At 35.9% G+C, this 72,089-nt stretch overlaps 1 protein-coding gene across 1 annotated transcript; it reads left to right on the forward strand.

Moving 5' to 3' along the window:
* Positions 1-11,073: 11,073 nt before the first annotated feature.
* On the forward strand, positions 11,074-56,450 carry LOC149071761 (neurotrimin-like). The gene is made up of 10 exons (XM_089247814.1): positions 11,074-11,611; positions 21,993-22,096; positions 29,394-29,601; positions 32,071-32,235; positions 32,488-32,619; positions 40,380-40,667; positions 43,572-43,628; positions 45,245-45,301; positions 47,163-47,249; positions 55,220-56,450. The coding sequence occupies exons 1-10, from the start codon at positions 11,524-11,526 to the stop codon at positions 55,333-55,335; spliced, it is 1,302 nt and encodes a 433-aa protein (XP_089103940.1). The 5' UTR covers positions 11,074-11,523; the 3' UTR covers positions 55,336-56,450.
* The last annotated feature ends 15,639 nt before the right edge of the window (positions 56,451-72,089 follow it).

Genomic DNA, 72,089 nt, shown 5'->3' on the forward strand with positions numbered 1-72,089 from the left:
GCTTCCCAAAACGAATTCAGGAAATGATTTTGCGTTTGCCACCTCTGATTTCGTTCGATGAGGTATTGCTGAAGATGTCTCTGAAACGCATTCAAAGACATTTTACGTACTGAAGGATTTTGAACGCGGTCGCATAAACATATTGACGTATTGCGCGGACTTGTCCCTTCTGACCAAGCTGTTAGAAGATGCTGGTCACCGTAGATGCATGAAATCACGGACACGCCTCAAACTGGCTCCGAACAGCCTAGGTGAACCAACAGCACCGCAGACCGCTTCATTTGTAGACAAGCCATAGCAGCACCAATGGCGTATGCACGAACCATCAAATTGCAGGCGACGTATTAGTGAAGGAAACGTATATCGCACCAGATCAATTCCACAGCTTGGGCAAAGAGGTTTGTTCTCATAGCATCCGTTTGATTTGGGCCATTGACAGCCCAACACCGTCTCGATTTAATTTGCAGTGGCCTCTGAAGGAATGAATTTGGTTAGCTCTGGATTGGTGCCGTATCGTCTTCAGCAATGAATCACGATTATTTTTGGCGTCCAATGACGATCGTGTTAAGTAATGGCGCCTCATGAGTCACTGCACGAATTGTGCTTATTCTTTCGCCATACCGCCACAACCACACCGCTGGTGTGGTAGTCTGGGAAGCCACTTACGCTTAGAAATTCTGATGATCCTCGTTACAGCCAATCAGAGTCAAGCATTTGTGACGTTGGAAGTGTACCTCCTGCTGCTATGTTTGGCAACTTATCACCAAACCCAGCGTGTATTAACGATTTCACTATTATTTTGTCATTACGTCTCATTTGCAATGATATAATTTAACAATACTATAATATTACAATCATAATAATAATGATATATATTATATAAGAATAATTATATTGACATGCAATAAATACAGTGGCTTGCCAAAACACAAGCTCTATGTTTGGTTTTCTAATGAACCTATTATCATTATGAATCAATAAATGATAGCAGGGCCCAGCTTGGCTGGGCGCTCGCTTCGGAGCCGTTATTATTGTCAACTTGATGCAATTAAACCACATTTGGATTAAATAAAAAAAAATTAAAAAAATTTTTAGTGATTCAATAAACGATAACTTATTGGACGAGGGTGCCCCCCCCCCATTCCCCTGTATCGCCAAGTTCGCTGTTTGGGAACCACGCCCCACCCATTCCCGCGCATCTGACAATTTGTGGTGAATTATAATATAATAAATCATATTTATATGCAACGGTTAAAAGAAATTAAATGTAATAAGAAATTAAATTTTTCAAAAGAAGATGTTAGGAAAAAAAAAATTGATGGGTTCGAAGGGACTCGAACTCATAACCTTCGTTTTAAGAGTCCCGTGAACTTCCAACGGTACCAATCGTGGCTGTCGAGCTGCAGTTGAATTTAGTATGTCCATTATGAAATGTCGCCAGGAAAGATTTTGGCGCCAAATGGATCAAAAGTTGCGGTAGCCTCGCGGTCTACTGTGACGTTTCTATGACGTCGCAGTTGACTAGACTCTGATTGGCTGGTAATGTTAAGATTGTCAGAATTTCTAAGCGCTATACTGGGAAGCCATCATTTGTGACAGCCAGCCATCTCTATTCGTGATTAGGGAAAACAAAACAACAAATTATCTGTCCAGGAAATGTGGCGGACACATATTTTACCCCTACCCCTACAAACATCAACTCTGGCTATATCGCTATATTGCAATTTACTGCCATTAATGCGATGGATTGGATGAAGGTGCTGTCTACTCGAGGTCGCCTCAAGTTCGTTAGGGAAAATATCTATATCCTTCCTCGGGTTCGAACCCAGGACCGTGACAGCAATCTTCAAGGTGGTAGACAAGCATCATACCACCACGCCACTAGGGCGCTTGTTTTATCCCTCATTGCAGCGCTTTTAGAAGCCATTTTTCAGTATCGTAATGGTCATCCACGTGAGGAAAAAGTTTCTCAAGAATGTCTGCTTCAAGTTGAAACTCACTCATTAGGCTCATCGTTGTTATGTTGAATTGTCAAAATTCATCATAACATTACATTAACTTAATCTTAAAATAGTTTTAATGGTAGAGAAAAGAAAAGATTATTATATTGAATAGATTTTTGTCTTATGTTTTATTTGTACAGTGGCATAATTAATCATTTGATTATACCGATATTTAATTGTATATATTATGGTGCATATAATAATAATAATAGTGGAAAGCAAAATCTATTCTATAGAAAGTTTAGGCCTTAAGATACAGTTGTACACGGTACTGCTGCCTTGGGGCCCCAGATGAGAAACACGGGTCGAATTACAAAGGGTTGTAAGAGAGTGAAAGAGATGGTCATCGAGCCATATATGGTAATGTTTGTTTTTCAGGGGGTGTGATTAAGGGTCCTTGGCGAGAAGAATTTCTCCGAAGGTCTTAACGGTCCCCTTAAGATTTTCCCCTTTCTCTGCTGTACCTCAATTCCCCCTCTCTCTCCCTTCTTCGCCAACGGTAAATTAAAACGCCGAATAGTTCCCTTCAGGACCTGTACTCAGTACATTTTCATATAGTTTTGGATCGCCAAGGGGCCTTTTTAACATACCCTCTGGGAAAATTCGCTGGCAGTCTCGGGAGATGATTTCTATCAAGTTTTTCGAGAATTCTACGCTACTGTCGGAGGAGAGTTTTTTTTGCTCTCGCTTGTAATTGAAGCTTGCGCGAGTTATATATGTTCGTTCACTGGTGATTTGAATTTACTATGTGCCTCGAGTATTCACGACTCCTGTGTTCTCGAGTAAATCGCGTGCGTCTACCGCTATGTGCTAATCAATGTGTGTACAATCGTTAAGATTGTACGAAAGAGCAGAAATCATATGGATGGAGGGTCTGGATCAATGGTCATTCCAGCAATTACTATGATAGAGGACGGCTTCGCCTTCCAAAAGGCCGATAGTAGCCAGCTAGCGATAGTAGCCAGTCGGTGAGTGCCCCTACCAACCTGTTCCTGAGAGGTGCTCTTAACAACAGGAGTGCTCCTACGAACCTGCTCCTGAAAGGTGTTTCTAACAACAGGAAGGATTCCTAGCCGCCAGTGACCTGCAGAATATGCGGGAAAATAAATTCCGTCTTCATTATGGACAAACCTGAATGTTCACCTTTTCGAGCTTCAACTGTAGTTTGCATAAATAGACAGAACGATAATATGTAAGTTTTTTTTATTTAAATCATTGTAAAGCGATGTTGTTTTTTTTTGTCTCGGAAAATCTAACCTTCATTTGGTAGATGTTTGCATTTATCTGTATAACCTTTTTAATTGTTAAAAGGTAGCTACCTACACCATTATTTTCTATTGTTAAAAATTAAATATCTTCTTTTCCTTAAAATTTGACTCTGATTCACTTGCTCATGGGAGTGTTGTGTTGTTTTCTCTCATCTTATGGATTGCTAAACCCCTTGTCTTGATCCTGCAATATTTATTCGAACCTGGGTGAACGGATTCCAATTTTGAATCAAAGAAAAATATAAAAGAAAGAAGAAAGGATCAAGACATCGTCAATCCAGCACATAAAAGTCAAGCTGGGACGAAGATTTATTAACCTGAGAGCGTGCAGAAACTAGAGATCAAACAGAAACATGGAAAAACTGAACGAACTGAAGCATGGAATATCTACTTCAGACCGTCATACGGAGCTTGTCTTCATCAATGTCATGCCGTATATTTATCTTATATCCACGCCGAAGGTTGCCCAAAGGCACTAGTGTTCAGTTGTCATAGTATACTGTATAAATGATCGAAATCTCAGAACGAAATTGATCATTCATTGCTGATAACAATACAACGAACACAAGGAACCATGCCCAATTTCTTTCACATTCAGTTTTCTTGGTGGTATGTTATTTTTTTATTTATGTTTTTGACCGGGAGTATAATTTTCTTGTTTGTAATGAAATTATACTGATTATTTCTTTAACGATACGGTTTAAAATTCATAGAATTAATATCAATTTAATTAGGTCCATTTAAAAAATTGCATTACTCGAAGAACCATCCTGAAATTCATTTAACAAAGTGCATGCTTTTCATTCGATGTATACCCAACGGGAGTAAACATCAAAACAAATAAATTGTACTTTTTTTTCTGTGTCCTTCTCTAAACACTTGTCGTAATTGTTTCTCTGGATCCTAAGGGCCGTTTCATGAACAGCGATTTCGTTCGTATAAAAAAAAATAACCGAATTATTCTAATCCGTAAGTCGTTTGCAGTGAGATGATACCGAAAGATGGCAATTGTACAAGAAATACGGAGAACGGAAACTACTAATACGTTTTCACGACTGCACAGGAAAGCAATATTTACCAAATGTGTCGAGATTTGGTAGTGCGCGTTGTGTTATTGTATTATGTAAGACGAGAATGTGTTAAAATCATTATGTCGGTAATAACGACTGCACCAGTGTTATCCGAAAAGTTCCATAACAGTTTAAAATACATAAAAGAGAGCAATAAGGAAGGCCTAGGAAAAAAATCATCTTTAGTTCAGTTTCGGTTTTCATGAATAGAAAGAACATCGTAAAATATAGTCCGAAATCGCTGCACGTAATCGAAAACCTTTCTAACACTAGAACGGTCGGCCCAGTCATTTTTTGACTTCTTTTTGATTTTAAAAACTCTATAATCTTGACATTATTGATTATAGTATTATTATTATAGTATCTGTACATATAAAAACTTTTTTGGTGACTTCTCATTATATTTCTGTACATGTCTCTGTGTACGAAAATTTCAAGATATCGGAGGTTTTGTCCGGGAGATATTGACGTCTATACCTAGAATGGCCAAGATCATTGACTGCTCTTGTAAATTGTATGTTTTCTCCTTGTGGTGGGCATTGATATACTTTTGTTTTTAGATTTATTCCCCATCATTCCCTGATGGCGCACACACAACACAGCATATAATCACGAGTAACATACAAATAAGAAAAATAAACAAAACAATGCTATTTGTTGCATCGTATTACTGGGCAAATCTAAAAAGTATATTCGCAGCGACAGTATATATCCCCAATCAAAACATTATATCTTATTTAGCAATAGCCTCTGTTATCCAAGTTGAAAATACTTTTTTTTTACTGATCGTCTACCTGCCAAGTTCAGTCTTTGTTTTAGTTTGACATTTCATAACCCTTCATGCCACCATCTCCTTTGAGATCTTCCTAGGAAACAAATGTTTCTTCACAATGTGTAGAAATGGCTCTTAGAAATCGGATGTATGAGAACAAAACAATGATATATCATCAGTACTAAACCATGTTTCGGACAATAAATATGAGGTGGTGGAAACACACAATGCAAACTCTGACAACGAAGATCATGATTTTCTGCTTTTCTTATAGCTACCGGAAAGACAAAGTAGTAATTCTGGAAGTGACTGGTCTGAATCAGATGATACTGATAAAAGGAAAGAGAAAGATGTATTCTTTTTTAATTGTGTGTTTTTTGTCAATGAATTGATGTAGTATGAAATTTCCATGATAAATCTTTAATTTTTTTTTTTTTGCACTCTCTGAAACTAAGATTTAACCAAACGTATTTTTTCCCTGTAAGTTATCATTATCATTCTGCAAGACTATGTAGGACGCTGAAAGAGAGAGGTGTCCTTAACTCCCTCCCTTGTTAAAAAACATTAACGTACTCCTTAATGGGTCCGCAGTATTCGCTGTGATCTATGTAAATGTGGAGCAGTGCTTTCGCGATAGCCTTAGTATAATAAAGGCAAAAGTATGGCAAAAAGCCTTCAATTCAGTTCTTGATCAGTTTCTTCACAGTTGCCCATACTTCAATTTGCTTTCCCGAAACCTATCGAACACTATAAAAAAGTACCAGAATTCGTGATATAGATTGCATTTCCAGTTCTAACGCCTCATAATGGCCGAATAAAAATAATGCAGTATTTTAGCATAGAGGCAACAAAAAAAAGAAGTCTCGTTACGGGAAAAAAGGGAATGACTGAACATTTTGCAACCAATTTTGTGCGAAAGAAAAACATAATTATGTCGTTTCACCAATGCCTCTTGACCACACTTCCCGTCTGACAAAACGATATGTATGGTCACAGTAGTTCCGAACCGGGTTTTTTCGTATATGGTTATCATTCGGTTATTGTTATAAGAAACTCCGAGTCCCGACGTGATCATATTAACAGGTGCGCACTATATAAATAAAACTTTAAAAAAATACATAAAATTCACCATTAAAAAGTTCCACATTTTGCCTCTTTTTTTGTCCATACTGTTTCTACATTACATGGACATCAACAACATCATGTGAAAATGTGATTGTTTGCATGTACGAAGGATTTAGTTAACGCAAGACCAGTTTTATCCAGAAAGTTAACCAAGTTTTTCGCTGCAATCATCTTTCACGAGGGGGCGAGTAAACAACGAATGAAACTTCGGCATAAACTGTCGAGATTATTTATCGTTATCCAGATGATTACGTACATTTTCCCCACTCCACGAAGAAGAATTAACTAAGAATAAGTGAAAAAAAATGACATGAAATCGTATCGGAGATATCCGAATTTCATACCGATAAAATGCAGTAAAACTTTCCTGAAGCGTGTGATTTTCTGAACTAATTTATTTTCGCTAAATATAATTATTTACATTTATTTTTTTTCTCTCTTTCTCTCTCGATGCAATCATTATCAAGCGATGCATAAAATTTCAGTAATCTTTCATTAATTACATTTTTCGAAAGAAATAGCTATTAGACTCTCTATTCTACGGTTCAAGGATGGAAACAAAATAGTAGAAAGGAGAAGATTAGGAGGGGAAATAAATAAATATAATAAAGTTCTGTAGGTTTCGGTGGCACCGGAATATATTCCAAAGAAAAGACATTCGGAAATCTATAAAATACTGATTTCGCGTAATAAAGTCGACCACCCCAGTAATTGGATAGGAAATGAAACTTTGTACCGCCTTCCGAATGAGCGTAGGATATAAGTTCAGGAAGGTGAGGTGGATTTTACGACGAGTCTATATAGTTCACTAAAAATGCTATTTGGCGAAGATTAAATTTCGTATTCGCAAAAGTAATGAAGACAATAGGCATCCCCACTAAAAGTTACTTCAGTTACTTGGGTGATAGGTTACATGGTTTCTCTGCGGGTCTTCTAAAATTAGAAGGCACATACAGTAGCGCTCAAAATATTTTTGACAAGCATAAATATGTCTGCAAAATTTGTGTACTTGGTTTTTCCTATAATAAATTCTATTCTATGGAACATCAACACTGAGTCTCATTACAAACTATTATGAACAAAAAAAAAAAAAATAGCTAATTCACTTTACGAAAGTCTCTTGACACAAACAAACAAATAAGCAAATACTTACTAAATAAATGAAATCTGTGAAGCATTGGACGCCATAATAAAGTAGAGTGCGTCCACTCTTTGATGGAAGCAGTTTAGATTGTAAAACAACTTGCCATGTTTTGGTATGGACTCAATGAGTCTGTCTCATCGTCAGTGTAATTTTTCCCACAATTGAAGGATGTGCCCCGACTCCTCTATTGAACTCAATCCATACCGGATGCTTGATGGTATTCAAGTTGTGGCTCTAACTTTACCACCCATAATACTCTCACTCTTTTGTCTTTCGAACATTATTTAACATTTTTGAACTATATTTATGATCATTGATGTGCTAGAATATCGGTAAGAGTGGCTGGTGTCACGTTGCAAAGGACGGTATACGCTTATGAAATGTATTTTGAAAGCTAAATCTGCTCCTTGTGTTTTTTTTCAGAAGGTAAAGAGCTCCAACACCGTTGGCAGAGAATCATCCCCCTTTTCGCCTTTGTGTTTAAAAGTAAGAACATAACAAAATTCGAAGAAATATATATTTTTTTGGATTTTGCGCCGAGGTGAAATCGGAAGGAAAAGAGACATCTAATCTCCACCGGGACTCGAACCCAGGCCCTCTTTCATACCGGGCAAGCTATCATCTACACCACATGAGATACGACCTTGCTTTCCTTATTTCATGCACTGTGGCGTGGGGTGCTGAACTGCAGGCATTAGTGGCAACTCTTAACTTCAGCAAATAGCCCCCAAGTGGGATGATAGAGATAGAGATATCGCCTGAGGCCCCAGATGACTTTTCTTTATGATTTTACCTCAGCCTGAAATCCAGAAAATATTTGTTTCCATTATTTACTCTGAGGAGAAGCCGTCTATATCTATCTCTACCGTCCCAACTGGGGACCTTTTGCTGAATTTCAGAGAGGCTATTATTGCCTCTACTTCAATGCCTCACGCCACAGTGCGGGAAATAAAGAAGGCAGGGTCGTGTCTCCTGTGGTATAGATGATAGCACGCTGCATGCTTGCTCGGTATGCAATAAAACCTAGGTTTAAGTCCCCGTGGAGACCAGATGACTATTATTTGCTTTCTTTTTTTTCACCTCGGCATAAAATCCAGAAAATGCGTGTTTTCTTGTACCTTGGATCGTTTCTGTTGTCAATAGGAACACAAGTGTAACTCTGTCCTTCTGTAATTAAGAATAATATATTTTTTCTCACTTGGAAGACAACCAAACAAGCCCACAATGTCCAACCAACGTTTTGCAAGTGATACACTCACATTTAGTCAGGTTTTTTGCCTAGTTGACATTTCGAAGGTCACTCCTTGATAGCATTTTTCTATCTATCCTATCGGTTGTCTTCTTCGGTCGTATTGAAAGAAAATTACTTTTCATAGCTTCTCGAGATTACTTAACACGTTCACTGCTAATGACGTCATGGTGGTGTCATGAAGGACTTGTACTAGGAGGCTCATGACGCCATGGTGTCGTCATGTACAAAACTAGTTTTTATTTTTGAAAAAATGCGCCCAAGCAATCTAGGCTCCGCAGTGAACGTGTTAACATGGTTCTAAAAATTATGATCAGCCTTAAAATACTAAGATCGCTTGCCTTCACCCATTATTTTAAGCTTTATTTACGCTTTCACGAAGAAACTCATCCTAATATTTTTTTTGTGTTTTAGAGTTTTCATTGTGTCGTCTGCATAATTCTACTATATATATTCATATTAAATAAGAATTATTACCAATTCTTATAATTACTCGTATTCCCACTTCGAAGTTAGGAAACAGAGAAAATCAACTTCAGCCGACCATCGACTGTGTCGCCAGTGGGTTCGAGCCCCCTTCCGCGTGATAAGAGTCCGTCAATATGACCGCGCGACCGCATAGCTGCGTAGCACACTTGTCGGCGTAGTACGTCTTAGTTCTAGGAGATGTGATAAAACGTCATGTTTTTTATTAAACTCAAGATTTAAACTTGATCCTCTATGTCAGTACTTATTATCAACGAGATTAGAAGCTGGAGTAATGGCTTTTTCCATTATTCGTGTGTGGAAAAGAGCAAAGATTGAACTGATCACTGATATTATTTGGTGGTGAGACGCAAAAGTTTCTGATTTAACTTTCGGGAAACAAATTTCAATATCTTTTATCACGAGTCAAAATTTCAGCTCATAAGCCACGGAATTATTCTAATAAACCTAATTTAAATTGACTGACCAATCACGATCCAACGGGAATTGCTCAGCCATGCGCATTATCTCTTTTCTCACTCCTCTGTCCCGTGTGTTATATAAATAGAGGAATGCAATTTAATTAATGACTGGATTTCTACGATATTGATATCCCTACCTCAATAGAGACATCAATAAGCAGCACCTCACCCATATACCCTTCCTCATAGCCATTCATGACCATACTCGCCGCTATGATCCAATAAAAGTCCTTAATTTCCGCAATGGAGCGTAACGACGTATCGTCACATTGGAATTCTTATCGCGGGTGATCCTCGGCTACCTTTTTTGGCTCTTCTTTGTTCCAACGTAACTTAACACCCACCCACCCCCGAAATGGTCGAATTTTCCAATAAGGTAACACAGAACAGCGAATATGAAGGTTATGCAGTGTTCTCGATGAAGAGTGAGGCGAGGGGTGTGTTCGTATATGTATCCATCTATCCATATGCGTATGAATAATCTATGGCGGACACAATGCATCCAATTCAGGCCAGCGCTCTTATAAAAGATATGAATCAAATTTCTCTAGCCCTGCCTTTCCTCTAACCAAGCATGGCCGCCTTATAATTAATGACTAGAGTCAAATCTAGCGGTTGCTGGAATTTGTTAGAAACCCCCAGCACGGAGCAGCAGTGGCGAAGCTGGAAGAGCACAGCTATGAGGGGAGAGGGGGGGGCGGACTTTTCTCTTATGCTAACGACATAACCAATAAAGGAAACGATGGGAAAAGTTTTCCAAATAAGATCGGAAAATAAAATGAAAACAAAGCCAAAAAAAGAAATAAAGTAACAAAATAAATAAATAAAAATGAGAAAAACTTTTACAAATCGTAGCTCGAGCTTTTGATGCCTGATTACATCGAGAGGATTGCAATATTACGTTCTTGATTAAATATCCCCCTCTTCACCATACCTCGCCCCTCGTTTATTTTCTGATGCATAGTATTCCTTTTTACAAAGATGAGAGTTTTGGGTCGGCAATGAGAAAGCTATGAGGAAGAGATTGGGTTGATGGGAGGGTCAGGTTGCTTTTCGGGGATATGAGGAGTGAAAAGGCAAAAGAGTTGTAGGAGGATAGAGGTGGGCCTTCCGGCATATGTATTAATCGAGCATGGGGCAATAATGAGCAGAGGTGCTTTATTGACGTTTCCAGAAGATCTATTGGTGCGCCATTACTGGCAGGTTGAGATAAGAGCGAGGGAGGTCTTTTCTTTGGGAAATGTAAAACGCTTCTCTGGTAGTTCTCCCCTTGCTTTTCTCTTCTCAATACTTTACTACCGTCGAACCTAATTATCCTGAAGAGATGTAATTAATCTTTCGAACATGTGGGTGACAAAACAGCTTCTTATCTCCAGGAACGGTTTAATCAAGCGTGGATAGGGTTCGGGCGCATGCCCCGGCAAAAAGGAGTGCATGTGAGTGTGTGCGTGTGCTAGAGAAAAGTTTATTGCGAGAGCAGAGCGGCAGTATCCATTCCAGGATCCCGGCAATGGAACCGGGAATATAAAAGTGCAAGCGAGCCAATTCCGAGTCATATGCATATACGCTCACCTTCTCTCGTGTATGGTGTGTCTATGTTTGTGTGTGAGTGTGTGTGTGTGAATGCACGTGAGGCGCGCCAGCTTAGCGATTGTTTCTTCGCTAATGTAAATTTGTAGTTGAGTCGTTGTGAAAGTTTTCGTTCCTTCGGGGCATATTCTCTAATATCTTGAGAAAGTTCTTATTTGCTGAAAGCACGGCTACGATTTTATTCCCCCCCCTACATCCTCCTAATGTCTCTGATACCTGATACGTTACCCCTACACCCCACCGACCCTTACATATCAGAAAGACTCATCCGGGCTCTGACACTATATATATAAATATATTTTTCACGAGATCATTTTGTGAGATTCATTTTAGAAGGAACGGATTGTGATCAGACATGGCTTATGGAAAGCTTAGTATTCTCTTCGTCGAATGTGCTATGTGTGCTTTAGTATATTGGCGTACGGTATACTGTCACCCAAGGGGTAAATATATCTCTGTTTTTTTTTATATTCCTTCTTGGATTTGTTTGTATAAATATAAATATCAAAAATTTACTGAAATATGCATAACCTCACGAGATTAATCTAAAACAGCGTTTTTCGACCAATGGTCCGCGACGATGACATAAGTGGTTCCGCAGGCGGACTTTATTATTTAATTCTAAATGTGGAAAAAATAATTATTCAATTGTTGATGTTATCACCCCATAAGTGTTCAAATAAAAATTGCACATTCATACTCGTACTTACGTTCATAATGCCGCATCGAGGAAATTACCTTCCTAAATAATGTACATCAATGATTGTAGAAAAATAATGTAATTTACGACAAATTTTCTAATTGCTGCTGAAATTGAAGGACGGGATTACTACAAATCACGTTAAACTAAAATGTATTTCACAGGCGGAGGAAAACAATTATACACAAAATATGCTTACATTTAAATGACTAGGTGACCATATCTCAGTGAGAAAAATAAGGGACATTGCGGATTGTCACCAAAAACGATGCAATAATTCGGAAAAATCACCAATTGTTAAAATTATTGGTATGGGAAGGGGGTACTTAGGAAATCGTGGGGAATCGTGGGGGAAAAAGTAGTGCGCAAAAACTTCCATTCTCTGACAAATATGTGAGACTGATATTTATAGTTTTCATAATATGGGGATTATGTTTGTTAATAATTTTAGTAAATATTACGAATTAAAATAAGCGTCGTGGTAAAAACGGGACAAATGAATAAAAAAATCGGAACAACCAGAAATACGGGACATAATTAGTCCTTCGAATTGTTTCAGACGTTTCATTGGTGCTAGGTTCAGAAAGGTTGAGAAACGCTAATATAAAACATACAAAAACAAAATTCGTATTCAGAAATACGACCATAAATTCCGAAAGTATTGCTTTGAGAATCTAGTTGCACTTCGGAAGTTCCTATAAATACATAATTTTGCGATTTCAGCAATTTGCATAATTCTGATCCTGAAAAAAAAGAATACCATATACTTTATTGGAGCTGCCAAAACCCTTCGATCAGGTGAAAATCTATTTAATCCAATTTGCTCAGAGATTTTTCCCTTGTGAATATTATTATTATCAAATTTATTCTGGCTTTGGGTACATGATACGGTAATCTTAAAATTCAAATAATTTTCTCATGCTCGGAAATTTAATGTTATTTTGTAATATTCGAGTGATTCTCGCTTGGTTGTTGAAACTTATCGATTACAGATTAACAGCTGACGGGGCGCCAGCTGACGTGAAGAAGTACTATAGATTCGATTCGAGTCACGCTACCGCCATGTGCTAAGCATGCGGACAACAAACCAATATTTGTGTTGATATAAAGTCCTATAGATATGAGTTACGTATTGTATACAAAGAAGCACAAACGTTTAGGCACACAGTATATGCTTAAAATTAAAATTAGTTGATATAGATTTTGTTAATAATCTTATCCAACATCAGAAATCATGTATATAATCTTCAATATATGAGGTGAGGGTTTCATAAACACTCAGACTTCGAAGTCACATAACAAATTCTAGTTTTCATGCTGACTAAAAGGAGAGTTTCCAATTGTTTTCACATGGACTTCGAATGTTTTCTTGAATCCACCAAAATGCCAAAATTGACTCAGTTTCGGAAAAGGAAGTAGTTTGCGTACTGAGATCAAATGTAAATGTTTCTCTACTGAAATCTCTATTGAATATAATTGATCTAAACAAGGCATCTATAGAGTGTCAGCGCGTAGTGCGTGGTGAACATTGCAAACCAATATCTACATCTTAACAATAGAACGACGGGAATTTCTAACTTCCTAGAACAACGGAATCGGTCATTTTAACCACAATAGAAAAATTCAACACAAATTATTTTTTTCACCGATTTTTAATGAAACTGTATATACAGTCGATAATGCTTATAACGTTCCCACTTAAAACATTTTCCCGCTTAGTACGACTTATTTCCGTGGTCTCAATTCTAACTAAGCCTTATGTTGATCACATAATGTACTGAATGGATTTATTTTTTGGAAGAAATCAACGGCACTAATTAGTTATAGTAAAAAGAAAAATTCATAATTTCTAGTACGCAAGAGAGGTGTTCGAACCCGAGGGAGGATATAGATAAGATATTTTCCCAAACGAACTCGAGGCGACCACCGATAGACAGCACCTTCACTTCCAACCCATCTCACTAATGGCAGTAAATTGCAATATAGCGATATAGCCAGAGTTGGTGTTGGCTGAACAGTACGCAAGAGAACTAGATTGTCTCTGCTAACTTACTGTACAATGAGAGTGATTTAGCCATCCACCACCAAACATCAACGCGATCAGCTCATTTCTGTTGTAATTCGGGGAGGAGCTCTGTTATTTATTAACGGCGATAAATATTCTACCATTACTGAGGAGTTCCGTATCAATCCAAATTTTTAATTGGGATGTTTTTCAAATAAGAGATCTGATATGGTTTCAAAATTAGCCGCAAACACACAATAATTTCAACACACATTTTTCAAGATTTTTCAACAAATACAAATGAATAAGAATCTTACTTACCCGGGGGGAACAAAACTTACCCGGGAGGATTAGAAAACGAGGTTTTCGGTATAACGGTATTCGTTAAGACGGGATTCGACTATATATATATGTATATACATATATATATTTATTTATTATAATTTTTTATTTAAAATTTGTGCCTTAGCTTTTGTGGTATACATTGTTTTTGCTGCAATGTAGCATATATTTAATATTTCGGTTTTGTTTTTGTTATCCATTATTCATTTGCTGCAGGATATCTGCACAATACCCGCAAAGCCTCACAAATTATCATGAATAACTATAAAATTCAAAACCAGTATTGTGCCCAATCTTTTGATCTACACTGTATAATTCTACTAATTAAAATACAAATTCTTGTATCTTATATAAGGTTGTTTAAAACAGTGCTAATGACAGAAATTTCGTTGGCTTATTGAAAAGGGGCTGGCCATTTTAAATTTTGCCCTCTGATTGGAAAATGATCTAGCTCTTTTTAATCAACCTGATATTCTTTAAACTAATTGTAATGAATCCATTCCCCCTGTGGAAAAAAAATCATTTGTTTTAACAGATTTTTCTGATAACATTTTAAAAAGAAAGCGGTAGGAGCAGACTGTCAGCTAGTCAGAACACTTTTTTACAAGTCAAAAAACATTGAATATGTCACCGATAATATGATAAATCGCTTATTATACATTATTATGCATACTTATAAATCGTCTTGCCAAGCTCCATAAAATTATCGCAATCACCGGTGCCTATGCATAATAACAGAGTGTCGTTGGAAAAATTGACGGATACTTGAAATTTATCGCCTTCATCTGCGATTATGGAAAATACCCTAGTGCAATTGGTGAACTTGATGAATATGAAAAAAAAAAATCTAAATGAGCCTACTGTGTGTGGTATTTCATATGCTCGTACCCCAATATAACGATTGCACATTTTACGATCGCACCTCGGTATGATGCAATACATGTGTGAATTACCATTGCATTGTATATCATATAGTACGATTTATCATGTTTACCAACGACACGGTACTTAGGTATAATGCATAATCACCGGTAAAAGTGATTAATTTCGGGAAAATTTTCAAATTTACCAACGACGCCAGGTTACTATGCATAATCACTGGTTAAAGTGATAAATGCAGAGAAATTTATCAAAATTGAAAAAGAAAATGTTCGGTGATTATGCATAATTACCGGCTATTTCACACAATAATTTGATTTATCATATTTACTGAAACATATGTACTGCATTTTTATAATTATTAGATAGAATATAGAATGCGCCCACAAGGTAATCGCTATATCTGTCGCAACCCTGAGGGCGTAGAGTTTTTTCCTGAAGATCGAAGTTGCGAGAGCCAGCGTGCTGAGCACGAGTGGTTCTGCGAAAACGTAACTTGCATCTTTATAAAATTAGATTCAAAATTGCCTGTCTAGGACATTTGTTCCCTGTTGACCAGCTTTTAGGTAAAACTTTTTGCGTCAAGAGGGGACAAAATTCCCATGCTCTTCTGAGTCAAAATAAAATTCCCTCCTGCGAGACTCGCCGTCTTACTAAAAGAAGCTTTATCAGTACACTTCACCGGGTTTTTACAAAATTCACACCCGGTAACTCTTGTTACAAAATTAGGATTTCAGAAGTCTTATTTAAAATACAAAATATGGCAAACATATTTACACAATATACAGTCCCGACTAGCGTCACGCAACAAAATGTCTCCGCTCGCGACAATGATCTATGAGTCAAGCTCGTAGTTGATGCTAAACCTCAGCTTTTTGACCTCCCCTTGGAGAACCTTGTAGCTCCCAGCCGTGCAGCCTGGTCCGTTGGCTAAGCTGCACTTCTTTCTCGATTTTCTCAATCACAATTCACGCACCTGACCTAACGCTGGCAGCCTGCAGCTTTATGTCCCTCCTCACCACAGTTTTTTTGACAGCTCTCGCCGCTTGCAGTTTCGCGCAAGGTGATCAAACTTTCAGCACTTCAAACACTGAAGGGGCTTGAGAAACTCTTTCAGCGCACAACGACGCAAGCCTACGTAAACTGTGCCTCTCTGTACGAGCACTTCAAATAAGCGTGGGTCTACCCGAATGACCCAGTTGATGCTACTACTTTACTGCACACCAATTCCGGTCATATAACGCCATACGACAATTTCCAACCAGAGTTGTTGTGCGGGAAATGAAGGCTCCATTCATTGGTGTTCGTCCCAGGCTTGGTAGGTAAAACTAGCTTCTAACGTTCTAACGTGCCGTCTACGTCGTAGACAATGACCTTCGGGTCCAGCTTCTTTTATCTCCTCCACCGTGAACTTTGCATTGAGTTCATCGTTTTCACGGAAATTGGAAATTAACTTTCCTACCCGCTCTCGCTCTGTTGTCTCGATAATCACAGCACCCCGGTTTGTCTGCCAGTGATACTTCACTTTTATCTTATCTTTCGTCAGGTCGTTGCTCTTGAAAAGGTTAGGCAATGTGCTCTCCCCACCTTAAGTTGTCTTTATCGCAACAAGGTTTCTCGCCTTAGCCTTTTTGCTCTTTGAGCGTACTACCTCTGCGAAGGATCTCTGGCCAGCCACCTGCCCTGGTGCCTCGATGACAACCACTTCATTATCTTGCCCTTCGCCAGTGGCTTTACCACGAGTGATCGTTGAGCCAAAAATCCTGTCTTCAGCCCTTCCGATTTCCTTTGCGTAGGCTTCGTCATCGGTCCGATCTTCCGAGTCAATCAATTTTTTCGTCGTTTGTCCTAATATTCAGTTGTTGCTCATAGAGCCCCACCAGATCCGCGTGGCACCAATCAGCCTGGTTTTGCACCAGCTCATCGATTTCCTCTCGGTAGGGCCGGTGGAAAGACTCTCCAAATCGTCAGTGAGACGCCTTCGCATCTCAACCACGTCCGACTGAAAGTCGAGGTAGTCACGGAGGTTGTTGATGATTCGCTCGCTCCCTCTCACCTGAACTTCTCATAGGTTTTTATTACCCTCTAGGAGCTTCGCATTTCGATCGATCTCTTCCTGCATCAGTTTGTGGACATTACTGTCCCCAAGCGACACAGAAAATCCGTCTTTGATTTCTTCAATATCTAATGTTGGAGCATCGCGAATTTGCTCGCGTTCCTAATACATAGATCCACTCGAGCTCTTCCACGCGCTCTCTTGACACATAGTCTTTGCCTACTGCGAGGAGATCGATCTTCACCTTTTCAAGCTCGGTTTTCAGCTTAGCAACCTCCGTGAGCTGAGACTTTTCAGCCCTCAAATTCTTGTTCTCTCGGCAAACACACCTGCGACGGTGCTCCTTTTCTCTTGAACTCTAGCGAGACTCCGCTCGAAGGCACTCATCTCATTCTGAAACTCCTGATTTTCTTTATTTAGGAGTAGAACTCCTTGTTCAAAGTCCTGCAATTTGGTTTTTCCTTCTCCTCTTTTCCAACTTCCTTACCTTTTTGGTCAGGGGTCATTCAAGTATTACATCAGCATCGAGGGGGAAGGAGGGGTTTCGGATTTGCTGACTTTTGATGACAAGGGGGGGGATTTAAAGGTTGCTTACGTCATCAACCACCCCTTTTTGAAGATATGAAATATTCTAAGCTGCTGACGAAATTTTGGTTGAGGGGGGGGGAGGGGGAGGGGTCAGTGTTTTTCTGACCTTTGCTGACAGGGGGGAGGAATGGCTGAAAATCTGCTTACGTAATACTGAATGACCCCTCAGGGTCTGGTTTTCACGTTCGAGCTCATTTTCCAGTCGGTTGTGTCGTGTCACCTGTTCCATTGGCTGGTTTTTACAAAACACCTGACCCGACCCACGAGGAGGTGGGAGCAGACTCCCTATTTGTGTTGAGTTTCAATGAGTTTTAACTTTAAAAGTTTTACCCCATAAATTTTGCTTTAAGCAATAGTAGTCTTAGTATTTAGCTTACTACGCACAAATTAATTTATAAACTCCAACTAAACACGCGAAACTCAGCCAGCATGACTCTGGGTAAGGAAATATATACTCAGACTATGCTTCTGGTATGAATGCTCTAAATATAGAGAATTTCTAGCATGCATTCACGTTATTATGTGTTCACCATTTCATATTTAGATAATCAGCCTATTTGATGAAAAATGTATTGCGGAAATTTAGGAGAAAGAACCAAATATAAATAAGGAAATGATAATTCGGTTTCTTTCTTTCTGAAAAAATAAATGATTTCAAAATTCTGAACTCGTGAAATATCTTTGTGTTCAAAAGAGAAATTATAATCGTACGGTTTCTTAGGGTTCGATTTGTCTGGTCGTCCTTTCACCTCCAATAGATTTCTGACAAGCTTAACCAGAATTCCGTAGACAGTTTCATAATCACCCCCCACGAAATCTGTCAATGCAGATTTAGGAAATTGCCCGAGTGCTTATAATGTGAGACAAGCTTCATTATAAGAGGAATTAATTATTTTCCAAGTCGCGAGCCTGAAAAGCTCGAGAGGATTAGTAAGAACGTGGCTTCTCGAATCAATACGACTTCGAATTTCAAATTTCGCCGTTCCCACCGCGAAGTGAAATGTAACCTTAATGGAATTTCAAGTGGCCTACGTACCTATTTTCTTTACCTAAAACTCTAGAAGTGCTTTATTCCGCGAGAGCACTCAATAGCTACAAATATTGACACTAAAATCGCATATGGGAAAGTGATTTCAAAGGTGATCTTCCCGAATTCATCGGAAATTAATTTGCACGTGTGGATGAAAATTAAAGCAGGTTATACTCGACATCGTAGGTCTCACATGATACGCTCTCACTGTCTTCAAAATCACATGAAAGATTCATTAGATGAGATTATGTTGGTTATTCATTCGAAAGTATTCCACTTTAGTGTTGAGACTTATGTATAAATTTTACATAAGTATGTAATCCGGTATCAAATTTGAAATCTAGATTAAAATATTAGAATTCTTATACTTTAACAAACTAGTGTGAAATTACTTATTCAATATGTTCAGAAATTTTACATGAACTTGTTATACTGGAATTACGAACAGGAAATTCTGCGTTAGGTGAGTGTTTGTCTTTCCAGTGGAAACGTCTCACCAAATCTATATATATAAAATTGATTTTCTGTCTGTCTGTGTGTATGTATGTTCTCTATACAAATCTACAATTTTAGATCGATCGTCGCCAAATTTTGCATATATACCAAATGGGACCTGACTTAAACGATAGGCTACTTTAAAATTTCGTCAGAGCAGGACAAGTGTCCCAAATGGGCAAAAAACTGTCGGGCAACAATGGTTTTTGGACCTCAACAATCACTTCCCGAACGTTTACTTTGGTTACCGTGGTTCCCTAGCAATGCGTTTAAGACGTTTATATGCCTTTACAATGGTTTGTCATTTCTTCAACGCTGTCAGTATATGTATAATATTTATGCCTTTATAGTGTTTTGCCACTTTATTCAATCCTCCCAGTAATGAGAGCTTTTTGAATAGACACCATCATCTGCATCACTTTGAGGGTCAGGCAAAGGATGATGCCCCATAGAAATCAGTGTTAAAATTGCCGATTTTACTGTAGAAATGCTGAAATTTTGTGCAGTTTTCTGTCACATCAATAATTTTAAAAATTGCATTGAATTCTAGATTTCTGAAATATTGAGTTCGATTAGAGATATACGAAGTCCATCTGATCAAATATGAAGTAATTAGCCGGACCTACTTTTGAGTTGGATATTCATGCAATAACATTGATTTCAACTATTTATTTATATCTTCTTGACCATGAAAATTAATGTCTGCGTATTGTCTTTTGATACTCAACTGCATAAATTCATAGTTTAGGATGTTTTAAAATTAATTATGGGCCCGTAAAGTACATCGAAGAAATTCCACAGCTTCAATTAAGCATTTTTGGAAGCTGAAACTGGCAGATTTAATAACTTGAAATTCAGGGGGAGGGAATCGAAATACCTAGCACCCCTTAAAAAAGAAAAATATGTATATTCGTTTCTATGTTTCTTTAAATCTAGATTTGTTTATTTCATGAAGTCGCGCAGGAAGTCGCCATATTGGTTAACTTAGACACGGTTTGCATGTCCCTCAAAGAAAGAGGGAGATATCACGTGATCCAAACAGCCTCATTGAAGAAAACCCGGGCAACGCCGGGTATTATAGCTAGTTACACATAATACTGATCATTCAAAAGTGAAACCCAAACCTGAGATATTCCTTACACAGATGTGAAACCTTTAATTTCATCATTTCTTTTATTGGGAGTTTGATATAAGAGTTTTTATATTGGGTTGAATTTCCGTATGCAAATTCCCAAAACTTCCTGACTTCTGAAAATCACCGATGCGCTGATATGTGCTCGTTTATAATTCGAGCAATTTTATCCAAAAATTGTTTCCTATTTTCGAACCTCGTATATCAGGGTGCCGTAGATATGAGATTTTAACAGTTCGTACTTTCTTCATCATCGCTCTACCAATTAAATGCAGTAGTGCATTGAAGTCCATGGTTTGCATAAGAAAATAGAGGTGATGACAATTTAATGTCATCTCACACCATCTCTAAAGTAATATAAAATTTTGAAAATAAATGTGGCTGGAAGTGCATCTTTACAACGGGAGTTACCAGCTCCCTATACTTGGAAGGCTCGAGTTATTCACTTATCAATTTTTGAATGGGTAAAAAAATCACCTGCAGTTCCATTGCTACATCTGTATTGTAGGAGAACGCAAATTGCCTTCAGTAAGCCAAATGAAGTAATCAAAATGAATTTCATCTTCCCTTCAGAATCAGGGCTATTTCCGCAGCATAATGAGCCCCCGGGCTACGCGATGCACTGATGAACTACAAACAAGTTGGACGCTTTCAACAATAGAAGTTATGAATGAACATGTAAGGAGCTTTATCAACAAAGGTTGACCGATGTGAGCCCGAACGTTAGGACAGAAGTGCATGAATGGTGTTCGTAGAAGAAAGTATCAATCCACAACATCTGATAAGTATAACACTTTGTGGCTCCCGAACGGTAGCGCATTTGATAATTTTTGCCTCATCACAGTCATTTTCTGCACACGTTGGCTAATTAGACCGGGGCCGAAATGTAAAACGGCAGGTTTGACATTTTTGCCTTTTTTATACTCACCGGCATGTTGGTGGACTAACTCCTCTGTGTGAGACTCCCTGCAAAAAAAATATTTTTCTGTAGTCATGTTTCGCTGATTCTGCAGCGAACGGTAGCATTCTAGCATATTGGAGTCATTGCATATTACTAGTGCTGTGAAGACAAAAAATATTATAAAATACAATATCACGATTATAACGCGAAGTGCAGAAATGATAAAAGGGAAAAAAATCCTGATGGCGATAAACCGGGGATGTAAAAGTGTTCGCAACGTCAGTTTATCCTCCCATTTCCCGTTTTAATTTTCGCACATTTTGCTTCCTGTACTTACCTTTATTTTTGTTATTATTATTACTAAAAATAGTACTTGCGTTTTATTGATATTTGCTTTCAAATTTATCCCTCCCTGATAACTCATTGTTGTCATGTTACGTACTTTTACGTTTTTTTGCAATCCTGCACTTGAACTCGTGTCACGTATTTAGTAGACTTTCGGGGCAGAGCGGGTGTCGTTATGCCTGCTTCACGGATGCACCCACAACGCAATACACCCGCAGATATTGTGTTAAAAAGCGTGTCACGCGTTTGTGCAAAGTTTTCTTTCTTCTTTTTCAACTTGTTAAACGTTGAGTTTGTCTTCTTAACAAAATAAAAACTGTATTGTACTAAAATACATCCCATTATTTTTAGCTGACCTCGAGCCTGAATTCGTTGGGACATCCGGTAATGTAACGGTCACTGAAGGTTCTGACGCTCTATTATCTTGTGTAGTCGATAATCTAGGCTATTATAGGGTAAGTTGTGTTTCAAATTCCTCTGAGTCTGCATACGTACATATGTACATTAATAGAACACCTTGCGTAAAGAATGTTTTTAGATATTTCTCCAGCGCATGTGTTAAAAAAAGCACATTATTTCTCGAATTTCGCATCAGTCGGCTTTTCGCAGCTGCTACCGGTAGCACGGCCCTGTAAACCATTGTAAAAACTCTCTGACTCAACTGTACTGTGTATACAGGCTGGTCATAGAGTAATTCTGCCGACATACAGGCACCTGGGGCAGGTAAAGCAACTATAGCGACTGAAATTCGAGATACAAATGTTACTCTAAGTATGCGCTCGAGATTGAAGAGAAAAACAAAACCCTAGCTCTCGCGGTTTTGGCTGTAGCAACAGAAATTCGAAAATTCAGATAACAATAAAAACCAAACAGAGAAATCAAATAGAAATTAAAAGTCAGTGCTTTATATCTTATGCTGAAGCCACGTACATACATAAAATCGTTTTACTATGACTCAGCGGATTTGCAACTACTGAAATGTTATAATTCAGCTCACAAAAAATAAAATGGCGGCATTCTTCAGCAGACATAAAAACATGTTAATCTGTGTTACAGAGCATATAATTCACACCGACGTGTAGCATGAATTATTAATTTATATAGTATAATATCACTTTTCCGCCATTGTTATGCTGCACACCGGTTTAAAACTACGAACCAATTTTACTTGAAGAAGTGTAACAATGCTTTTATTTGATAAGTGGCAGTAGATATAGCATGAGTGGTCCGAAGCTTACAGGAATTCCTCTCTTGAAACTGAAATAGATAAGTAGATATAGCAGCAGTTCAACGCGTTTTTTTTTTTTTAATTTCTGGTGTATAATTCGAGAGCATATTATTGTGACTAGTGTCATTAAAACGATGAAATTAAATTGCATACCGTATATTTTGTTTTCTGCCGCAATCAAAATAAAAATATTTGCCATTAGCTCCGCGTCCAACTACGGAACAAGTAATAGCTAAAATCCTACGGCAAGCATTAAAGCATAAATTATATGCACCGATATTATGCCGCATAAAATTTTTTAACGGTATTACACCATTCATTTTCATGTTGTGCACCCATTTTAATCCAACAACTGATTTTACTCCAAGAATTTTATATAACAGATCTTTTTTTTGTATTATTTCATGATTGGCAGCAGTGGTTCTAGTCAATGCATGGTCTCGATTGTATAATAGTAAAGTGTAATTGTGAAATATAATGAGTCAGAAGGTCGGAAATTGTTTCTCCCATTGTTTTTCGTTCGCCTGTTCACAAATCATTTCTCAGATTTATACCGGTTCGAAGTTGATCACGAAATTTCACCGATCCAATAAGAAAAATTACTAAGAACTCTGGGCTACAAAAAATGATATAAGACTACAAATGCAGTCATTCAAGTAATCAAAAAAATCAGACATTTACATTTTTTGTTATCATGTTTGCTTTGAAGGAGGTTAATTTGTTTGGGAACACAGCGATAGAGGATCGGTTGTTTTAATGATAGCTGTGTTACGGTAAATGTGATAAATCGGATGTTTTACATAATAACCGGTTATTATGCATACTTACCAATCGTCTGGGAAATCTTGACAAATTTATCATATTTGCCAGCGATTATGCACGATTATCAAGTGTCATTTGATAAATACTTGGAATTTATCCCCCCTTTATCTGTAATTATACATAACGCCTTAGTGTAATTGGTGAATTTAATAAATATAAAAGGATTCCAATAGAGTGTAGTATGTGTGATGAATATGGTGTGTGTCGGATCTCTCGACATAATATCCCCTTTTACGTACTTTTTACGTACTCTGATATAATTATACAATGTATGTATGAATTATGGTGTTTTATAGTGTATCATATATTGTGATTTATCATGTTTACGAACGATTTGACGCTTCGGTATTACGCATATACGCCGGTAAAAATGCTAATTTTTTAGTACTTATTAAATGACAAACGGCACGTTGGTGCTATGCATAATCGCCGTTGAAAGTGATTAACATAGGGAAAATTATCAAACCTACCAAAATGTTTGGCGATTATGCTTACTAACCTGTTATTTTGTGTAATAACCAGATTTATAACATTTACCGTATAACAGATATAACACAAAAATATAGAAAGATGTATGACACAGATCACAAGAAGAAAAAAAGTCACTTGAATAGGAAATCACCTAACATTATATGATATTCAAAGGATAAAACTTTTGAAATATATATCGACTGCTCACACTGCATAACGACAGAAAAATATTCCAAATTACGTCACAGAAGACGTTCCAGAAATGTAGCGATAATATCCGAAAGTCGGCTGGAATTGGATGACAAAAACATCAGAGAGATAAATTGGAAAATTCTAAAGGGACGCTTTCTTACAGTATTCTTAAGATGTTTGAGAGCGCTATTCATACGTGGCCCAGACTGTGAATGCTAATCAGACATGAACACATATTGAACAAAAAAAAATCACAATTTTTTCACTCGACAACCATGAATTTTTCCTTCAGATTCGATTAGCCCGCGTTTGAGTTTTTATATATATGCGAGCAACTGATATTTTATTAAATTCATATTGATTCAAGTTTGCTGAACAAATTAGATTATATCAAGCGTGTTTCGCTTTTCTTATGTTTCTTATTCAGTATCACGGTTAGGTCGTTTGAAGATACTTAGAAAATGATAGCGAAGAAAGAAAGTGGTCCTGTCATCAGAGTTAGAGTCATTTAGATCGTTTTCAACCTCTAGGGAGAGTTTAATCGTTTTCTGATGGTCTGTACCATCGACGAAAGAGTATCTTAAAGAAGATGACATTCTGACCTAGACATTTGAGATGTCCTTCTCATCAAAACCATTAATATTTTTATCTCTTTTTTTCCATAAAAGTAATTGTTCTTTTCATGCTATGTGGGTTTTTTTTTTTGTTTTTGATACAATATAAAAAATCATTTTAATTACATTTTGGCTCTCTTGCTCCCGGTACAAATAGCTGTAATACAATTGAACGTCATAAAAGATCTAAATCTAGATTCGGAAAGTGATGTCCTGTAAAATACTGGTCTTGTAACAATTCCGACGTAAGTAAAAGAGGATTGACGGGCACATAAAAGACGATTATTAACACTTCAATGCACATTTCAGTATTCGGCAGACAAGGTACGTGCACAAAAGCGTTATTGAAACATTCCTTCTCCGTATCATACTTGCTTAGGTCCAGAACTCCACGTCATCCCTTTTTATTGATTTTTTTCTTTTAATATATATATATATATATATATCATTCATATCAGTATTGATATCATTCATATATACATTATAGAGTAGTCAAAAAACCAATACCCCCATTGAAAAGTAATATACAATCAAAAAATTTGAATGCGGAAGTGTGAGCTGGGATATGTTTGTTATGATAATTAATTGTAGTTTAAATAGAATAGAAAAAGTTTAGAATGCGCATTTATAGCGTCGTATCAATATTATTGGTTTAATATTGCGTACGTGAAATACACCAATATCGCAAGTAGTCGAGATATCAACATTGATATTGAAGGACCAGTTTCACCCCTCTCCACACCGCTTTGATCAGATGTGAAATCATTACAAGATGAGTGTGTCTGGAAAATCTCAAGGAGCTGCCAAGAAAATGAAATAAATGAAAAGGAAGAACATAAAGAGGGCTCCCCCCCCCCAAGCCCTAAGGATAACCTAGCCATTCAGAAACAAAATTCTCGCATTCTTGTTTTATATTCCAAACTATTTGCAACTGAAAGAAATGCATCGGATCTATTTTTGCTGGGGATGATAGCAAAAATGATTTGCTTTAGTGATTAAAAACTAATTATGTAAATCATCGTTTCTTAGAACGTCGTTATGTGTAATCAGCAATCGCGCAAAAGTTTCATCTTTGAAACTGTCCATATAAGACAGGAATCTGTATTCATTCGGATTCTGAATTCAGGCTGCAGCTAGAACAACTGGTAACAAGATTAACCTTAAAAAAAGAGTAGGATATTTTTATTTACCACATGGTCTTTACTATACGGTCTATTTAGTTCCTCACGCACGCTAAGCAAGCTACATATTTCACTACGGATTTTTATGCATTTTCCAACAAAAAAAATTTGGCATCCACTGCATATCTGTAATGTATCGTTTTCGCATCGTGAAATTTGGCAATCCCGTCGTTTATTTGATGTAATTGTAGCTGACGCTACTGCCGGTAGTGCTTCAAACATGCTGGAAATTCTTGATATAATAATGTCACTTTCATAATTCCTCTTTTAATGTCGGGATGAACTCGTGTCTTTTGATTATTTTTCCAGTTTCTTTGAATATCACCTAAGTGTCGACTGCTGTCATATCCTAAGGAAAAAAAAGTTATGTTGGTCATCTTCGAGATCCCACGTTAACATATTTTTTCGGGCCATCTGGTCAACGATATGCACCCCGAACTTATTTTGTCATAGCATTTTACCCCGTTTCTCGAAATTTCATCAGTTTGATTCCAATGCTGGGATGAAACTAATATGTTTCTTCTGAGCTACGAAGTAAATTTCTCATTGGAAGAAATTATTAACTGAGAACTAGAATTATTATCTTCTGTGTTAAGAACTAATGTGTTTTTTTTTTACTTGGTATAGGGTTGGGGTGATATCATTCAGTGTTTGTATGGTGTGTATCACCATTGCAAAAACACGTCCCGTGCTCTATAAGAGCCATTTCTAACACCCGTTTCCTAGGAAGCTTTCACAGCAGATGGTAAAAAGAAGAGTTATAACAAGTATAACTAGAACAAAAACTGAACTTCCCAGATTAAGATCAGAATAAAAAAGTTTCCTCAATTTCAGTTACCGTGACACCATAGATAAGTATATAAAATGTGTTTGTTTTTTCAATCGTACTCTGCGCTGGATCTTGAATGCGTCCTTAGTCCCACCTTTGACCCATCGAGTTTACCAGAAAAATATCAGCGCAGTTTTTTTTTACAGACATACTACTAATACTTCACCATACAAGTAGAATCTTTGATGAACTGGTATATGACGGAATATAATTTCGGAGAGTATGGGTAGGTTTTAATATATTATAAGAGGTACGATTGTTTCGTGTTCTGCTCGTGCTGTCATCCATATTTTGAAATAAAGGTGGTAAATGCTGGAATTTTCATGTAATGTAAGCGTCGTGATAAAAGACGACCTGCTCTCTGCGAAGAGATATTTTCAAATATAAGACAGACTTGCATCCGCACTTGGAGGTTGGAAAACCGCAGAGAACCAACTTCAGCCGTCTACCACTGTGATGTCTCAATATATTTTAATGTTCATTGTAAGAGTCCAGCACGATCAACACGCAACCTTTGACCTTTGAAGACAAGACACACCCCTATTCCTATCTCAGAGAGATATCTAAGAAATCCCGAAGTTTGGGTGCATCCGGAAAATTTTATTAAAAACGAAGAAGCATAATCACTTCAGACGAATGCAATAAAATGTAAAATGAATATATAAATTGACACAATCATCTTGGAACATCCGCAATCTAGAATCATATAACAGATACACACGCAACCGCATAGCGGCTATAGATGCACTGACGCCTGTGTGAGTGTCTGTTCAATTATTCATTTCCAGAATTCCCTGCATATGGCTTCACCTAGATCAAACATGTGCGCTGATAGTACCCATATATTATAGCATATCAACTGAAGATAAATCAACAGCAATCCAGGAATATGCATAGCCCCAATTTTTTCGCCATTTGGCGAAAAACCTTAACAGCAGTGTAGTTAAAAGAGGAGGAGAAAAACACCTCGACCCAACGGGTTCCAATAAAGCTTCTCGATAGTAAGAAAACAGGGAAGAAAACAAATAACTAGATACAATGGAACTTCGGTTAACCGGCTTAATTAATTCCGCCAACGTGCTGGTTATCCGAAAAGTTCGTTATTCGAATCAAACTTCCCCATAGGAAATAATAGAAACTCGGATAATTCGTTCCACAATCATGCATTCATATAGAAATGGCTAATAAAACACCATTCAATCAATAATTAAACTCAGTAACAATAACAATAAAATATGCATAATATATATATAATGCCATAAATAAACATACAATACGCTAATGATTACAAATATGATTGACTATTAACTTGCTCTAAACGACGTGGGAGAGGAGGACTACCGTTTTGGACGACTTACAGACTTCTTGGTGTTTGCAATTTTTTTTGCAAGACTTTGCAAGACACTTGTTTTTACCTCCTTTTTCAGGATATCTAGGAAATGGGAAATTACAGTGTTCGTTGGACAGATTCATTGCTCACACACTGCTACAGCTTTATTTGGGTGATGTTTTCTACAGAACTTTACACAGATCCCCACATGCGTGCGAAAGAGAACCATCACTTCATCTGCTGTCAACTTCTAGACATTTTTTGACACTAGTTCTTGCGAATCATCGCTCGTTAACCGAGTCAATTTTTTTTCAAAAATTTTGCTCGTTAACCGAAGTTCCACTGTATTTCATCTGTTTTTTTTCACTGGCGATTCGGCGGCATATTTCGTCCGTGATCGCGAAGGGCTTGATATATTGCAAAATGTAATGTCTACTGTAATTATCTGTGTCAAATGTTTGTCACCGTTGTTTTACATCATTTGATCATTTTTATCGCACCACGGTAATTTTCTGCACACGAGGGCTAATTAGACTGGGACCTACAATTTATTGACGATTCCGAACGGCAGGCTTGTTTTCTACACCCATCGAGAGGTTGGTGCGCTAACCCCTGGATGGGGGACTCCCTGCGGTCGCTATTTTTTGCTGCGGTCAAGTCGCCGTTGCCGTTGTTTTACATGTTTTGCAGAGCAACATCATCCATACGTACAATTTTGAGTTACCTTTCATTACAACCAAAACAGTTCTTGACCACGACGAGCATGCTAATGCAAACAATAATAATTTTTCAATGAATTTCTCAATTGTGCCAATGATTTTTATTTCCTATCACAATCTTTTTTTCTTGGATGGTTTCAGAAAATGATGAATACCGATCCTCCCCCAAACACCGTTTAACATAATTATCGGCGATAGGCTGCAAGATGAGTGAATTCTTTCCAGATATTCTATAATCCATCAGATTCAACTTTCTCGAAATAGTTAATGTATGAAAAGGATATAGTTTCATTAATTTTTTTTTTGTCTCAAACATATACCTATAAATTTATTTTATTCAATTTTTCTCGACCGTATTCTATGAAGGTAGCATGGATCAGAGTCGAAAGCCAGACAATCCTCTCCATTCACACACATGTCATTACCAGGAACTACAGGATTACGCTGCATCACAAGACTCGACAGCACTGGGATCTGCAAATCGCCAACGTCGAAGAAAGTGACAGGGGGCAGTACATGTGCCAGATAAACACTACTCCAATGAAGAAGAAAGTAATCTTCCTGGAAGTCCTAGGTTATTATAATCAATTACTATTAATCATATTTTGAGAAAAAATACATTTGAGGTCAAAAGTTCTATATACAGTCGAAACTCGGTTTACGAACTTAATTTGTGCCTGAAATCCGTTCGTACACCGAATTATTCGCAAACGGAAATATTTTTCGTTATAGGAACCAATGTAAACCTGATTAATTTCTTCCTAAGTATCCTCCCCCCGAAGATTTCTAGTGTCCATTTTCACAACACTGCTTTATGCTCAAATGCATACCATAAAGCCACCATACTTACAATGGAAACTTTTATCCTAGAGAGAAACTATCCTAACCTTACAAGGTAACGGCTTATATCCCCATACCAGGCAGAGCCGGGATTGGACTTATTTAATTTCAATTATATTAACCATGCCTCTACGACAAACGGTTGATGAGATAAAAGCCGCAATAATACTTGCAAGACATCCCTTATACCTACATTGTAAAGCAAGATAAAGCAAGTTAATAGATCCAAATACTTGAGCCACGTAAAGCAGAACGGAAATGCTATCTTCACTGCAATGTTTATTCAAAAGAAAATGGCTCCTGTTATTTATTATGAGCGAAAGCAACCTCCTGGCTCTTCCAACTAGAATTAAGTAAGGAATAAAGCAGACCAATATAAATTCCCAAATAACTACGACATGCATTTGAAGTACATTTATTTATTTTATGTTACCTAGAGTTGGTTTTTCTCTCTTTTTTTTCTTTTCCTTCTGGGCTGTTACCACACCACAAAGAAATGTCCGGAAGTAATGACATCAGACATTCCAAGAAGGAATAGGAAAAACGAAATTCTCCTCATCCATACGAATTCCTTCTCTCCCAATCCTGATTTTTTTTGTTCATCACCATCATCACCAGCGTCATCTTATGTGTATACCTTTTTTTTTTTTATCCCCAATCATTCTATTCCCTACGTACTTCAATCTCGACTATGCAAACAGGGTCAATTTCCCCTCACACTAAACATAGGAAAAAGAACATGCATATAAGTATAAGGGGGAGGAAAAAAAACCACAGAGAATTTCTGCTTGTCTTAACGACCACCACATACCAGTATATTGATTCCAAGACGGAGGGAGAGAGAGAAAGAGAGACGGAAGAAAATGGCCATCGGATCCATTCACCGAATGCAACCATACCGCTTCCGTACCAAACCACAAAACTCTGGCTTATAACCCAATCATCTGCCCTCTTTTTCGCCACCATTTCTATTTCTTTCCTTCCCGCAAACAGAACTGAATACTAGCAAAACAAACAGCCCTTAAGAGGGAAAACTACTTAAACGAGGGAAATCTGACAGTAAAATAAATAGCATCCCTTCCCCCCTCCAATTTTTTTTTGTTCTCTTCTCTGGTTAAACTAAGTGCTATTTTTCCCTATTTGGTTGCATGGATTTTGAGATGGAGGTTTCATTTCTTTTCTTCTACTTGGTTATTAGAATGGATTGAAAATAAATGAAAAGGAGTGAGCTCGTGGTTTTCTTTTTGATGGTGGATTGGGAAGGTTAAGTAAATTGGGAAGTTGAGATTTTTTTTATTCACAATTTTATGCACTGATTTGATGAATCGAATTACCATTTACCCTCGGTTTATAAAGAACACAATAAGATTCGGTTACGAACTACTCTTGGGTTACGAACACGCAAGGAATGTTTCTGTCTTACAAAATCCTCAAAATATGTTTAGAAATCACCCTGTACCAGTTTTATGAGTGGAAATACATTGTCGCAAAATGAAAAAAAAAAAAAAAATATATATATATATATATATAGACAACACGTTCTTTAGAACGTGTTGTTTATATAAATTTTTATAAACCCCAATTATCAAGCTGTTGACTGTCTCTCCTGAGGGCAATAAAACTTCCCATGTTTATAAGTGCAATATTCGTTGAAATATTTGAATTTCAAAATCGAAGAAAAGTTGGGAAAGAACAGAATAAACTAACAGACACCGCTTTTTCCCACATTTCTGCTTTTAACTTCCAACTTATCTCTGCAAATTTTGCGCTTAGAGGCCAAGGTATCCAAATAAAAAATAGGATTTTTATTTTTATATTGTGGCATAATGTGCCTTTCACTCTCAAAACTGGTACGAGATGATGTTTGAACAGATTTAAAATTTTTTTTTACATCGGTACCGATCTTCGTCGACTAATGGTTGATGCGATAAACGCCGAGTTATATAGGACTGACAAGACACCCTGTATTTATCATAATTAAATCATGGGGAATTAAGCTACGGGATATTTATAATACACCGTATATGTATACGGTGTATACATATTTTTAATCAGCAATACAATACAATATTTTTAATCAGCTGTTAATATTAAAGAAAAAAACCCGCATAACTTTTGAGTTTCTTCATCTTCATTATTGTTATTTGATTATGATTATTCGATGCTCAAAACAGTTGTTATGTAATATTTTTCGCCTTTGTAGTTCCTCCGAAGTTCGTAGATAGAGGGGAGAATGTTGAAGTTCTCGCTAGAGAAGGTACAAATGTTACTCTCAGCTGCAGAGTCAGAGGATATCCGCCTCCACGAGTCTCTTGGGAAAGAGAGGATGGAAGGTTATTACTTGACCACAAGTCCAGTATGATCAAAGGTAAACTGTTAAAAAAATTACAAGAAATACCTGTATTGCTTTATATGCATGTGGTAAAACATGGAAATGGATATACCAACCGCGGGCTTTAACCCTTGCGCCACCCTGGAGGCTGATAAAGCTTCTCTAAAGCTTTATTCTGAGCTTCACTTGTAACATATTCACTGAATTTCGAAGAAGAAAATGTCTTAGATATCTATAGTGAAGTACAGTAACAGAAGTTATCACAACTAACTTTTTGTCTATATGTAGGTGAAGAGCTAACCATACTGAAAGTTAGCCGACTCCATATGGGTATGTACCTCTGTTCCGCTACGTCCTCATACATCTCACCGTACAGGCCACCACAAACTGTTACCAGAGGAATTATGCTGCAAGTGTTATGTAAGATGATCCGCTATTAATACTTTTATTGCGATATTTTTACTGCAATCGATTTTGTTATTTATTCAACATATGCAAAAAAAATCTTATTATACCATGCATTTGATATCAGTCCACTCACGTAATTTCATTCATGACATTTTGTTCCGTGCATGAATCTACCAAAAAGATTAACGATAAAAAAAAATGTTTGAAAAAGTTTTCACAGAAAATAGAGGGGGGATTGCATCAAATTCCCTAACTCTTAGTTAACCTAACTTATTTTTTAATTTCAGTAAAGAACAATTCATATAAATCTCACTATATAACTATAATACCATTCTCTTCATTCTCGTTCATCATTCGACGTGTTAAAATGGTATTCTACATTGTGTAATATTGTGTGATACCTATCTCCATAACAAATGCAGGTTGTCAAGTCCAAACATCCTTATTTTTAAACAGTTCCTGCAATTTATAAAATGATAGAAAGGTTGAGCAAAGCATTCAAAATAAACATCAACATTCACAATTTGTTTTTGTAAAATAATCAATGTACTTTAATATGTTTCTTATTTTGCTGCCTGGATAATATCCAATTGGTAGTCGGCCTCCAGACATAACTTTTGTAGCGGAGTGCTATTAGCAAATAACATCTGTAATTCTCGCAAAGATTTTGCAGCCCACAGATCTTTCTGTTGCAACTAAGTCTTTTTTGTATTGTTAAAATATCTAGTGGATCTAGTGATCTGAATGGCCAGGTCAATGGTCCATTGCTTATTCTTATTATCGTTAAGTGAAGCTTATTCGTTAGTGAAATTTGTGCATAAAAATGATTGAACAAATGTGCCCCATTGACGGCGCCCCCTCCCCTTCCGGTCTTGCTGGAATACATTGGATTGCAAATGTTGCATTTGTAGAAATGCATGAAGTTCCAGCATGTTCAGGTGAATGTCTGCTGTCGCAAATGTCTCATACAAAAAAAGAAACAATCCTAGAGAGAAAATCAAATTCATCATCAATGGGAGCCAATATCTCCACAGCAAAACAATTGTTCCTTCTACAGTGATGACACAGTTTTACTCTTTGTTTGCTTGTAACAATGACAGCGTGTGTAATGACGCTCGTAGAAAACTTCTAGTCCTAATCTCAGTGTTTGTGAGTCAATATTTTCTGATATCGCCCCTCTTTGTTACAATATTGAATTTAAATTGCTGTTTGAAGTTAGGGGCATGTTACTTGGACACACAATACCATATACATCTATCTCTTAAAATAATTATGTTTTAGTAAAAATGATATTGAAATATTTAGAGAATTTCGACAACACACGAGAGTACGGAAATAATTTTTTCGTAAGAATACGTAGCAATGTATGAACACTTTATAGCTTGAAGATTGGATTTCAAAAGTGCATTCATGTGCATGTACGCCCACATTTTCCTTTATCGTTGCTCTTTTCCACCGTGTGTGAAACGAACGAGTGTTATTTCTCCATTTTTGGTGAACAAAGACAAACAAGTCATGTTTAGAATGCTTTCTATTTTTTTCCTCGGAATGAAAAAAAAGAGTAAAAAATTATCTTGTATATCTTCCGCTACGACTCTTGAATTTCATTTTGTATGTATGTAGCAATAGGAACTAACAGCACATACGAAATAAAGAAGTGGCAAACAAGGAATTAAAAACTAAGAGAAGGAGATGGTGTTTCTCATTCTGGACATTAGCCAAAATTCTAAGAGCTTTAATACTTTGCCATAAAAGCTGCTAGAATAAAATAAAGCAAATAAAAAGCAAACGATAAAGTGGATTAAAGAGAAAATTCTTTTTTCCTCCGAATTCGAATTTCCGGAAAAGAAAAGAAATGAAATAAGAAATACTACACGAACATTCCACTGATCAAAGAACAAGAGACTGGAGAGAAGAATGCAACACCATCATCCTTTTCCTTATTCCTATTCCCCCCTTTTTTTTCGACTAAGCCCGAAGAGACATAAGAAATAGAATGAAAATAAGAAAAAAAAAGGATAAAGGAATGATAAAATAAAGAAAATAAATACACATAACGTACAGAACTTTGGTAGTGGATGTTTACACTTTGCCCCATAATTTTCAATTTTCTGCCTCGACACCACGAGTTTGTTCAAGTGTCTATTCGAACTTGTACAAGCGAAGAGGGGAAAAAAAGAAGAAAAGAAAATTCCAGAAAAAGTTCGAGGACTTATATTTTTTCCTGAAAATTCGTGATATTTGGGGAGCGGGGATTTTGCACCATGCTATCATGTTTCGGATTAATGTGATGATATGTTATCAATAAGCTGTGCGAGAAGGAAATGGAAAAGAATTGCGAAAAATTGTACGCAATTACGTATAAGCGAAGTTATTCAATTCGATGTCTCTCATTTTTTATGTCAGCTCGGTTTCGAAAACGGAACAAAATCCTCTAAAATAATTAAAACTATATTGAAATATGTGAATTAAGTTACGGTTTTGTGTCGATGTTTTGAATTTACATCATCCTAAACGAACGGTAATACACTCCATATTCCAAGGAATTTCTAACTAAAAGGTCACCGCCGGATTGTGAGATAATCTTTATCCACGGAATCCCAAGATTTGCTACACGGGCAAACAAAGGACTCGACCCCTGCCCGCCAAACACAAACTCCCAGTGCGACGACGAGCTGTTTTGAATTGGCAGTGGAAACTTGGTGAAATACCAACACATAGAGATTCAAAAAAGATTCATAATCAATGAATACTCCAAGATATGATTTTATTGGTGTTATTTATCGATGTTTTTGGTGATTTCTTACTACGTTAACTCAATGAAAAGCAATTAGTTATTGTTATGAATACGTTTGGAGACTTTTTATTACTCGCCGTTTAAAAAAAATAAAATAGTAATTGTTTTCCCGTGAAAATGTTCATGACGTACTCAAGGAAAGGAAAAAAAAATATATATTGAATTCATTTCCTTCTCTCTTGTCCGTAAAAACTAATGCTATCCCTTGAGAATGGAAGATAGAATGGATTTTTTTAAGAATAAGATATATAAAAATATTATGAACTATCATTGAGATGAAACTATTTAAATTTTTTTAAAAAAAGTAGCGGTCTTCTCTCTCTCTCTCTACGTGTAATTTTCGTGTATTTGCCTTATTTGTTGGAGACTTTTCAATATTGATATATATAATTATTGGGAAGTTGATCTACTCTTCCACTTATTTAATTTTTTTTTTATGGATTTTTTTTCTTCTAAATACAAGTTTTGACCCAAGAAAGTAAGGATATACCAGGGTCAACAAACAAAATATATCCAACTGGTAAATATATTCGAAATATTTTTGTAGACCTGTAAAGAGGAAAAGCCCCTTTAAAGTTCACGTTTTAGTAAAAATGTCACGGAATACAGAAAAACAATTTTACAGTCCTTTGAAGTTTACACCACTTTATAAATCACAGTTGTTTCCACATGGTGAGAGGGGTTGTCAAAGGTTTACACGTTGTATAAGGAAGCTTTGAGGTGCCACGCGTATACACACACACACGTGGAGGGTCCGTGACGTGTGCAGTTCGGTCGATATTGGTGTAAGTGACTAAATATATCCAGTACAGGTTAGTCTGCCGCTGCGGTGGTTGAGTGGTCATAGTGACGGGCTCACACCGCAATGACCCGGTTCGAATCCCACCGGTGCCACAGTCGTGGTCGGCTGAAGTTTGTTTTCTGCGGTTTCCAACTTCGAGGAGCAAATGCGGGAAAAATCTCTCCGTTAAACATTCTTTCCACAGAAAGAAACGAACTTTTTTTTTTTAATTTAGTAAACAAATCACAAAAACACAGACATATATACAAATGCAAACATACACATGGGTACAAACATAAAAACACATAAATACATACACTTTGTGACCCCAAGGGACTTAAAAGTCCTTCCAGCAGCTCTAAAGGGGGTTATACTCCCATGTTTCAGACAACAGCTTTCATAAAGATTAGACATGGTTTTATATTGTATTGCCGTAGTATATATGCTATTGTACATCTGTACTTGCAATAGTGCAGATATTGAGTCACTACACTTCATACACTGTATATTATAGATGACAGCACTAAAAATTCACACACAACGCTTCATTCTCAGACTATTAGGTACACGTACTCACGCATCCGTCACAATTCAATCAGTAGTAAACTGTCCATGGTGATAGACCGGTGGAGTAATCAGTTTGAAAGAAATTACAGATGAGTCTGGAAAAAAGATACAAGTTAAGATAACAGGGTGGGATTTCTGGTATACACGTTGTGATTACGGCATGCAGCATGCCTGTTTTGTCACATTCCTTGATGACATTTCTGTAACCGCTGTAGTTGATATTCTTGGTCTTTTGTCTATCCGACAATATATATGCCTGAAGTGTGATCAAGAATTTTTTCGGAGTATGATTGGAACACAGCTTTACAGATTAGAATTCGTTCAATAGCCTGATAGGTTCGTCTCAGATGAGGCGAGACCCCAAGTTAAGGTGAAGGATTAAGTCTGTTATTTGATCTTCTGTTAAGGCAATCCAGCGCCCGATTAGCTTGGTGGTAAGATGCTCGTCTTAGTCCGTGAAGTTAATTGTCAGATGCCCTACGTTTGACCCTACGTTACACAAAAGGAGATTTTCCCTACGAGCTTGAGGTGACCACGGAGTGATGGAGCCTTCATTTTTTACCAAACTCATTAAAGGCAGTATAGCTGTATGGTCAGAGTTGGTATGTGGTGACTTATTTGGTTCATTGTGTGATGTATGGATATGCATTTGAGGTTTAATCATACCATAAATCTCTGCCAATTCGTTGATTAGTGGCGAGTCAATCAGAGTTGAGTAATGGCGAGTCGGGACATAGGTCCTGTGGTACCCGAATGCTCAGCCCCTATAGAGGCAACGGCGTACGTAGCAATGATTATGCCAGCGAAGATGCATTTCTGTGTAATAAGTATGTAGGAAACAATAAAACTGTATAGCAAAACAACACCAATTTTAGCATCATGTAAAACCTGAAATATTCAGGACCAACTGCAAAAATAAATTACCTTTCATCAGCATGTCATGATACCATTTAGTTTCGGCTCAGAATAATAAATAACGATCAGTAAGTGTTTCATAATTTTTTTTATTAAAAATGTGTGAGACATAGGTTATTGAAATACAATATCTAATTTAAATCGTATACCACCTCATATTTTATTAATCGAAAGAGAAACCGCTAGACCACCTGGTCTTCGGTTCTTTGTGTTTGAAAGACTAGCTAACAGATTAGTGTGGGTTTTATAATTTATTAATCATTTCTCATGTTTGCGTGTATTTTTCTTCCCTCTTCTTTTATAAATAATTTTGCTAATTAATATCAAAGACGAATTAATTCAAAGTTACAGTGAAGACTCGTTAGGAAAAATAAAAAGAAGTGATACGAAAAATGATGGTATCATGATAATTTTATACCAACTAAACCACTTTTTTTGGAATAAAAGAAAAAAATAGGGACAAGTGGGGTACGAAGATAACAGTTAATTGATTATTTTTTCCGTATCATTGAAAACGATACCCTTCAACGGACGTATAAAAGCGGAAAAATAATTAAACAGATTACATCAGACAGTTATTAAGTAGGATAACTCAACATAAAAACATCAAAGAAATTAATTCAGCTAACAAAAAATGATTTCGTGCTTGGTAAGATTAATGGAGATAAAAAAAAAAAACGATTGTATATATTTACATATGTAGTAAGTATTATATATTTCATAAATATTGCTTTGATTTAGATTATACACATACTATTTAAAAGAAAAAACATATTTCACTCATGAAAGTGATAAAAAATATAAATATATATTTATAACTTTTAAATATACAATATGATTGTCTTCAATATTTCTTCGTTTGCATAAAAAATAGTATAAATATCAAATACATATTCAAATAAATGAAAGTAAAAAAGAAAGTAATATTCATAATTGTCGTGATAGCTTTTTAAACAAATTATTTTTTTAGGCTATTCGATACTTTCAATTAAAGTGAATTAAGCTTCGATGATTTTAACTTGGTAAAATGATCTAATAAGTGTTATCTCCTCCGGAATCAGGGGTATAATTAACAGTTTAATTGTAAGTCCTTTTACATTTTATTCTGAAAATATGTATTTGCGTAGCTTTTCTTAGAATAGCAAAGGTACTTAGGTAATTATAATTTTATAAGATAATATAACCCTTGTAAAAAAGTATTTAAATATTTAAGGATGAAACAGAGATGAGGAGAAGAAACTTTTTTTTTTACTAGCAAGTGAATGAACCCAATAAAATGTAATTTATATCATAGCTGCAGTAGAACTTCGAATAATAACGAGAAACCAAAGTATCAAGTTGGAAAAAAGTATTTAATGTTAAGTTTCTGTTTGAAATTAAAGTACTTGATATTGATTAAAGTATTTAATATTTGAATAAAAATTATTTCATATTTAGTTTGTTTGAAAAAAAAAAATATTCAATATAAAAGAGAATTTTGTTTCTCGTCATCAAAGGAAATTCAACTGCAGCTAATCCATGTATAATTTTAAAACGCGGGCAACATTTACGATGAGTTCCATAACTTTTTTTTTTTATAATAACGTGATCCCCACGCATTCCCAAGGGATCAGCATGATCCGTCCAGGGAATTTGTTAGTGTTAGTAAACATCCATGGCCCAAACGGGATTCGAACCCAGACCTGCACAGTGAGAAGCTAGTTCCCTAACCACTCGACTGCCAGGCGACTTTTCATAAATTGCATCTTATTTGGGTCATTCATTGGTTTGTAAATAATATATTTTTTTTTTTCTATAATCTCTGTCCGCAGTGTTATTTCGAATAAGAATATATATACATCAAAAAATTTACATTATGTTGTGAAAATTAATTGATTGTTGTCGAAACTCACCAGTACCTGTGCCATAGGCAGCTGTATGCATGCATATTTTGCAAAAATACATTTGAAAGCATAATACGAAAAGTGAAAGCATCATATAAAGACTGAAAAATACAAAAATGAAATGAATCGAAGCCAATGTCTCGTGCTTTCATCGGGAAGAGAACAATGACACTGGCTTGAAACAGAACGTTTCTGAGAGCATCTGATCCTCGCAAAGCCCAAATAGATGATCGATTCCCCCAACGTTCTGCTATAGTACCACCAAATTCAATAATTATAGAAAAAATCGAAAGAAAAATAAATGAAAAATATAGCCAAAACATTTTTGTTGTCAAAAATATGAGCAATATGTTTTCAGTCAAAAAATTCAAATGAAATGCAGATAAAAGTAGATGTAGAAGAAGAAAGTACATACCATATGCAAGGTCTAGCCACTGGCGGTCAGATTTAGAGTGAACACTTATTGGTGTGAGGAGGAAGTAAGTCCAAGGTGTATGGAGGAAAAATATTTTGTTGATATTACTTAAGGCATTTCGAAAATCTTTGGCATTATTACAGATATGTTTGATGCGAGATAGTTGAGAAAAAAAAATATTTTTTAAAACCTTTTTGTTCATATTATAATTGTGATTATTTAAAAAAATTGACTTTGAAATTAAAGCCTATTTTTTTTTTGCCGTATATACCAGTTAAATCCAAATTGTTAGCAATATTTATTCTTAAGTCAAGGAAATCAGCTTGATTATTATTGTGATTAGTTCTCTAAGATTTAATGTGTTGGCACTATAGCTCATCCCTGGCTATCCTAAGTTAAGATATTTACTTTCAGTTCCTCCCATGATTTGGATACCGAATCAATTGGCATATGCTTCTGTTGGTGACACGGTCACGTTGGACTGCTATACTGAAGCTTTCCCCATGTCTATTAACTATTGGACGAAATCGGACAGCTGCATGGTTGTCCCAGACGAACGGTTTTCTGTGACATTGTCGGACAACGTATATAAAGTCAGTATGATGCTTGTGATATCAGATTTGAAGAAAGAGGATTTCGGCAATTACAAATGTGTAGCGAGAAATTCGTTGGGCTCGACTGAAGGAGTTATACGACTTTTTGGTAAGTTTACTGTATAGGTACTAGAAAATTTTAATACTCAATAGAATGATGAATTTAAAAATATTATTTAAACGTTTCGATGACGGCATTCTATCGAAATTGAATTTTTAATGTAGATATTATAAATAATTAGAATCACGTCTTTTTTCGGTTTTTGTCAACGACATTTTGCGATCAAATTAAAATAAAATGGATTTTGATGATTTTTCTACACAACATTAAATTTAAATCTCGAATTCGGAGATTATATTTAATACGGCGATGTTTTCAATAAACCTCTTTGTATATCGAGAAATTTTTGTAAATTCTCAGTAATTTTTTCCATTCAATCGCATAAATTTAACTCTATCAAATGTTATTATTCCTTATTATAAATTAAGTAATCTTTCTGTTGGCGAAAGTTTTGTTTGACCAAATTTTGATTTTATATCGGTGCAAAGCCTACCTCGTCATATCGAGAGGTAGCATTATCATCACTCGTCATCAAATTTACGCCAATGTTCGCACCACTTCTGAATTGGCATTGTTTGTACCACCATAAAATGCATTGAAGATATCCATTTGCAGCTTACAATTATAATTGGTTGTATAGGTGTTGGAACCCAGGAACCATTTGAGCACCCCTCCCGAATAAATTTTGTAAAGGGGACTGAGCCCTCCCCTTCAATATTTTTTTTTAGAAAACATTGCAATGCACTTTCCTCCTCCAGCGTACGTGCTTGAGTCTCGTAAATACGGGACGACCATAACTTTTCAGCCACCTCCCAAAGTTCTCTTCGTGTCAGCGCCTCTGATTGGTGATTTGATTGATATAGGTCAGTGAGTTGTTTCTCACTGGGCGGTGGTTTACCGCACAGAACTTTACCGTGCTACAAAGAAAACAGCTTCATCGCAACCTTTGGTAAGTAGAGAGTGCAAACCACCGACGTTGCGTTATAAAACACCCCCATCAAATCGAGGAATGCCCAGGCCATATCACCATATAGCAATATCTGCTCATTTGTCCTTAAGGACTGGATACAACAGTAGAAACAAACCGAAAATGTTTACTCCCGGAACAACAAAGACTGGTGTGTATAGAGTATAATTTAGAGATAGATCTATAAAATATATTCAAAATAAATTCAAGGTTATTTTTAAAAAAATATATAAAAGTTATCTTGTTCTAGCAAATTCAAAATTTCCTCAAAAATATTGTTATAAAGAGATTTATCGTAATAAGATATCGTGATATCAGGAAGAGGAGTTTAATATGATGCTATAGGCGATTCCAAACAAGATTTGAAAAAAAAAATCGTTGTAGATGATTTTATCGTTCTATCGAATTTCGCTGAGTCGAAGTTTCATTGTATTAGTAAAAATACCGCACTTGAATGAATATTAGGAGAAAACGTGAATCAGAAGAAGGTAATGGATTCTTATATGTTACCCGTTTATTCAGACCCTTCTTGAGATCTGTGCGTTATCACTACAAATGATCAAGGACAGAAAAAATTACGTTGCGTGATTATTATCGGTATTTCGAGAATTTTTATGGCAAAACTCTAGACGAGGAGCTGAAATATCATTTAACTTTTCCTAGATTCATTTGGCTGATTGTTTTTTTTTCTCACTTATTCACGTAATTTTGGCACTTTCTCGGTCTTATCTAGATAAAGTTCGGAATTGGCCAATTTCTTTCGCAATTATCTGGTAAAATAACTGAATAATCATGTATTAACAAGCAAGACATAAAATCTACTCGTATTAGTCGAATATTCCATTCCATCGTTCATCGAATTTCTAATGTATCTTAAGCAAATGAATGAAATATATGCAAGTAAATATTTACTTATACACTTCGGAAATATATTCCGATTCCGTTTGTCAATATATTACAATGAAATAGCATTAATAGATCAAATACGCGATTTGAAAAGTGAATCGATAAATACGCATTTATGCATAATTTAAATTTCTAAAAACGTATCTACTGCGTTGGGTTTCAAAGATTATTTTTTTAAATATCTTTTATTTTTTTAGATTTGATTAAGTTACTGTTAGAATGAGGCAACACGTATATGAACTTGTAGGAATATCAGGATGTAGGAAAATCATTTATTGAATTATTTAGAACAACGTAAGCTGTAATTCAAATTTCCAGTAGCAACTTTTTTTGAAATTTTTATCCCATTATAAGGTAATTCACCACATATTACGTACGACTATACATCGTTGTACATCATACCGTAATGCATATTTTATTATAAATTTATTCTTGGTCATATGACTTAAATTTCTTGATACTCTACAAATGAGACTATTTATTTAATATTTTTCTTGAATAAAATGGGGAATATTTCTTTAATTCTCATGTTTTATTCGATTCCAGCATTTCGTGTGAAAATGTAATCCTTCGTTTTCAAACTGCGTTTATTATAGATAGCAATCATAGGTATAAACAACATTACCTATTCTATAAAATAAAATAAAAAAGAAAATATACAAAATTGTTTGTCACTTTATCCATTATATATATATTAATTATAAAAATCTCCCGAAAATAATTTATATTTATGTTTCTCATGGATATTAAAATCAAATTAAAGTAGCAGAAATATCTGCGAAAAGATTACTTTATTCAATTAATTTGAATTACGAACATGATAACAAAGAAATATCAATTAATTAATGTAAATTCCTTTGCACCGGGCTTTCGTCAATACTAAATGAAAGTTTAGGAAATGTGTACTAAAAATGATTCCAGAGATGATAACAAAAGTGTATTTTTCCACCAATAGTACGGAATGAATAAATAATTTAGAATTTCTAAGTAAATATTTATCAGTTTATATTCGATATTAAATGTGCTTAATTTCGTTATAAATTCCTGAGCTTTTTAATTATTTTTTCCTTCTTCTCTAGAAACTGAGCGCTCGATATCGAAAACAAAAGTTAGCAATCATGTAGAAGAAAGAAATGGTTTGTAACGAAAATTCCAAATTTAATTTCTTATTTAGATAAAATATTCATAAAAATATTTAACTGTATTTAATTAATTTTGTTATATGCAGTGGAGATAAAAGATATGCAGTGTGATAACATGAATGCATAAAGCTGTAAAATATGTTAGAATTTCATCCAATAAGTACCAGCTATTTCTTTCCGAATAGTTATTTCCGATGTTTGAATTATGAAAGCTTCACGAATATTGAATTCATATGAAATTTCGCCGAGCATTTCTCTACACGTGACGCATGCAACCAATCATGTGAGAAGCGAAATACCTCTATCATACCTAGGAAACCTAGAAATACCAGTGTGCTCATCACTAATAAAAGCAATCCTTGTGATCCCGGTATTGGCCGACAATGCCTCTGAAATCGTAAAGAAATCATTAAAATTTTACTTACTTTACAAAGACGAGAATATTTAGTATGCATCCACCCACCCCAATATCAAAAACAGAAGAGAATAAATCGGAAACATTTTAGGTATTACTGGTTTAGAATAGAGCTTACGTACATGACAACAGCGAATGTGTAGCCATAATATCTGCAGTTCTCGAGCACTGTGACGTCAACATTATTGCTTGATGAGCCCTCCCGCTATAATTATACCTGGTGTGCCTCTAGGAATGTGAACTTTGTTCATATGCTGTCCGGAGAGACCGGAAAAGCGTAGATTTTACCTGTAAGACCTAGATTTCACCAAGGCAGGTTTGTAGAAACCGAAATACGTTTGTAAAACGCTTTCATTTCGGACTTTTACCAAGTAAAAAAAGCTCTTTTTTCATTCCTATCCATCACGAGCAATGATATTCATCAATTAATAATAATAATATATATTTAATAATTACGACTAATTAATAATTATAATTATTTATTAATTGTAATTAATGAATAATTATGCTAATTTAATAGTTAAAATTGATTAATAATCAACTGGTAAATTAACTACCATGAAATGTTACATTTCTGACGCGAACTGATAATTATCATTAAAATAATTAATTGATTAATAATAATTAACGTTTATACTGTTCGGAGTGAATGAATTATTTTACTCTGCACAGAAAAAGTCCATTGCTAATGAACATCTGGTAGAAAAACAAAACATATTTGTTATTTAATTGACCACCGTCAGTAACTAATAATCGTGATAGTTGAATAAATCATGTGTCGATTATTTTTTATTATATTTATACTAAATAATTATAATTATTGATTAATTTATAAGTGGAGGCAGCTAATGAGTCCATAATGGTTAATTGATTCATTAAAAGTCAGCTCTGTCTTCTGAAATGAAAAAAAGTTTATAAACTTATTTCGGACATTTAAAAACTCTGCTTATAGTAAAACCTAGTTTCCTCAGTCTTCGCGCTTTCACCATAGCATTTACATATAACGGGATCCGAATTCGTCTGTCTCACATTTTAAATTAATCGTTTTCGATTATGAAGCATTGTACTTCCGTTTATATATATATTTTGTAACATATTTTTATATATATTTTATTTTTATTTATTCCTAACTTCACAATTTATGTAAATGCTTACAATTTGTCTGTAAAATATCAGTACGTTTCATTTCTTACAGAAGCAAGAGAGGAATTCCATTATTCGGAAAGCAAAGGAACCGATTTAGGTAGCAGTAGTAAGTGAAATATTTCAATGTTGTAGAATCAAAGTTTTATTTATAGTGCAAATTAATAGAATCCATGGGAAATTAATCTAAACAATTCATTCGTTCCAGTCCCCAAAAATGTAATCAATCTTATCAAAAACAAAACTTCTCATACCAGCGTCTTTATAGTTTGTTAGTCATTTCAGTCAACATTCCCAAGTAAAGCGAGCCATCTATCTTATTCATCAAAAGCTGTTAAATTAGTGAGAAAATCCCAAACCGCGCTATAGATATAGCCATATACTTAACTTGTATATCTACGGTAGTGAAATCTTGTTGGAAAACGTATTACAACTGGGATTGAAACAGGATATTGATGAATTCCTGTGAACGGATGATATAACGCTTTTGAAGCGCCCGAAGCGAGTCATTCGTTAGCTGCTTCTCATAGTGAGCATAATGAATTTTCATTAAGCCTTTCAATTAGCAGGATCCCACTCTCTCTCAGTTTTGGCCCTTTCAATCCTCTCCGTCAGAGAATCTCTGAGCCATTAGCAGCCGATAAAGACGTTCCGAATATGAACTGACTACGACAGATGAGAATTTCGGCATGTGTATCATTTGAGATTATATCCGTCTTCCTAATTATCATGACAAGGTGGAGATAGATCCATCGTGAGCAGTATGTTTGAGTTATTCCAATGTTATAAATTCCGTATACCACAGTACCATATAATAAACGGTCGAAATTGACAACTGATATTCTGATTCTTTAAAAAAATTCAAATTCCATACATTTAAATTCTTGAAACATATACAGGCTATATCAACTAATTATGAGACTCTCTCTTACACTGTAGGATAATAATTATATTAAGTACCTATACATGTTGATTCAATAATTCCCTTTGTCACGCTTTACTAGCAAACAGAGAGACATACTTTCAATTATCCAAGTAACGTGTAGATATAACTCAGATACATCATCCAAGTTGCAAAGGGTTTTATATAAATATCAAAATAATAAATAAATAAAAAAATTTGTACGGGCACAAACACGTTTGTAATTGCAATATTTATTGCTATTATTTCATTTAAAAATCAGAGGGAAGTTCGGAAAGAACAACAAAAACTAACGGACAACGCTTATTTTCTTCGTCTATGTTCTTTCACAACTTGTCTCAATTTGATTTCAAATATCGTACCGAAAATATTGCACTTTGAAACAATAAATTTTCTTTGTAAGGCTCAGATTTTTTCAAATTTTTCAATTGGGTTTTGACAACAGGATGTTCGTATAATAATTTATTTTATTTCATTTTAATACTTATACAACCCCTTGAAATATGAATGACGAATTGGATGTATATACGTTATTTCAGTATTTTTCTCTAATTGGAAGCATGCGTCTATACGATGAACAATTCGGCAGTAAAATGGCATTCTTGCTGGTAGCTGTGCACCCTTTATATATATTATGTTACATTATATCGTCACATTGGACCCCACAAGAATTTTCCCCATTTTCTGTATATATGTGTGTTTCTTTTGTTAAATAAATAAATAAGCGTGGGGAATAGAAATACAAATAAAATGATAATTATAAGTAATTACTATGTAAATTATTTAGTGTATGGTATTTAGATTCAAATTAATGCAAAATAATAGATATAATATTTCAAATATTTGATGTTTACATATTATATAGCCTGATACTTTTAATTAGGCTACTGCCAGTAGATAGAAGGTAAAATAATATTTGCATTTGTACAGCGTAGTTTTTGAGGCATTTGATTTATTTTTAATGCAGGTATACTATTAGGTAGTTAATTTATGTAAAAATCTGGTACGAAATAAATTCCATTCACATGCATTTCCATCTTTTTTTTAGACATTAAATACGAGCTTATGCAAAATAGAAATCTTGAAGAGACATTGATGCCGAAAACCGTTCAACTAGAAAGAAAACATATTTCTGGTACGTATATAAACTAAATTTGACTATTCAGTGAATATCTCCGGAGTATTCAGCTGGTTTATCCACCAATAACTGTTAAAAGTTATGACTGTGCAGAGAGTCGGATTTTTTTTCTGTTTCCGTATTTACTCTGAGAGTTAGTTTAAGAATTTGATGATCCAGATCGAATCTGAAATAAGCATATCTAAACAGCTTAATATCATAGTTTCTTCCAACCAGATATTATATAAAATCGTAAATATTTTTTTCTCGAAGGATTTACTTGTTAAACTACATATAATATTCTATTTGATGCGAGAGAAAGAGACGAACAAATACGGATCAGCATGTAAAATTTTCAAGGATTTTCTGCTTCCGAAGAATCTTTTTTACCTGTGTAACGGACAAATGTAACTAAAATTTCGTACGGAAATTCGTTTTTAAGAGAAGTCAGAACGTAATCCTTAAAGCCTTCAATTTTATTATATGTTTTCTTATTATTATCATCACGTTATTTTTTTCTCTCGAATATATAAAAAGAAAAACAGAACGAAACTGCTCCAAGGAAAATACCAAGATGGATTTCATACGAGTATTTTTTCCTGTTTCCGGTATTAAGAAAAAGATCCCGACTTTAATCGTTAAAAACTCTTTTTTTCCAGTTTTCTAGGTTTTCAAGTTACTTTCTTATTTCTAAATATATTCAGAGTAAGATTTCGAACCTAATCTCGATGCTATTTCCGTAGCGAAGTATAAAAACATCGGCGACGCTTCGATAGTCAGTTTCAGAGAAAAGATATAGTTACATTCAAACACCAATTTTCCTTGATATTTGACAGGTTGCACAAAAAATATATATATTTCCGGAATCCAGATATATTGATACATCCGGATAGTGAAAACGTTTTTTTGAAATTGAACGGAACTTCGGCTGATAAGCAAAATGTTGCTATTTGATATCTTTCGCTTTTTCTTTCCGGTTATATATTAGGAAAAAAAGTTATTCCTGTTTTTAAAAATGGTAAATCAAAACCAATGGATGTGTTTCTAGTGTTGTGTGTGTAATGGAATATGAATCTGGGATCAGGACATTTTTTGTGATTTTCGAATGTATTGTGAATTGATAAGTCATATGCCTCGAGAAAACACCTGAACATATGATCATACCCACGTTTAAGAAATACGAAAATTCTAAATCAAAGTGCTACTACTACACCACACCAACTCCGGCCATATCGATATAATACACTTTACTGCCGTTACCAAGTTTGGCTGAAAATGAAGGCATCATCTATCGGTGGTTGCCTCAAACTCGTTAAAGAAATATCTTATTACGCATACTCTTCTCCTGGGTTTAACATGGGACCTGACGGTGACCTTCGAGTTGGTAGACCAACATCTTAGCACCACGCCATGCGGTGGTAACTGAACATTCGAAAAGTCATTGTTGATGCCTAGGAACAATTATTGCCCTACAGTTCTTCACCTATTGCAAACATTTGTCCAGAGCTGGCGAACTTTTAAAGTAGGCTATCGTGCAAGTTAGATCGTGTTTGTCATGTAAACTACATTTGGCGAAGAATCGGTCAAAAATAATATATATATATATAATAATATGTTCAGTTACCACCGCATGGCATGGTGCTAAGATGTATATATATATATATATATATACACACACACAATGGAAACAAATATTAATTATGTGTATTGGAAATTAAAATTTTCAAAATTTTAGAATGGAAAAAATCGAAGAATTTAAAAACAAATTCAAAAAAGAAAAGGGTCGTAGCCAATGTTTAGGGATCTCATCGGGGGGAACACCCTGGCATTGGCTTAACATAGAACGTTTCTAAGGGCATCCCTCCCTTGGCCTCCAAAGCCCAAATAGATACTCGATCCCCCGATCTGCTGTAGTACAATTGAATTCAAATATATAGAAGACTCAAAATAAATTGTCAAAACGAAGTCTTTTTGTCAAGTTGAAAAATAGCAAAGTTGCAGTCAATATATAAAAAAAATATATAAAATAGTTACAGAAGCTGAAAGTACATGCCATGTGCAAGGCCTAGCAATGCCGTTCAAATTTAAAATCAACAGTTATAGTTATTGGCGTGAGGTGGAAGTAAGTCCTGTTGGAATTATATCATGTTCCCCCTTTTACTGTTTGTATTCGTTCTTTCCCCATATAAGCCACTTTTCCCTCTTTTGGGAACTTTCTTCTTTCCCTCAACTTGACCGTTGGTGTATGCGATCATTATTCTCTTTGCTGCTATTAAATGTTGTTCGTCTGGCTAGACACGTTTCATTTCTCTCTCTCGTCGTCGTCTCTTTCCCTTCCACACTTTGCCCACTGACAGGTTATGAGGGCCCAGAGACGTAGCGTTCGATAGGTAGCGTTTCGATATCTTTTTAGCGGGCAGAGACGACAGTAGTGATACCTCGTTAGAAGGCTTGTTTCCTTTCCTTTTTATCATCGCATCAGGAATCCTCGCCACGATAATGGTCAGCATCAAGGACAATATTGTCAAGCTGAATAATCAAAACTATTCGAACTGGAAATATAAAGTAAAACTTATACTAAAGACAGACTACTACAAAAGAGAAACTACTACTTACTACAAAAGAGATACTTTTGAAGGAAGCCATCGAGAACGACAGGCCGGATCCAGGTGAAGCGAATCGAAGGACCCTCGATCTATGAGATGAAGCCGACAGCCAAGCACAAGCGTATATCGGACTAACTGTCGAGGATGATCAGCTCATCCATATCTGTGATAGAAAATCCGCGAAGGGCATGTGGATCGCCCTGAAGGAGTATCGCGAGAAGAGTATCCCCAACAACAAGGTTCACCTCATGAGTACAATCTGTTTCTTGATGTTAGAAGAAGGCGGAAATGTGTTCGTCCGCATGCAAGAACGTTTTCTCAAGCTAAGGGACCTCGGCGAGGAATCCTTATCGGATAATGAAGTACCGCCATGCTACTCAGCAGCCTGCCAAGGAGCTTTGATCCGATGATCACCGCATTGGAAACACGTGCCGAAACCGAGTTGACGTTTGCTGTTGTCCAGCAAAAGGTCATCGCCGAATACGAAAAAAGGCAGCAACACGTGGATCCAGGCAGTATCCTAAACGAAAGAATGATGAGACTCGGATCAAGCCACGCCGAGAAGAAAAACTCCATAAAGTGTCATTTTTGCAAGAAGCCCGGCCACGTCAAGAACAGATGCAGACAATAAATCGAGTGGAAACGCAAGAAATCCGGAGAGAAAAAATGTCAACGAGTTCAGGTGAAAATAAAGTGAGCGCCGCTCAGCAAAAGGATACCTTGCTTTCACTAGGCATAAGGTCGGAAAACTGGATTGTGGATTCTGGTACCACGCGCCACGTGAATAACGATATCATTTTTTTCACGTCGTTAGATAACTCGTATAAAGATAACATTGACGTCATAAACGGCGAAACAGTTCATGTGCTAGGCATAGGTTCCGGGAATATGCTGTTGAAAAATTGAGACGGTTTTGTGACAAAAAAAAAAAATTGTGGGAAAAGTGTTACTTTCAAATGTGTTGTATGCTCCTGATGTCGTCAGAAATCCGTTCGTCAGCTAACTTTGCATGATGCTTCAGTGAACTTTCACGGTGATTATTGTGAAAATCACAAAGATGGTATTTATTGTGAAATTCACAAAGATGGAAAGCTAATCGGTGTCACTGACTGTCGGAGATCTGTACAGATTACGGTTATGTCAGTTACATGAAGTGAATACAGTTGACTGGACAAAGAAAGCTACGTGCACACATGGCATCGAAAAATGGGTCATAGAGATGTAGAAACCATCAAGAAGATGCATGCTGAAGGACTCGTTCATGATTTAAACTCATTGACTGTGGTAACAACATGTCCTGCGATAGGTGCATGAAAGGGGAACTTTAGAGACTGCCATTTCTCAAGCAATCCACGAGTGAGTCGAGTGCATTGTTAGATTTAATTCATACCGATGTGTGCGGTCCGATGCAAACGATCACACCAAGTCGAAAGCGATATGTTGTCACGCTCATCGACGACTATCCGAAGTATACTGAAGTACATTTTTTGGCACGTAAGTCAGACGCACCCGATACTCTGAAGCAGTACCTGAGTGGAAAAGTAAAGGTGATTCGATCCGATCGAGGAGGTGAATACCTGAACTGAAATTTGAGAAAATTCTTAGCTGATAAAGGAGTGCAAACTCAGCTAACTGCGACTTATTTTCCACAGCATAAAGGAAGAACAGGACTTTGTTCGAGATGACACAATGCACGCTGATCGATGCAGGCTTACCGAAGAACTTTTGAGGTGATGCTGTGATGACTGCCAACTACACGAATCGAGTTCCAACTCGAGTGAAGGACATAACTCCTTACGAACTGTGGACGAACAGGAAGCCTACCATCAAGAATCTACAAGTTTTTGGATCGAAGTGCTTCGTTCATGTACCAATAGAGTGTCGTCAAAAACTCGACAACACAGGACTACAAATGAGTTTCCGTGGGTACAATGAGGAGTCGAAAGCATATCGTTGCTACAACCCATTGGCATACGCAATGGGAGGGGGGTTTGGTGTTCAACCCCCCCCCCCCAAAAAAAAAAAAAAATCTGAAAAACCCCCTTGAGAAAATTCTGCGTACACCTATGATACAACCAATCATCAAAGGCGCTCATAATTAGTCGAGATGTCAGGTTCTGTGTGGAACATCGAGCAAGCAACAGCTCCGACGCCAGTTTAGATAATGTTGGTGAATTCGAACTTTCTGGCTCGAAGAAAGCAAAAACTCGGGAGGATAAATCCAGAGACCCTAAAGAGAAGGATCCCAGAGGTGACGGATCCCGATTTCGTGTTTCACAAAGATCAACTAAAGGTATCCCGCCCAAGAGATTCGAAGTGATTAGAGCAGGTGACGACAATCACATGGGCAATTTCTCAGAGAAAGTGACGGATGAAGACGGGGAACGTCCAACCTGCAGTCGTATTATTGGCAGAAGTTACTTCAACGACGGCTTCATTGCGCATCAAGCCAGATTGTACCATGGTGAAAATTCCGAAACATATAGACTCTAAAGTCAACCCAGCCGACGGATTCACAAAATCACTTGATGTTGTGAAATTAAGAAATGTTATATTTGGTTACGGGCTCAAATGAAAAGCGGGGGTGTTGGAATGATATCATTTCACCACTTTTACTGTGTGTGTATTCATGTTCTTTCCCCATATACGCAACTTTTCCCTCTTATGGGGACTTTCTTCTTTCCCTCAACTTGACCGTTGGTGTATGATCATTATCCTCTTTGCTTCTATTAAATATTGTTCATCTGACTGGTCGCGTGTTTCGTTTCTCTCTCGTAGTCGTCTTTTTCCCTTCCAAATTCACCAAGTCCATGGTGTATGGAGGAAACCTGTTGCATATTAAGATATTTTGCGATTAATTAACGCATTTTGAAAATCGTTGGCATTACAGATATGTTTGATGCGAGAAAGTTGAAAAAATATAATGTTTTTGAAAACCGTTTTGCTGATATTTGGATTGTGATTAGTTAGAAAATAGAATTTGGGTTAAAAGTATTTTCTTTTTTCGTGGATACTAGTTAAGACCATATATTTATCAATGTTTAGTTTTATGTAAAGGAAATCAGCTTGATTATTGTTGCGATTAGTTTTTTTTAAAGATTTAATGTACTAGGATAAACTTGTTGACTGATTTCGTGAAGGCTGTTGTAGTTGAAGTTTATATTTCATCAATATATCTGAAACCAGTAATATTAGGATAAATTAATTTTTCATTTCTATGGAAACAAAAATTTAATATCCACGAGAAAAGGCAATTATTTCCGAATAGAAAATAATGGTTTCATGATAATAACAATTATATATATTATTATTAATTTTTCCCATGCATTCACGAATATATTTTTCCTGAAATTTTATATGTGTAGGATATATTTTTAGTATAAAATTGTTTGAAATTCTTAAGAACGAAAAAATATATATTTTCGCCCTAATGGCTGTTATTGGATCGAGAAAACATCGCGTAGCTTTACGGTTGGTCAAAAATGAAGCAAAAAACGTTTTTTTCTCGAATTTCTTCTCTGATGCTGGAACTTCGTTTGAAATACGTCTAAGAAACATTTTTTTCCTTTTTATCTTGGTTTTGCTTGGTCTTTTTTTCATAATAATGTACGAGAATGCAGATGGGCATTGCCTTTCTCTATAATTTTTCATTCGTAATATGCACATAATGATTATAAGAGCACATATATACATATATATCTACAATAAAAATGTGATTACATGCAAAAAAAAAGAAGACTTCAATATTAACCCCCCACCCTTTCCCCCAAAAACCAAAAAAACATCTAAAGTTTTAATCATTTGATAAATGTTAATAAAATCGTGTATAGTCTCAAACATAAACACAGCGGCTACATTACCGAGAACAGCTGTTCTATCACTGTGTTTACTTTGCTCTTGTAACCATTTAGTACCATTCAAACGTCAAACGTACACTTTTAAGATGCTCGTCGTCGTGTACAACATTCAATTCATTGAGCGTTTCTATGCATCTTGTTTTTTTTTTTTTTACTACAATACATTTACAGGTACAATGTCGCAAAACGAAAGGAATCTCCATTTTACACGATTCTACAGATCGACATGGGCTCCTGGCCTGGGCCCCGAGGAGATTATTATCATTATTTTGGTGATTTAACATGCAACCATTAATCTTATCGGTTACATTTCCAGCAAATGCAACCAATAAAATTATTGGTTACATTTGTCAACTTTTATAAAAAAAACATTTTCGTATAATCCCGGCCAAATATAGTTTTCGGTATCGGTGCAACATAGTTTGATGAAAGTGGATATTTAAGTGTAAATATTATTAAAGTGAATTAAAAAAAAATTATCTTCAGTATATATATAATGCCAGTGTTACACTACAAAAGTTATTTCACAAAGATACTCGTATTTTATATACAGGGTTCGACAAAAAAATATGATAGTGCAATGGTCAACTTCGATAAAAGTCATGCTTTGCCAAAGTTAGCCACCACATCCAATATTTGATAAAAGATTCACATAGATGCATTTTTTTCTCGTTGTTTGAACTGCTGAAGACTACATATATACTCTTTATTATTATTGATTAAATAATTAAAAAATGAGCGATGAGGGGACTGTGCTCTACAAGATGCAGTGGAATCTTGCTACAACGATACTTGATACACCGATAAATCCCACTGCAACGATATTTTTGAAATGTTTGAAAATTGCCTACGTTCTGATGTTGTCCTCTCGGTACAACGATACCTTGGTACATTCTACTACCATAAATGATATGTACTGCAATGTTTGCTGACCATAGTACAGAGGTACATAGACTTGAGAGGGGTTGCAGAGAATGCGTGTTCTAGTTGACACACAAGGTTTTACCTATGAAGAGAAACTTGATTTCTTGGATATGATTTGCATTAGAAGAGCGCAGGTGTCGGAGGAATACGACCGAAGTGATTAAAATGCAACCAATAAGCTTATTGGTTGTATTTATTAAATTTCATGAAATAACTTTTTGAACAGCGTTTATAGTGAAATCCCGACCTAAGAAATAATTTCTGAATGCCGATTCACTTCAATTTTGAAAAGGAGATACAAGAATGAATTATGTTCCGGATCAGCATGTTCACATAGAAATAATTAGCATTTCCAAAGTTTGAATGTTAGGTCGGTATTTCACTGCATAAGTTTTATTGAAGTTATTTTACAAAACTTTACAAATGTAACCACACACACACACAATAACCGTATCGGTTACATTCGATCGAAAGTAACCAATTGACTGATTGATTTTTTTAAATATTTAAACAATATTTTATAAAATTATATAATATGATCCATGCTTTACAAGCAATCGTGATGTCTAATACTAGATTTTTTTTTTTTATATTTCCTTAGATTTCTTCATGAAAATCAGATCTACCAGAAGCTGTGGTCATTTCCAGAAGGTCGAAATGATGTCATTCTGCGTAACAAGCTTGTTAATGCTAATCAACTATCATGTATTTGCATGAATATTGTTTATCTTTATAATATTCGTTAGATTATTGTTGTTATTATTTTCTTCTGAATTGATTTTGTTTCTAAAAAAAAGAAAATCTTCATATATATGCACTTATTACTACTACACGGATTCAATAGCAGTTGTTTACATAGTTCAGCGCTAGTTGTGTGAAATCAAGATAATGAGAATCGATATTATATTATCGGATTCTTTATTAACGATATTTATGAATAATTAATTGAATTTTATTATGATTAATGGACTACATATTCCTAAGGATATTCGTTTCGAGATTCATATATAATTTTACGTGCAAATATTCGATATAATAATTTTCATAGTTATATAATTGATTGGTTTCATTTCAACATGAAGAAACAAATAATTTGGAAAATACGAAGAGCACTTTCATTTTTAAATCTAGGCTAAGTAGTTCTTGTGTTTATACTTCATATAGCTGTACAGTCTATGATACTAACGTCGTACAAAGAACTGTGAAAAATGTTCCTCATCACTTTTGATGTACTGGCACTCGATGTAATATGAATTTAACGATATGTAATTTTTTCTATACGTCAAATATTTGAGACATAGTACATCAATTGAAGTTGATTTGTGTTGCTTCACTTCATGCTTAGTTACATTATCTTAACCTAGCACCAAAATATTTACTCGAAGCAATTGTTGCTAGTGAGCATGTTTCTGTTTCAATAAAATTTATTAGTTTTTATTTTTGTAATAATTTCGATTATTAACTTTTATTTATTTTTTTCTAATTGTTAACCATTGAAAGCATCACTGACATTTATTTGCCTTTACATTTTCGATAAAATACTTTCAGTGATCAGTCCGAATATAGAATATTCCACCATCACCATTGCATCTTAGTGCAAGAAATTCAGTTGAACTTACTCTAAAAATGCACACAGTAGTGAGAAATGTTATATGGCGCTTTATTTACGATATCGTATACATCATAGAATTTATTCATTCGGTAAAACTGTATGTACTGTCAGATATATAACAAAGGTGGATGGACTATAATAATTCCACGTGTTGCATCTGTCAATATATTTAGTGTCTGTACATTTCGAGAACAAAAAATAAATGTTGGTTGTTCTTTTGTTTCATCCTTTACATTATTTCCTTGTGTTATTGTAAATTCATTATTTGATGTACAATTCAGTTTTTAAAAATCGCGCATGGTTATCAACTGCTGTAGAATCATCAGTCAACAAAAAACGTAGCTGTGTAAGCTATTAGCGGCCCGCACGAGAGAAAAAGCCGCTAAAACCGATAAATAAATCCTAAAATATTGTTTTATATATCAAATTTGAAAATTTACGAATTTGCATGTTGAGTTTAACATTTTTTATACTGCCGCTAATGAACAAAAAAGCATACAGATTAAAAAAAAAAAGATTGTTTCCGATAAAGTGTTTAAATTTGTACTCCACGCATGTATTAAAACTATATTTTGAATGAAATAATTTTCATAGATTACCAAAAGTACTTTATTTTTTGACAATTCTATTCAATTTTTTCGTTGATTATTGCATTAATAGGCACCCAGATTTTATACATATGTCTTTCTTCCAGGATGAAACGAGGTTTGATTGAATTGATATTAGTAACAATAATCATCAGCGCAAAATATAAAACACGCACGATGATAGAAATTAAAGAAATAATTTGCAACACAAAATTTTCAGAAATTTTTTTAATGGCCATATAGGACTCTAATTTCTTAAAATATATTTACCAATTCATGCATATAGCAGTATTGAAATATTTTATAATATGAATTTTGGCATTTGATGAAAAATGATGAAGAAAATGAATAATGATGAGATTCTTAAAGCGTAGAAAAATAGTGTGATGCGAAATGCATAGAAAGCAATCAAGTTAATGGTGTTTTCAAAACCTAGATGGAGATTATATTTCCCGATAACTGCATTATTAATATCATCCATGGATGTACAAACATGTTCGTAGATGGTTCATCTATGAACATGTTTCATTTAAGATGAGAAAATGGCGCATATTTTCTCTTCGTTTGATAGCGAAAACATACGGTTCATTTTTAGTTCTCGTTCTTAAAATAAACTCGTTTGAATAAAAAAATAGCAAAAATTGTAAAAGAAATAAAAATAGAAATTAATAATTAGATACGAAAAAAATATAATGAAAATAATGTAGCAAAAAAAAACATAAAAAAAAAAACAACGGAGCATTGGGTCATACAAATTATACAGGAGTAGGCCTGTATACCGAAACTGTTTGACTGTGCGTTGTTAGGGAACTGCTAGAACATTTCAGCTGATGTGAGCAACACCCTTACCCTCCACGCTACTTCTTGCATTGTGTAACACAAGTACATGGGCTACAATCGGCAAATTGTCGAACAAGGTGGTCAAAAATTTATGCTCATGAAAAATATGGATGTCAGATATAACCGAAATACAGCAACCGAATATAAAGCATATATCATGAAAGTAACAACTAATAATTATTGTTTTATAATGCACAGTCCATAACAAAGATTCTGGTTGTCGTAATCTAAGTATGGATAGCTTCACGATTCATTTCGCTATTTTTATCGAACTTTTTTTTTTAAATGTGCCAATTGTGTTAGAATTCGGAGGTAAGCTATTCAATTTATTGACAAACCAAGTAGAGGAAAAGCTTACTGTGAAACCATAATCTGCAAACGTCCCTTACCAAACAGCACTGGTGTCCCCTTGTTGAAGCAGTTGATTGACAGAGCATGAATAACTCATGGTCTCCTAACTGCTTGGTGATATGGGAGGCATCGATCACGAACGAGAAACTAACTGAGCTTTAATGAGGATAACACAATAAATAAGTGAACAACAGAGTTGTACGGCTTTGACTGCGATTCGGTAGACCGTTGTCGTTCGACGAATATTGAATTAATAACATCCTAAACACTGTACATCCCAAAAAAAAGTAAACACCTTGATCATATCCCCCGACATCCGTGTTCTCCCAATGTAAACATATTGAAGACATCGGTTATTTTTCTTCATACCTAAATATGTACCTGAATATATATATTTCGTCATAGCTCAAACCTTGTGTGACAACAAGAACACTTTGTTGGTTGGGGGGGGGGGGTGTAGAGCACACCCCTCAACCAAGTCTATGCCCATCTATAGGTATGGTCCCCAAATACTTACGACATATTTCAGTCAAGAATGAACTGTGCCTCGGAAAAGCACAAGAATGACTTGAGAACGCGAAGAAACCTTTTTAAGGCCTAAACATGGATATTCTATTCGAGTTTTACTACCACTGAACAATGCTAGGAACACTTAATCCTCTGGTGAATGGCAATGACCGAATCAGTAACCCTTGTTACATGCGGGATAGTAATATCATTCACTCTTAACTAAAATGTGGGTGTTTGGAACCAAAATGAGCGATCATGCCCTTATCAACACTTAAGGTCATTCTTCATTCATTAGCCCATGCTGCATTCATATTCAAGTTTGTCTGGAGTATCTCTCTATCATCTAGATTCTCGAATACCCCATTAGCTTCACGTTATTGGTGAATTTTCTAATAATTCTGTCGATAACTTGATCGAGTTCATCGAAAAAAATGTCTGGCGCCAAGAACACTTCTTTGAAGGACTCCACTTGTAACACCTGTCCAACCATAAAATTTGCTGTTCACTATAACCCGTTATGACCTATCTCGTAACCACGATTCTATACAATTCAGGAAGGAAGTTGCCCACAATCCCGTGTAAAAAAAAAAAAAAAAAAAACGCCTCAAGAATTTACCATGTTAGACCCGACCAAATGTTTTCTGAAAATCAAGGTAAACAACATCGACATTTTTTCTTTGCCCAAAGTCTTAGTCACGTGATCGTGGAAGCAAAGGAGGTGGGTAGGAACAGGAGTTTTTTCAGGAAATTTTTCGCAAACGCTTGATGGAAATATGAAATTTGGCATCCATCACTTACCGTTGAAGATACGATTCAGCTTAGTATTTAAAACATTCCCTAAACATGTGGTGTCTTCGTATAAATGCATTATAGTGGCAGATTTTCAAGAGTATTATCAACTATTTGAAAGTGACAACTCGCAGCGTTTTGGAGATACTTTCATATAAAATATAAGTTTTGATACATTTGCAACTAAATGTTTCGTTATGTCGTCGTGTGGGCATCGTGATGAACCTCCATCGCGAGGATCTATGTTCGGAACACCATTGATGGCATAGTGTTATTTTCAAAATTTAAGGTTCGAATGCGAGTCTCTATTGAAAAATAGTCTTTCCACAGATAGAAATCAGGCCAAAACACTGAAAAACTTCACGCATGACACAACAAACAAAATTTTACCCGCTGAGTTATCTGGTTCCAAATTCAGAAGGCGCTGGTGAGCATTAATTGAGCATATTAAAAAAAAATTCCAAAGAAACAAACTTCACTTAAGCTCACAACACATACAGACACATTCTAATAACACGTTAAAACTTGTAATAATACATTAAAAATTCCATAGAGGGATATGAACGAGGTGTACGGTATGGTTTAGTAGTAGTAGTAGTAGCTAAATTTGTTTCCGATTTTAGAGATTTATTTCAAATGGTATAGGATTTCATATGATAAATTCTTGATTACCTACGTCATTGTCTATGAAAAGTTATTTTTCTTTCAAATTTTAAGCAAAATTCGACAAATATTTGAAAACACGATTTCGAACATCAGTCGAAATAAAATTGCTAAAAAGTTTAAGCATGAAAAGTTTTGTTATTTTCGCAATGCATTTAGCCTTCGATAATGCAGGTTATGAATATAAATTCAAAGGATCGTAGGGTATGATCATGAGTCGCACCCCTATCTGTTTATGCACGTGTGAAAAATTTACGAAATTTCATTTACCATATCGTGTACAAAATGCCATGATCTGTCAAATGCATGTCATAGGCCTTAGACTTGAGTTCATCATTTGAAAATTATATGCAGAATATAATATTAAAATTGTGTAGTAATATACTCAATAGTTTTTTTTTTTTGAAATAATGTTTCAAACTTAAGTAAAATGTGAAAAATAGAATTCTTCGCAAAATACGTATAACGTTTTTGTTCTCAGATTAGTTTTATGTAAAAACACAACACTAAAGTAAGAATAACTTGGGTTATACGCATCATTAAACAAAAAAAGCTTGTTTTGGAATCACAAGAACTAGGACTTCATAAAAAATTATAATATAAGATATTTCCACTTTCTTCCAAAATGACGTTTTGTACGCAGTACCGGGTACCTTAACGTTCGTAACGTTACTAAACTGAAAATTTCTAACAATTGTAAATTGAGCCTACCATGAGCCACACCAGCATTCTATACCCTAGGAGAGAGCAAATATTTCTTTTCTTTTTTTTAATGAAAATATTCTTCTTTCTTTTTTTCCCATCCTATCGAAGTTCTAATAAAAACGATTCATCAGCTTTCAGGAAGTTCGCTTTGCTTCGCATCCCCATCGATTCCATTTTCCGGAAAACCACTTAGGTGCCATACGCTTACTTCCGTGTATATTTCCGATTCGTACGTGGCCAGGTATAAGTAGAGCAAAGGAAAACGTTAAAGAATGAAGAAAAAAAAAACATTACCTTCTTTTGGTTTGATTTATTTTTCTCGTTCCATCCGAATATTTCCTTTTTTTCCTTGTTTGCGTTTTTCCCAGATTTCATTCTTCCTTGGTTTTTATTCCCCTGGGGGAGAGCTATATATGTTTTATTTTATATATCTCTTTTTTTTTCTTCTCTCCCGTAAAAAAGAGTATAAGAAAATGCCGTTCGAAAAGAAAGCGAGAAATTTGTGACACTGTTGAAGGATATAAACTTTTCCCGAAATTTGAAAGAAAAGTATATACATATATATAAACTTACAGACAGCATCATAATTCAAAGTTAGAGTATAGCGTCCAAGGAAGTTGTATACACTTAGCTACAAATTACACAAGTGGAAAATTGGAACAAAGGAAAAGGGAAAATGGGGAACTCTTTCTCAAGGGGGGATCCCTCCACATCGTCCCAAAAAAAGTTAGAAATGTTTCTGATGACGGTAAGCCAAAAATGGGCACTATTCAACCATCCGTCCCCAGATATTTTTAGTGAAAACCAGCTTTCGAAGTCAAGAAGATGAGAGAAATGAAAACAGCAAAATTTAGGAATACAAAAATGAGTCAGCTAGAAAAACACAAAAAAAAAAGCATCAGTCATACAAAATTTTGTTAAGACACTACAATATGAAGTGTTTAACAAAATTACAAGAAAAAACCACTAAAAGTTCAGAGAAGAATATATTAAATGTTACCTTAAATTAAACTTTTCTCGCTGGAGGTGTCACAAAAGTGAGAGACAAATAATGATCGACTAGCATGTTGAAAAAGGTAGGCTAATTTCGATACCCATGAAGGTTTATGCTAAAATGCTTCATTCTCTCGACTTTTAATGATAAATATTTCATATTGCAGTGTCTAAAAAAAATTGTATGACTGACGTTTTTCCTGTTCTAGTTGACTTCATTTTTGCATTTTTAAATTTTACTCTTTTCATTTCCCTTATGTTCTTGACTTCCTTGCTTTTGCAAAATATATCGGGGGAACGGAAAATAATTCTCATTTTTGGCTCTGCATCATCAGGAGCATTTCTTGCTTTTTTTGGACAATGTGGGGTTCCCTCCTTCAGAAAGATCTCTTCATTGCTCCTTTTGCTCTTTCATGTGAGTTTGTTTTTGTCCTTGTTGTTTCATAATGTTGTAAAAATTTGAGCATAATTAATATGTGTATGTACACTTATAATTAATGTTTCTCTGTTCTGAGATATATATATATCTGTAACTATTTATCAATATGTTAGAAAAGAGGAATGTGTTAATGAAAGGATGAAAGAGAAATTAAGAATAACAAAAGAGAAATTAAGAATAACAAAAGAGAAAAAAACAGTTTTTGCATTCTCCCACCATTAATTGAGGGGTCGTTATGTTCTTTTGTTAATACTTTTTTTTAACATGTAACGAACCGAATTATCATGCAAGTATTTCAACATCTGCAACAGAATAACTTTTACCTACTTAACAGGTGGAAGGAACTCTTTCACGGCAACAGTTTTCCCATACCAAATACTATGCGGATATTTAATTCTTCAAAGGGAGCTTTTAGAATTCTACAGACCCTTTCATCTCAGGAACACTCAAATGTTCATAACTTTCTGATGAATAGTTAGTGTTAGATAGCTCAGAACTTGAAAACGGATTATTTACGCCTTATATATGAAATAAACACGTTTAAAGCCTAACGTGGAAACAAGTAAGAGATACTTACCTCCGTCCTGTGCAAATATGATTCATCATACGGGAGCGTTTTCTCCAGGGAAAAAAATGATATTTACATCCTACACCAAGAAGTCGGCTGATGACACGTTCTTCTGTAAAATGTGCTTTAAGAACATTCTTAACACACACCGCAATGTATGGACGGGCTCCGTATTGCATAAAGGTTGTGTCCGCAAGGCAGTGACGTGCTTGCAGAGCCGGAACAATTTCGTTCTGTAACAGCAATGCATATGGCATCCCAATGATCGAACATGTCACTGGGCCTGTAGAATGTAACTCCTCGTAGAAGTAGGAAACGGGAATAATGCAGTAAATCCACGCTATACCATTACTTTTGGTGATTGCAACGAAACCTCTAAGACAGCGTGCGGATTTTCTGGTTCCCAAATTCGGTAGTCGTGAGCATTGACTGCACTATCCAAGTGAAAATGCACTTCGTCTGTCCAGAGGATATTTCAAGGCCATTCTGAATCGACCTCAATGCGAGCTAGAAACTGCGGTGTCAACTGAATCGAGAGTCATAATCATGTGGAAGCAACCACTGCATAAGTGAAAGTTTGTACGGATAATATCGGAGAATATTCCGTATGATCTTATGGGCAGTTAACGTGGCCTATTCAATGTCTGTGCTAACGCCTGACACTAGTGCGTGCTACCACGAGAATTTGAAGCTCTGTCCTCTTCCACCTGAAGCGAAACCTCTAGAAACGGGTTTTCTTCCTATTCCAGGACGAACAGCCAACGGTCATTTGGTTTCAAATTTCGTTATCATACTCTGAAGGTTTTAACATTCATTGGGTCTTTTCGACTCCTGTTCCAAGTCCGATATTTCTGTAGAGCAGCTACCGTGGAAATGCTGTTTTGATAAAAGAATTTGACCAAAAAAGCGCGCTCTCGTCAACTTATCGTCGTGAGCAGCAAACACATTCAGAAACAAGATTTCCGCGAATGTTTCTAGGTTTTAGAACAGCTGCTGCGGGACATCACATAAATTTGCATTTTACTGCAGGTATTCAAAGTGAAACCCCCCGTGGTGGTGACATGTGCAACTAATCTTTTCCCCCCGAAATAAAGTGCATTTCTTCATGAAGTCCTCCACAAAATTTCACACTTTTCAGATGACTGTTTTCGCATGTGGGCTACTTTAAAAGAAGGAGCTTTTAATCATGGACGCCCTGTATGTATCCACCTATATAAATGTGTGAATTATACAATACCAATATAAATACGCATTAGCAAATTTTACCGTTTCATCAATCATGCTTGAAAAATAACATCACAAAGTTACAACTATTCAAGGGAGATCTTAATATTAAAAAAATATATATATATGCTAATCCAAACCAATCAGCAAATCAGTTTTAGTATTCATTAAATAAACTGATATTAGCAACTTGTAATTATTCAAGTTACTTTTCAAATGCATTAACAAATGCAAAGGTCACAACCGGCAAATTTCCCAACGAGTGGATGAAAAATTATTCCGATAAAAATATGGAAGTCAATATGCAAAAAATCTTGTCATAATAAGACATTAATGATGATACATATGATATTCCACGATTTTTTTCACGTGATGAATTGCAAGAGATTAGCTGCTTTGTTATTTTCGACCAATGTTTACATGGCCATCTTGAAGATCACTCTGTAAATACCAAGGAATGACCGCTAAAATGATGACATACGAATGGAATCGATATGCACGAAGTGCGTGCTACACAAAGTTAACACTATAATCTAGTTCCAATTGCTATTTTATTCAAGCAACCGAAGTAACCATCGCCAAATCGGAAAATTAAATTTAGTGTGCAACTAAAAACGAATGAACGAATTATGATATTTACATGTCCCTACAGTTTATATCTGTGCAAAGCAGTGGAGGGTTATTTACATTAGAAATATTCGATTTCCTGGAGAGTTTTGAACATTCATCTCATACACGTGAAGAATTCTATGGTAAATCTGTCTTTAAAAACACAGAAATACTGAATAGCAACGGAATTAAACAGAGTCAACCAGGCGTAATTCTCAAACGGCGTTCTTGGAATTGAAGCACGTTCTTGAATTCTCGAAAAATATTCCTTCATCTCTGGTATAAATTCCTAAAATAGCTTGTCTCGCATTTAGCGCATCAAGTTTCAAATTAAAATTTCGTATACTTTAAAAGACATTATGACCACGGCATTGTTGCAAAGATGTACACGCATCTGAGAGATTCTTTATTCCTCTAGTTGGAATGCACTTATAGTTTTACTTCCCAGGACGCATTTCATGAGGAAAGAAGAATATTTTGTAGTAATTACTGAATTTTTGAGAGAGCCTCTAAAATGAGCAACATCAAACAAACTTCAAAAGATAATTCCAGCACTTCAAGTTTCACGCATTAACTGAAATATCATTTAGGTTCCAACTAAAGTGTGTTTTTTCATTCATTCACCTATTTCATTCATAGGCTCAAAAGGATTTTAAAGGTCTTTAAAGTTGCTAAATTTAGAAACTTGATATGAGTAGGTATTCAATTGTTGAGGTTTCCGGAATTTTCTCCTGAAATTCTTACTAGGGTATTCAGTACTTCGGTAGTAATTATTCCTGAAGGATAATTTTCCACGTAGATGATGAAGTAGAGCATATTTCACAATCGAATTTCATTTTTTGATTATTCATGGACATGGGGGAAATTTCCGTGCAATGAATTTTCTACGAATTTTCGAGTACGATTCGTACGTACAATGAATTATTTGAGTTATTCCGAAGTCAACAACGCATGGCCCGCGGGAGCAATGTTACCCTTAGAGCTAGCGGTCAGGTGAACATTTTTTAAGAAATAGCTGAAAAATATTGAAAGGCGATTAAGTTGTGTGTGTAAATAATAATAATAATAATTCGATGAGCCCGCAATTCACACTGCCAATTAAACGTGTGTTCCCTCATATGGCCAGGGCCGTCTAAAGAAGTTGGGGGGGGGCAGGCTCAAAAACTTTTTCGGGGATCTTAATTTCAAGACGGCATCCAAAAAGGCTACATTAACTACACAATATAAAGAAATGCTTGAAAATACATTAATGAGAAAAAATCAGATTTAGTGATGGAAATAATTTCAAAATTGAGTGACAGAAATTTTTTTAGAATTAGTGACAGAAGTATTTTCATAATTAGTGACAGAAGTATTTTCAGAATTAGTGACATAATTGTTTTTAGAATTAGTGACAGAAGTATTTTTAGAATCAGTGAAAGCAAGAATTTTAGAATTAGTGAAAGAAATTTCTTCAGAATTAGGGAAAGAAATTTCTTCAGAATTAGGGAAAGAAATTTCTTCAGAATTAGGGAAAGAAATTTATTCAGATTTAGGGAGAGAAATTTATTAAGATTTGAGGGACAGAAATTATTTCAGAATTTATAGAAAAAAACAATTTCAGAATCACTCGCAAAATAATTTCAGAATCACTCGCAAAATAATTTCAGAATCACTCGCAAAATAATTCCAGAAACAGTGACAGAAAAAATTTGAGAATTTTAGTGACAGGAATACATTCTGAATTATTGAAAGAAATAATTCAGAAGTAAAGGCAAATAATTCAGAACTATTGTCCAAAAAATCAGCATCAACATTTATCTCTTTAAATCTGTATACTTTGTATTAACAAGCGAAGAGGATATCTTTTCTCTAAACAAAGAACTTTCTATGTCTATAATATTCAGCCTCTTCTAACTTTAGAATTTAATACTAATCTTCGAACTGAGATTACTACTTTTATGATTGTTTCAAATTTCTCTTACCACCAGTATTAATACAGATACATTTGATATATACCGGGATATGTTTCATATGAACGAATCGGTAAGGGAGAAAAATACTTGTTGTCTGTTCCGATGTTTGTTCCTATTCTTCTTTTCCGGATCAAAAACTTTTCAGGAGCAGGATATTTCCAACTGATGATCCGGAATTGAAGTCTCAACCAACAATTTTCCTGTCAGCCCTTTCATCCATATGATCTCATTTCTCTACTTTGCTTCTCGAACTTCCGGAAGAATATCAGGAGCTCCAGTTTTAAGTTTCGGTTATATATATATTTTTTTTCGATGATTATTATTTTATTTTTCAACTATATTTGTTCTTCTCATGGAAGTAAGAAAAATTCACCGGGAAGAAAAGGAATAAGGAATTTTCCTTCTTTAATAGTTTTTTTTTTCTCCTAAAAGATCAACAATAGTATTCAATGTTTAGTTCCAACATCTGAGTATTAGAACTTTATATAGTTTTTATTGTAGAGAAATTTCGCAGAATTTTTTGATCCGAGAAATTACTATAAGAAATATATTTCCAAAATTTCCATGATGTTTTACAGTCATTTTATATATAGATTAATTACACTTAATTGCCGTTATTGTATTTTACTGGTGAACCGGTGATCCTAAAGGCATATTGCTAATTCAAAATATTATCCAGAAACGTGTAGAACTCAGATACGTCAATCATGTTGCAAAGGATTGTATAGTTATTAAAAAAAACTAACATTTTAGATGTGTACACCCTGTTCTTAAAAACCCAATTAGAATGATGTTGCTTTGTCTTTCCTGACGACAACTAACAACTTCTACGTTTTCAAGTGCAATATTCATTGAGATATTTGATTTCAAAAATTAATGGAAACGTGGGAATGGACAACAAAAACTGACTGTTACGCGTTGGGGGCGCGACGTCCTTCGGTAGGCTCGCTCACAAGTAGAATATAGCGATTGTTAATTATTTACATGTTTTATTTACAACTTATACAACCATTATAACTTTAATAGCAGGAGCGTGTGGCAGACGTACGGAGAAGCCGAATGCAAAACAAACAATAAAGATAGTCGACTTTGACTGCATAAAAATACACATGTTGCCACACTGACATAAATAATAATAATAATAAAAAAGAATGATAATAAACAGTTGAAAAAGGGTCGCTACATGACCCCCTCCCAGTCGAAAGGATCATAGGCTCTCGACGAATTATAAGTTGAAACGCCCTTTCTTTCCGGAACGCAGTTCCACTTCTTTTTGTCACGAGGGTACAGTCTTCCGTGGGATCGAAATTATGTCCTTTGGCTTCATTAAGATAGCAGGTTTCAGTCTGTCAACACTTATAGTAGTGACACGATCCGGGAAATGCAATGTGAAATGTCTATCACCTCTGCTGATGAATGCGTAAGGGTCATCATAAGGCGGCCGCAAAGTGGGCTTAACTGCATCACATCGCACAAAAACCTGAGAACAGTCATGTAGAGCTGGATGCCAGAAGATTTTGTGCGAGCCATGTGTGGTTGTAGGGACTGGACGAATTTGCGACATAGTGTTGCGGAGTGTTTCCACAAATTCACCGGGCGGAACATCGTTGGAGAGCTGGAAAAACTCCCCAGGTAAGCGAAGTGGCGTCCCATAGACGAGTTCTGCTGATGAAGCTCCGATGTCCTCCTTTACACACGAGCGGATACCTAGAAAAACGCTAGGAAGCATGTTGGTCCAGTGGTCAGTTTCGAGGCAGCGTAACGCTGTCTTCAGGTCACGATGAAAACGTTCAACATAACCATTTGCGGCCGGATGATATGGTGTGGTACGAATTCTTTTAATACCTATAATTGTAGCAAGGGCTCGAAACAAGGAACTTTCAAACTGCCGACCTTGATCACTGGTGATGGTTTCAGGGGTACCGAAACGGCTGATCCAACCTGAAAAGAAACATCTTGCAACAGTTTCTGCTGTCATGTCCTCCATGGGAATAACTTCCGGCCATCGAGTGAAACGATCCACTATTGTTAGGCAGTACCGGAATCCACGGGAGGGTGGGAGTGGTCCCACAATGTCTACGTGTACTTGTCCAAAACGTTTATCACACAACGGAAATTTTCCAAGTGGCGCTTTGGTGTGTTTGATGATTTTAGATTTTTGGCATGCAAGACAAGTCTTGCACCATTCTGCGCAGTCTTTTTTCATATCTTTCCAAACGAAACGACTGCAGAGCAAGTTTTCAATAGCTCGTTTGCCAGGATGATTCAAGTTGTGAACAGTGCTGAATGCATGAAGTCTGAATGGTTCAGGAATGTAAGGTCTAACCTTTCCAGTTGAAACGTCGCATAAAATTTCAATTTCGCTGTTGATCAGCATGGGCTTGAACTCTAAGCTAGTATAAGTGCGAAGTTGTTTCAACTCTTCATCTTCCCGTTGAGCTTTGACAATTTATTTATAATCGAGAGGAGAAGGAAATTCGATCGAACTGATACGGGAAAAAGCGTCAGCAACAACATTTCCGACACCAGATATATGACGAATATCGGTGGAGTATTCCGATATAAAGTCCAGATACCTTATCTGCCTGGCTGAGTTGTTCTTACTGATGTGGTTGAAGGCATAGGACAATGGTTTATGGTCACTAAAAATTATAAAGTGCCGTCCTTCTAATAGGTATAAAAATGCTTTATAGCAGCGTATATGGCTAATAGTTCTCTGTCGAAAGCACTGTAGTTCTGCTCAGATTTTGACAATTTACGAGAGAAAAATGCGATGGGTTGCCAGTCATTTCCAACTCGTTGTTGTAGAGCACGTCCAATCGCATAGTCGGATCCATCGACCATCAGTGCCAACGCAGAATTTTGCTGTGGATATGACAAAAGGGTTATATTACCCAAATCAGTCTTGCAATTTTCAAAGGCGATTTTGGATTCTTCAGTCCATTGGATGAGACGTTTATCGTGCCTTTTGCTATCTTTAAGATACGCGTTGAGCAAAATTTGCTTTTTTGCGGTGTTTGGGATGAAGCGTCTGTAAAAATTAAGCATCCCGAGAAATCGGCGCAGCTCTTGAATGGTCTGTGGTTGTGGATAGTTCAGGATAGCTTCAACTTTCTTTTCCAATGGTTTGATACCGTGCTCACTCACAGTATGTCCTAAAAATGCTACTTCAGATTTTCCGAAAATGCACTTATCAATATTCAAGACAATCCCGAATTCTGAGAATTTCTCGAAAATGCATCTGAAGTGAACGCGATGTTACTTTGGAGACGTCGAAGGGATGAGTATATCATCCAAGTAAGGCAAACAAAAGTCAAATTCCTTAAGTACAGAGTTCATGAATCTTTGTAGTGTTTGACCGGCATTGCACAAACCGAAAGGCATGTAAAGAAACTCGTACATTCCGAATGGAGTGATGACTGCCGTCTTCTCAATGTGTGCTGGCTGTACAGGAATCTGGTAGTAGGCTTTTAACCAAGTCAAGGGTACTAAATATCGTTTTTCCAGCGAGAAAAGTAGCAATGTCATGCACGTGTGGAATTGGGTAGCGGTAGGGTTTCGTTCTGGCATTTAACATGCGATAATCCCCGCAACAACGCCATCCTCCATCTGCTTTCGCAACCATATGCAAAGGGCTGGCCCAATTGCTTTTTGAGGGGCGACGCCAACCTTGACTTTCCATGTAAGCGAATTCGCGTTTCGCGATAGTAAGCTTGTCCTGCGCCAAACGTCTGGCCTTGACAAACACAGGTGGGCCTGTTGTCTCAATAAAATGCGTAACGTGATATTTAACGGACTTGGTCGATAAATTTATCTTAGTCAGTTCGGGAAATTTGGATAACAGCTTATGATAATCAGTAGTATCAAGCATAACAAATGTCACACCAGTGGAGGGTACTTCTGCCCTGGATCCGGATATGGACAATTTCGAATCTTGTGAAACTTATCGACATTTGTTCATGTCAACCAAAAAGCTGTATCGAATAAGAAAATCAGCGCCTAGGATTGGCTTATTGATTGAGGCAACAACAAATTTCCAAACGAAATTCTTATGCAGACCAAAGTCCAAGTCCAGTATCTTAGTACCAAATGTAGGAATCTGAGTGTCATTAGCAGCAGTTAACTGAAAGGAATTGGTTTTATTCGGCAATTCAGATTTTTCAGCGGGTAATACAGATACTGATGCTCCAGTATCAACAAGGAAGTGCAATCCGTTTTTACGATCATAGGGGACGATACAAATAGGCGACTTGCAATATTAGCATTTTCGCTGTGCGCCCCCAACGAATGCTCTACTCGTTTTTCGAGTGCTTGTAAGAGCAGGGCGCTGTGCACTTGTGCACTTTTTCTCTGAATTTCCTGTGGTACCAGCATATTTGAGATGTTTGTCCCGCTAAGAGAGATTGGCGAGATCTAGGTCGCGAACTATAGTGAAAACGCTGACCATGAGGTCTAGTTTTTAATCTAGACAGGCGAGTGCAGATTTCATCTAATCTGGTATCGATTGGGCATGGCTGGACCGAACTGACTTCCGTGGGCTTGGTAACGTCCAATATGCCGTCCGCCATCTCCGCAAGCTTCGGCAAGTCGTCAGTGCTTACGGCTAATATTTGCTGAACATCTACTGGCGATTGTTGCAACCACAAGGTTTTAAAAAAAAATTATCATCATAATGCTTGCCAGCTAAATCGCGCATCTCCAAGAGAAAACGTGACCGGCGCTTGTCGCCCAAAACTAGGTCTTTAACCTAGAAGATTCGGAATCGGCATACTGGGATATCAACGCTCTTTCAGGACATCATAGCTATTTTTGAGCCGGTGGATTCATTACGATATCCGCGATGACCGAGAGTTCCTGCTGATCTAAACTAGTAATTACATAGTTGAATTTCGTCGAGTCAGCGCTAATTTTGGAGAGCAAAAATTGCGATTCTATATGTTTGAACCACAATTCCGGGCGATTTCGCCAGAACGGAGACATTTTTACCGCGACTGGGTTGATTTCCATCGATTCGGGTTGAGTCGTTGACATCGTGGCGCTTGCGACACAAATCAAGAAAAGTTCAAAAAGAGCCTACCGTATGCTTGACAACATCTTGAGAAGGTGAGATGACAGCATCTGTTTTCATCGGAAACCGTGAAACGCGCAAAACGCAAGTTCACGGTCGTAGCACAAACAACGTGGTCGGGAAAGGGAAACAGCAACTTGCATCTCACATTTAAAAAAAAAAACGGGTCACCACTGTTACGCGTTGGGGCGCGACGTCCTTCGGTAGGCTCGCTCACAAGTAGAATATAGCGATTGTTAATTATTTACATGTTTTATTTACAATTTATACAACCATTATAACTTTAATAGCAGGAGCGTGTGGCAGACGTACGGAGAAGCCGAATGCAAAACAAACAATAAAGATAGTCGGCTTTGACTGCATAAAAATACACATGTTGCCACACTGATATAAATAATAATAATAATAAAAAAGAATGATAATATAAAGGGTCGCTACACTGACTAACAACGCTTCTTTCATTGATTTAAAATGTTCTTCCTCAACTTCCCTCCGATTTTTAATTGAAATATATCCGCAAATATTCCCCTGAGAAACGTGAAATTTAATTTTTTGGCG

This window comes from Pholcus phalangioides, unplaced genomic scaffold (genome assembly GCF_987345545.1).
Source record: "Pholcus phalangioides strain wild (caught in Gottingen) unplaced genomic scaffold, Ppha-v1.0 ptg000018l_1, whole genome shotgun sequence".
In the NCBI taxonomy this organism is placed as follows: domain Eukaryota; kingdom Metazoa; phylum Arthropoda; class Arachnida; order Araneae; family Pholcidae; genus Pholcus; species Pholcus phalangioides.

Bases quoted from the DNA above. Each gene is read 5' to 3' on its own strand.
- LOC149071761 (XM_089247814.1), top strand. From the start codon at position 11,524: ATGGCTTATGGAAAGCTTAGTATTCTCTTCGTCGAATGTGCTATGTGT. The intron at 11,612-21,992 runs GTAAATATATCT...CATTATTTTTAG, and splicing joins GGTATACTGTCACCCAAGGG to CTGACCTCGAGCCTGAATTC. The intron at 45,302-47,162 runs GTAAGTGAAATA...TCTTTTTTTTAG, and splicing joins AACCGATTTAGGTAGCAGTA to ACATTAAATACGAGCTTATG.